Below are 72,089 nucleotides of genomic sequence, written 5' to 3' on the forward strand. Positions count from 1 at the left end.
TTCACGTGCCAGTGGGTTGCTTTTGCCCTTGCCGGTCCCGAAGAGGCCTTGGACACATATTTCGATGGATTTCATTTCTGACCTTCCCGTTTCTCAAAAAATGTCGGTCATTTGGGTGGTCTGTGATCGCTTTTCTAAAATGGTCCATCTGGTGCCCTTGGTTAAATTGCCTTCCTCCTCTGATTTGGTGCCTTTGTTCTTCCAGCATGTGGTTCGTTTACATGGCATTCCTGAGAATATTGTTTCTGACAGAGGTTCCCAGTTTGTCTCGAGGTTCTGGCGAGCCTTTTGTGGTAGGATGGGCATTGACCTATCTTTCTCCTCGGCCTTCCATCCTCAGACTAATGGCCAGACCGAACGAACCAATCAGACCTTGGAAACATATCTGAGATGTTTTGTTTCCGCTGACCAGGATGATTGGGTGTCATTTTTGCCGTTGGCTGAGTTCGCCCTTAATAATCGGGCCAGCTCGGCTACCTTGGTCTCTCCATTTTTCTGCAATTCTGGGTTCCATCCTCGTTTCTCTTCAGGACAGGTTGAGTCTTCGGACTGTCCTGGTGTGGATTCTGTGGTGGACAGGTTGCAGCAGATCTGGACTCAGGTAGTGGACAATTTGACCTTGTCCCAGGAGAAGGCTCAGCTTTTCGCTAATCGCAGACGCCGTGTGGGACCCCGACTTCGTGTTGGGGATTTGGTTTGGTTATCTTCTCGTCATATTCCTATGAAGGTTTCCTCTCCTAAATTTAAACCTCGTTTTATTGGTCCGTATAGGATTTCTGAGATTCTCAATCCGGTGTCTTTTCGTCTGACCCTCCCAGACTCCTTTTCCATACATAATGTATTCCATAGGTCGTTGTTGAAGAGATACGTGGCACCTATGGTTCCATCTGTGGAGCCTCCTGCCCCGGTTTTGGTGGAGGGGGAATTGGAGTATATTGTGGAGAAGATTTTGGATTCTCGTGTCTCTAGACGGAAACTCCAGTATCTAGTCAAATGGAAGGGTTATGCTCAGGAAGATAATTCCTGGGTTTTTGCCTCTGATGTCCATGCCCCAGATCTTGTTCGTGCCTTTCATGTGGCTCATCCTGGTCGGCCTGGGGGTTCTGGTGAGGGTTCGGTGACCCCTCCTCAAGGGGTGGGTACTGTTGTGAATTCTGTGGCTGAGTTCACTTCTGTGGTCACAAGTGGTATTGCAGTCTCTGGGCTTCCTCCCTCAGGTGTTTTGGTGAGCTCGTTGGCTGCCTTGCTATTTAGCTCCACCTGAGTCTGTCTTCCTTGCTCCTTGTCAATGTTCCAGTGTTGGATCTGAGCTACTGCATCTTTCCTTGGGCCTGCTGCTCTGCTAGATAAGTGCTTCTAGTTTGTTTTCTGTTTTTTTCTGTCCAGCTTGCTATTGTCTTTTGCTGGAAGCTCTGAGAAGCAGAGGGGTGCACCGCCGTGCTGTTAGTTCGGCACGGTGGGTCTTTTTGCCCCTTTGCGTGGTTTTCGTTTTAGGGTTTTTTGTAGACTGCATAGTTCTCTTTGCTATCCTCGCTCTGTCTAGAATATCGGGCCTCACTTTGCTGAATCTATTTCATTCCTACGTTTGTCTTTTCATCTTGCTAACAGTCATTATATGTGGGGGGCTGCCTGTTCCTTTGGGGTATTTCTCTGAGGTAAGTCAGGCTTGTATTTCTATCTTCAGGCTAGTCAGCTCCTCAGGCAGTGCCGAGTTGCATAGGTAGTTGTTAGGCGCAATCCACTGCTGCTTATAGTTGTGTGAGGATAGATCAGGTACTGCAGTCTACAGAGATTCCACGTCTCAGAGCTCGTCCTATTGTTTTTGGTTATTGCCAGATCTCTGTATGTGCGCTGATTACTGCACGCTGTGTTGCCTGATTGCCAGCCATAACAGACGGCATGCTTTGAGATACCACATCAGAGATGAAGGATAGGTAGGAGCAGGAGGGAGTACAGGAACTGATGTATGATGTGGAGGATACCCTGGCAAGCAGCCTGGAAATGTGCACATTAAGGCTTTGGGCCTGTAGGTGGGTAGCTGGAATTTTTTTTTTGTTCCAAGGCCTGGGGTAGGGACAGCTAGTTGCTGTGCTGGAAAATAGACTTGGAAGTGCCTTGTGATGGTGCTTCAGAATATGCAAGAACAGGTGCACGGCGAGACATCTGCGCAAGTGTCATGGACAGGGGATTGGGAAGCACCTATAAAGCACAGGGGAAGTGTCAGTTGTCTCACCCTCTGGCCCCAATCTTGGACCCAGGGGTTCAGCCCACTGAGTGCTTAGATTACATGTGCCTGATTGTGCTGGTGGAGATTTCGCTCTTAGTGGTCAGGTCCTTGCTGATCTTGGCATGGCACAGGTCAGAGGTGTATCTTGGTTTTCTGGCATCGGGGGTAAGAATTCAGATTGGCGCCCCCCACCCATCCCAAGCATATACAGTATGATTTACACACTTAGTCATGTACCGACAAGCTGTTCTCCCTAATGCTCTCAATGTTCAGTGAAAGACTGAGAGAAGCAGGAAGGGAAGCTAATTGCCACAGGACCATAAGTATGAAAATCAAATATGAGTGAAGTGGCCATGTAATGACTACTGGAACCTGCAGAGCTGAATCCTAACAGTGAACTGAATCCTAACATTGCAGGCCTCTGAATTCTCACAACGAATGCACTGCACACTTTTAGTGTTCTCCCTTGCTGGTGGCAGGAGTGGACGGTCATGTCAGCACAAGCATATGATTTGTATACTTCTAGCGACATTCCGTCTAGATGTGCCCAGCCTCACTCAGTTCATTTTCACTGAGTGAGGCCATGAATGTCTAGTAAGCATGTAACTGCATGTATGTAAATCACCGGTACAAGAGAATCCTAACAGCGTGCAGTGAGCACTGTGAGAATTCAGAAGTCTGCAGTCCCATAGAATGACTGCAGACTCAGAACAAACCTGGACAACCCCTTTAATGCTCCTAACATACGGTGGGGAAAAAAGTATTTAGTCAGCCACCAATTGTGCAAGTTCTCCCACTTAAAAAGATGAGAGAGGCCTGTAATTGACATCATAGGTAGACTACATCTATGAGAGTCAGAATGAGAAAGCAAATCCAGAAAATCACCTTATCTGATTTGGCAAGATTGATTTTCCAATTTATGGTGGAAAATAAGTATTTGGTCATCTAAAAGCATGCAAGATTTCAGGCTCTCACAGACCTGTAACTTCTTTAAGAGGCTCCTCTGTTCTCTACTCATTACCTGTAGAAATGGCACCTGTTTGAAGTTGTTATCAGTATAAAAGACACCTGTCCACAACCTCAAACAGTCACACTCCAAACTCCACTATGGTGAAGACCAAAGAGCTGTCAAAGGACACCAGAAACAAAATTCTAGCCCTGCACTAGGCTGGGAAGACTGAATCTGCAATAGGCAAGCAGCTTGTGTGATGAAATCAACTGTGGGAGTGTGATAGAAATATGTATATCATGTAGATCTCACTTGCATGTATACGCCTTTAAATCATATATATATATATTCCTTTAAATCACATATACTTACACAAAAGCAAATATATATCTATCTACTCAGCTACTTTATAATCAATTGCTCAACTTTACCACATGAGCTAGGCCAGATTATGCTCGGTACTTTCCGCTATGTCTGAAACACCTTAAAAACGGGAAGTTGGACCAGATGTTCGGGACTGATACCGCTGAGTCTTCTGAAATGGCAGATCAACAAGTGCCAAATGTATTAAGTCCTGGTCAGATGCCTCAACTTTGCCCTACATACCGAGAACTTCATATTAGTTGCATAATCAGCAGTCATATGTGCATTAATCACAATATTCCATATATATCAGATAACCAATAACTGAATTGTATGTTAATTAACTAACCGCCCCAACCACACCTTTCTATATGTTATTATAAAACCTATGTATCAGGAAATAAATCTCCAGTCTTTGATTGAATGTCAAGCTGTCACCACGTGTCAGACTCATTCTTTAAGGGCTCAGAAACAATTGAGAGCAGCCGCAGCACACACGGGTAGATTTATCCAACCCAAATTTCCATATCAAGTGGCGCCCAACGGCTCGGACGAAGATATCACAGGAGGGGATCCAGCTGACCGCACAGACGAGGGTGCGGGCCACGGCCTTGGCCCACGGGACGGAGACTGCAGCTCCATCAGAGTAAGGTAAGAAAATTCTATCATCTTACCTGAATGTCCCCTGTGCCCAGTCCGGGTCTGTACCTTTAGCCAGTCAGGTGTGGTCACCACCGCATTCCCAGGTAGTGTAAAAAGTCCGAGTCTGAACCTAAACCCTGGGATATAAGTCGAGGTGTCTGCTGTGTGCCGTGTATATGTTCTGTGTTTGTGTAACATCCGGGAGAAGCAAGGAACAGTGACTGTTTGTGGTTGCTGGGTAACAGACCGCAGGAAGTCAAATCGCTCGATAAGTTATTGCAGGATTCCCGTGCATAGGAGGGACAGTTAGTCCCGGGGCAGCTGGCCCCAGGCTCCAGGCACGGGTAGTGATAACTTAGAGGGCTACTGCAGATTCCCGTAGTGCCGACTATCTAGTTAGATAGGTTGGACCGGGGTGGTAGAAATCCCACCTGTTGTGTTTCTCACTCAGGTGGCCTGGGCATAGGTGTGCTCAGTGCGATTGGCAGTAGTCTGTTTCCCAGAGCTTCCTGCACGTGTCACAAAATAATAAAGAGGGTGTCGAATCTCCTGGATGTCAATGTTCTTTGTCTGTTAATGTCATGTATTGTCGCTTAACTGTGTAGAATTGAAAAAGAAAGTTGTTTTTTTTCTCCTTCTCTCTCCCCGTCTGTTCTCTATTTAGAACTTCCCCTCCTCCATGCAGTTAGGAGAAATATATGCATTGTAAATCACACGGCCACCACCGTTTTTTTTGTCTTTTTTCCCCTCTTCTTTTTGTTGCTAAGTTTTCTGTTTTTGCATATATATGACATTTATTTGAAGAGGTGAAACTAAATGATATCTATCATTTTTGCTGTGACATACATGATTTTTGGTATAACAGCAAGGGGAAGTGTGTCTCTGACTGCATTTAAGCGCAGAGTACAAAAAAAAAAAAAAAAAGGGGGGGAGAAGAGAAGCCGTTTTAATTTTATTTTATTTTCTGTTGTTTTGTTGCATTTTTTAAGTTTTTAGACTTTTAAGTTTTTCAAAATTTCTTCTCTTTTCTGCCTCTTCATTTTTTTGTTTAAAAGGGGTTTTTATTTATTTATTTTTCTTCCTTCTCTGTGAAGATCCTGAGTTTTGGATCGTGTACCCAGTTTTTTTAGGGTTCTTTTATGTTTTGATTTCAACATCTTGCATCAATTTTTTGAAAGCTCCCTTTTTTCTTCTACTTTTCGTGTTTTTATATACTTACCTACTTGAGATATTTTTATTGTTGTGTTTTTTATTTCTCTTTTTGCAATGGGGAATAATTTGGCCAAGCAACAGGAGAGCTTTTTGCTTCCTGATGAGAAAACGGCTCCTCAAATAGTAGCGGAGCATGAAGGTGTCAGATATGTGAAGAATTACAGGCAGCTCATGAAAGTATGTGAAATGCATCAGGGAGGCAGGCTTAGAGCTGCAGAGTGGCATGATGTCTTAAAAAGAAAGAAAGGAAAGCTAGTTGATACTAACTTGCTGCCCACTGCAACAGCATGGTATAAGGTGGCTACAGACTTACAACGTTTAGGGAGCACTGAAAGATATGTGAAGGAGTCAGGAAGTGATTTTTATGTGTACAAAGTAGGGAAAGGTGTTAAACCATCAGCACCTCCCCCATATGGGGATGAAAAATATTGGGTGTGTGCAGTCTGCACCCAGCAGAATCCATTGTACAGGGAGACTTGCTCAGCATGTGGTGCGCCCCGCCCAAACTTGGTACAGGGAGATGGCACTGTTACTCTGACAATGCCGGCATGGGCTGCATCAAAGAAGAAGGAATTCTCTTCTTGTCTTTCTCCTCCATCTTTTTCCTCTCCGTCTTCTGCACTGCCCTCTCCTCCTCCTCTTTCTTCTCCACCTCTTTCTCCTCCTCATTCTCTTCCTCACCCTTCTCATTATTCCGCACCTCCTCCTCCTACACCACACTCTTCTTCTTTTTCTTCTTCATCTCCTCCTCCTACACCACACCCTCCTTCTTCTTCTTCACCTCCTCCTCCTACACCACACCCACCTCCTTCACACTTTTCATCTCCTCTCTCTCTCTGAAGCACTCTCCCCCTCCTCTGAATCACCCATCTTTTCCTCACTCAGTTGCTCCCTCCCACCCTTCATTTCCGCTTTCTGCGCACCTCATATCTCACTCTATGTCACACTCTCCTTCTCCTGATCTGCTGCCTGTCAGGCAGGTGCCGAGTCCAGGCAGTGTGGTGTCTCTGTATCCAGTGCTCACAGCACAAGGCACATTCTATGTTCCCAATACAGCCCAGCCTCTGACAGTCATGGTATCGGGGGAGGAAGGTGGAGATCCCCCAGTAGAAGGCACCCCCCAAGCCGCAGCAGGCTTCCCACCGGCAAACCCAGCAGCAGGCAGCTCAGGTCCGGGGACAGGGGGGGAGAGACAGGCATCAGATGGTGATCAGTATCCCCGGTCAGAGCAGCCAACATTCACACCACAATGGAACTATAATCCTCCACAGCCTCAGCAGGGTGGGAACACATCCTCTCACAAAAAGACAATATCCAAGACCGCTTATCAGCCACTGCATGACCCCAGTGCACTCTATCACAACTATTCCTCTGATGAGGATGAAGAGGGGACTTCATACATGCTACCCAGTACTAGAAAGAAAAACCCACGGGCACCTAGGAGACAGGGGCAGATAGAAGCACCACCATTACACTATGTGCACTTCACCCCAAGTCAGGTGACCAGTATCCTCAACAATCTTCCAGATCCAGAGATGCACCCCATGCCATTCTACAGAAGAATGCAGCAGAACCAGCGCACATATGCAGCCACCTGGAATGATCTGTGGGCAGTGATGGAGATAAAGGCAGGTGATGCCTTCTGGCCAATCATGAAAGAACACTTCAAGCTTTCAGCAGACTTAGACGTACATGCCTGGGAGTCAGGGCCGAAGCTGATTGAACAACTCAAAGAGTGGGCCAAAGGCAGGCTGGCCGGACAGGCCCTCAGCTTACATGACATGAGTCAGGAGAAGACAGAGACTGTGGAGAAGTTTCATGGCAGAGTAATGCAGGTTTTCCAGGACCTGGGCTTCACCATTCATGATCAGATACACAGGCAGATGTTGGCACAGGCCTTTGTGCATGGACTCAGAGAACCAATCAAGAAGCCACTGATAGTGGCTAGACCCGAGTACAGGTCAATAGCAATGGACACCCTGCTCACCGTAGCCAAAGGGATCGAGTCCCAACCAGGAGTGCGGAAGACAACACCCCTTATGGCAGCCATAGACTCTGAAGAGCCACCGCAATACCGAGACAGAAGGAACGTCAGATGTTTCAACTGCGGCAAATTGGGTCATTACCAGAGCCGGTGCAGAGCTCCATCACAACCCAAGACCCTGCCCAGAGGAGCAAGCCGAGGAGCAGACAAGGTGGACAGTGAAGCGCCCCATCCATAGGACAGGGGCAAGCCAGGTCCGCAAGACACCACGCTCCTGACATGCAAAACCCCTTCAGCAGGACCAACCCCTCAAATTACCCTGAAAGTGGATGGCGTTGTCAGGTCTTTTCTTGTGGACACTGGTGCAGCCAGAAGTGTGATGAGACATGTGGAACTCCCTGACCCTACCTGCCTATCAGAATCCTCTGTGTCTTGCGTAGGCATCGACGGTCAAGTCAGAAATTCTCAGCTTACAAAGCCTCTGAGCGTGTGCACTCAGCCAGGACACTCTATCCTGTCCCAGTTTGTGGTGTCAAGAACCTGCCCACTCAACCTACTGGGGGCAGACCTTCTACAGAAACTAAAAGCAACCATAGTGTTCCAGGAAGATGGGACCGTGACCCTTTCTTCACCTCTGACCCAGGAAGAGTCAGTCATGCTGGCAGCCTTACAGGAACCTCAAACAACCCATGAAGGCCTACCCAAGGAGGTACTGGACGTAGTACCAGAAAGTCTATGGTCTAAGGGACCCCAAGATGTGGGAAAACTTCAGGTTGCCCCGGTGCGGGTATCGCTCAAGCCAGGTACTCCATATCCTCGTAAGGCCCAGTATCCCTTGTCCATTGCACAGAGTCAAGCTGTCTCAGACCAATTGAAGGTGTTCCTGGAAATAGGGGTCGTTGTCCCCTGCACCTCTCCTTGCAATACCCCGCTTTTCCCTGTCAAGAAAAAGACTGTAAAAGGAGAGCCAGCCAAGTTTAGAATGGTACATGACCTAAGAGCGGTAAATGACGCTACAGTATTTGAAACTCCAATTGTGCCAAATCCACACACCCTGCTCTCAAATGTGCCTTCCACGGCAACAGTGTTCACGGTGATCGACCTGGCAAATGCTTTTTTCAGTGTTCCCCTCCATCCAGATGACCAGTTCCTGTTTGCCTTCACGCATCAGGGGGCACAGTACACATGGGCGGTGATGCCCCAGGGGGCCCAGAACAGCCCCTCGCAATTCACCAAAGCAATGTCCACAGTTCTCGCCAACTGGATCACAGAACATGCAGAAGTGACCCTGCTACAATACGTGGACGATCTACTCCTTTGTGCAGTTGACTTTGACACGTGTAAAGCACATTCCGTGTCTCTCCTACTCTACCTGACGAAACAACACTGCAAGGTCTCAAAGAACAAAGTCCAGTAGTGTCTGAAGCGAGTTACATTCCTTGGGCACTGCATTGCTCACCAGACTAAACACCTGACAGATGACCGGAAGACCACAGTGGAGAAGATGGCTCCCCCAATATCTCCAAAGGCACTACAAGCTTTTCTTGGTCTGGTTTCGTATTGCAGAGCCTGGATCCCTGATGCCTCAGTCCTAATGCAACCTCTGTATGACTGCGTTAATGTAACCCCGTTCCTGCTAACAGATGTGGCCTGCAGTTCGTTCAAGAAGCTAAAAGACTCAGTAGTCTCAGTGCCAGCACTAGGCCTACCTGACTACGAGAAGCCATTCCGTCTCTACCTGATGGAGAAAGAAGGCCATGCTACTGGAGTCCTGACACAGACTCACGGGGGAAGACAGAGACCTCTAGGCTATTTTTCAGCTCGCCTGGATCCAGTTGCAAGGGGAGCCCCCTCCTGCATGAGAGCAGTATTTGCAGCACACGCCCTCCTGGACAAAACAGCTGACATCATTCTTGGACATCCACTGGAAATCCTGGCTCCACATGACATCTCAGCAATTCTCAATCAAACCCAGCCAAAACATCTCTCCACCGCAAGACATCTTCGTCTACAGTGCTCACTACTACTGCCTGACAACGTCACCATCTCCAGATGTACAGTCCTCAATCCAGCCACTCTACTCCCACTCCCAAGGGGTGATACAGATATGGACCCTCCAGATCAAAATCTGCATGATACCTTCCACAAGGATCTGGATTTGCTCCGACCGGATGATCATGATTGTTTCAGCATCATGCAACAGGAAACAGCAGGACTACCCAATGTGGCAGAAGAGCCACTGGCCAACCCAGAGTTGATCCTCTATGTAGATGGCTCCAGATTTGCAGATGATGAAGGAAGATTTCACACGGGATGTGCAGTGACCAGCAATCAAGAAATCCTGTGGTCCAGGAGTCTGCCACCTAGCCTGTCAGCCCAGGAAGCAGAACTGATAGCGCTGACGAAGGCTTGCCAGATTGCAGAAGGCAAAACTGCGAACATTTACACCGATTCAAGGTATTCGCATGGCATAGCACACGACTTCGGACCCATCTGGGCTGCAAGAGACTTCATCACAGCAAGCGGAACAACCGTAAAGCATCATGGAGCTATTAAAGACCTACTGAGCGCACTCCAACTCCCAAAAATGGTGGCAGTACTGAAGGTCAAAGCACATGGAAAACTGAACACAGTAGAGGCACGGGGCAACAACATGGCAGATATGGCAGCCAAAAAAGCCGCCAAAGGAAGACAGTATGGAGAAATGGGAGAGGTCGTAGAGCCGGACGGTTACTACGTGGCAACTGAGGACAAGACACCAGATGAGATGACGTCTTGGGATCTATTCAAGAAGTTGCAAGAACAAGCCCCAAAGGAGGAGAAGGAGAATTGGATGCGGAAGGGTGCAACACATCAAGAAGGAAGAGTATACTCAATGGACTACAAACCCTGTTTACCCCGAAGCATGTACCCTATGGTGGTCCAGTGGGCACATGGGCCCACGCACAGATCAAAGACACAGATGAATGATCTGATTGGTGCTTACTAGTTCGCTCCAGGGATCTCCACCCTAACAGCCAAGTTCACTAGCAGCTGTCTAACCTGCAGCAAATGCAACCCTGGAAGAATGGAGAAAGTTCCCACACATCATTTCGCCAGACCGCTGTACCCCTTCCAGAGGATCCAGATAGACCACATCCAGATGCCGCCAAGTGGGGGATTCGAATATGCCCTTGTGGTCGTGGACGTATTTTCAGGATGGCCAGAAGCTTTCCCAGTGAGGAATCAGTCAGCAAAGACTACTGCAAAGAAGCTACTCTCAGAGATCGTGTGCAGATACGGGGTCCCAGAAGTGATAGAGAGTGATCAGGGGCCCGCATTCACAGCAAACCTCACAAGGGAGATCTGGTCAGCAGTAGGGTCAGACTTAGGCCTACACACTCCCTACCACCCCCAGAGTAGCGGGAAAGTGGAAAGACTGAATGGGACACTCAAAAACAGGATGTTAAAAGTTGCCCAAGAGACACGTAAACCATGGCATGAGACACTCCCCATCGCACTGTTTAGTGTCAGGCACACTCCCCGGGGCCCAGAAAAGCTGTCACCTCATGAGATTCTGTTTGGGTCCAGCCCTCGGTTAGGGGTATTTTTCCCTCAGCAGTTGACAATGCAATATGATACTTTGTCTGCTTACGTAATTCAGTTGACCAAAAAACTAGCTGATGTCCATTCTCGAGTTTTCTCTTCATTACCAGATCCAGGATCGGTACCCGGTTCGCACTCCCTGAAACCAGGAGACTGGGTGTTGGTGAAGAAGTTTGTGAGGAGAACGCTCGACCCCAGATTTGACGGTCCCTTCCAAGTGCTGCTGACGACACCAACCTCTGTGAAACTAGAGGGAAGGCCCACTTGGATCCACGCATCACACTGCAAGAAGGCTCCCGTACCAGAAGATACGCCTAAGCCAGAATGATCCTGTACATCCTCTGTGTGATACATATTCTGGGGGCAGAAGCTCCACGTGCCCCCCCCCCGGGAGGGGAGATCACCAAAGATGGGGACTACACCATTTTCTGGTTCGATACATCAGCTCACATAATTACATACCTGTTTGATTACTGCGATGTGGTACGCTGCCCATCCACACTGCTGGACAGCTTGGGACGTGGGACTCAATATATTTGTGTTGCAGATAAATATTGGGGGGAAAAATGTGAATATTGGGGAGCAGCGGCCTGGAACACTGGTGAGAGTTGGGGATACAAACCCTCATTAGCCCTAAACAAGAAAGATAAAGATGGCAAATCACTAATTGACCGTATGCGCCTTACAAAGCAGGCTTTCAGGAAGGGGTGCATCACCAGAGGAGAATGCAATAGACTCATACTTAGCATTGAAAACCCCTCCCCAGGTGACGCTGGTACTTATATAATGAGCAGCACACCCCCAAGTGGTGAGCGCAAACCCCCCGTACAGTACACAGGAAAATTCAAACTGGCAAATGCAGCTGACAAGCCCAATGTGACTCAGGAGATCCCTAGGAGACTTTAGCAGTAGAGACTGGGTTTTCTGAAACCAATTACTGGCTGGAATGGGTACGATACACAGCCCAACAACATAATGGGAGTGGCTGTTATGCATGTGCCGGAGCCAGACCCCACCTGGGCACAGTGCCACTCGACATCCCAGAATCCCAGCGGGCCTGTTTCCTCAGCATATACACTAACTCATCTCATTCCGCATCCTGTGAAGATTGGAAGTCTAAATACCCACTCATGACTAAAGACACACCCTCAGGGACTGGAATAACAATATACCCTGGTAATTACACCTGTTATACACGCACAGGGACTGGCAGGGATGTAAAAAACTTCACCGAGGGGTTCTGCTCAGAATACAGTACCATCACTGACAACCTAGTTAATCATGTGGTTTCCCTGGGTGACATATACTGGATCTGTGGTGACATGAAAATCCGTAGTAGACTGGAAGGTGTTTGGGTAGGCCAATGTGCTCTGGCAAAAGTTCTGATGCCCTTCCACCTTTTTCCCTACACCCATGAGTTCACACCAAGTACTGCAAAGAACAGGACAAAAAGGGCAAGTTCTCCAAAAGGCAGCTTCGACCCACATGTTTATATAGACACCATAGGTGTACCCAGGGGGGTACCTGATGAATTCAAAGCCAGAGACCAGATTAAGGCAGGATTTGAATCATTATTGCCAATAATAACCGTGAACAAAAATGTTGATTGGATAAATTATGTGTATTACAACCAGCAGAGATTTGTTAACTACACCCGAGATGCTCTGAAAGGTCTGGCAGACCAGTTGGGCCCCACTTCCATCATGGCATTCCAGAATCGAATGGCTTTAGACATGATACTAGCTGAAAAAGGGGGTGTTTGTAAGATGATCAAAGACACCTGTTGCACCTACATCCCAGACAATACTGGCCCCAATGGTAAAGTCACAGTGGCAATACAGAAACTCACTGAGCTATCTGAGGAATTGAAACAGAATTCAGGAGTGAAAGATCCTTGGGACCAGTACTTTGGGTGGATGAGTGGGTGGCAAAGGATGCTAGCACAGATTGGGGCAGCCATACTTGTTATTTTTGTTCTTGTGATAATTTCTGGTTGCTGCGTAATCCCTTGTATCCGCAGGATGATGGAAAAAAACAGTAAAGGAAACAACAAACCTGATGCCGCATCTCCTCCTGGATGAACCTATCCGAATTCAGATTCACCCACCTGATGGCTCCTCCAATCATGATGACGACGAATATGTGGAACTGATCGCACAGAGTCGCCAATATGAGACCATGCATTTTTCTACCCCCGTTTAGGGACAGATCGCCTGATCGCTCATTGCGAAAGACTGTACGGGGTAGGGCGTAGACACTAGGTTTGCGTCGGATCGCCGGCAGCACAATAGAGTTGCAGCGCTTTGGGACAAGAGGCTAGGCTTAGGGCAAGTGATATCTAAGGGGGGCTTGTGATAGAAATATGTATATCATGTAGATCTCACTTGCATGTATACGCCTTTAAATCATATATATATATTCCTTTAAATCACATATACTTACACAAAAGCAAATATATATCTATCTACTCAGCTACTTTATAATCAATTGCTCAACTTTACCACATGAGCTAGGCCAGATTATGCTCGGTACTTTCCGCTATGTCTCAAACACCTTAAAGACGGGAATTTGGACCATATGTTCGGGACTGATACCGCTGAGTCTTCTGAAATGGCAGATCAACAAGTACCAAATGTATTAAGTCCTGGTCAGATGCCTCAACTTTGCCCTACATACCGAGAACTTCATATTAGTTGCATAATCATCAGTCATATGTGCATTAATCACAATATTCCATATATATCAGATAACCAATAACTGAATTGTATGTTAATTAACTAACCGCCCCAACCACACCTTTCTATATGTTATTATAAAACCTATGTATCAGGAAATAAATCTCCAGTCTTTGATTGAATGTCAAGCTGTCACCACGTGTCAGACTCATTCTTTAAGGGCTCAAAAACAATTGGGAGCGGCCGCAGCACACACGGGTAGATTTATCCAACCCAAATTTCCATATCAGGAGCAATAATAAGAAAATGGAAGACATACAAGACCACTGATAATCTCCCTCGATCTGGGGCTCCATGTAAGATCTCACCCCATGGGGTCAAAATGATCACAAGATCGGTGAGCAAAAATCCCAGGACCACATGGGAGGACCTAGTGAATGACCTGCATAGAGCTGGGACCATCGTAACAAAGGCTACCATCAGTAACACACTATGGCACCAGGGACTCAGATTCTGCAGTGCCAAACATGTCCCCTTGCTTAAGCCAGTCCATGTCCGGGCCCATCTGCAGTTTGCTAGACAGCATTTGGATTATCTAGAAAAGTATTGGGAGGATGTCATATGGTCTGTTGAAACCAAAGTAGAACTGTTTGGTAGAAACAAAACTCGTCATGTTTGGAGGAGACAGAATGCTGAGTTGCATGCAAAAAAACACCATACCTACTGTGAAGTATGGGGGTGGCAACATCATGCTTTGGGTGCCATTTTTCCGCAAAGACACCAGGACAAATGATCCATGTCATAAAAGAATGAATGGGGCCATGTACATGTATTGTGAGATTTTGAGTGCAAACCTCCTTCCACCAGCAAGGGCAGTGAAGATGAAATGTTGATGGGTTTTTCAACATAATAATAATAATAATAATAATCTTTATTTTTATATAGCGCAAACATATTACGCAGCGCTCTACAGTTTGCACACATTATCATCACTGTCCCCGATGGGGCTCACAATCTAGATTCCCTATCAGTATGTCTAATAATGTCTGATAATGATCCCAAGCACACCGCCAAGACAATGAAGGAGTGGCTTTGTAAGAAGCATATGAATTTCGTGGAGTGGACAGTCTCCAGATCTCAACACCATAGAAGACCTTTGGAGGGAGTTAAAAGTCTGTTTGCCAGCGACATGCACAAAACATCACTGCTCTAGAGGAGATCCACATGGAGGAATGGGCCAACATACCACCAACAGTGTATGACGAAAAAGGGGGGTATGTTCCAGCTCCAAAGTTTAAAATTAAGTCCTTTATTGATACATGATAAAAGCGTAAGCTGAATAACTCTCCACAGCACAATAGGAAACGAGCTACGCGTTTCGATCTTTGCAGATCTTTGTCAGAGCTACAAATGAATAAAACCAGGAATACTATATAGCCACCACCAGCCAATAGACAACAGTCTCAAAATCACATGACAGGAAAGAATCCCATTAGCAAAAACAATATAAAACAAAGACGGATAAATAATACACATATACATTAAAATTTGTGTGAACACATTAAACACATAAGAAAAACACACGTTAGTTTCACATGCTCATGACAGGGACACTAGTAATGATACATCAATTCATTGCGTTTGTTGAGACCAGCAGGGAAGCGAGTGCTCAGGTGATAAATCCAAAATGCCTCACGCATCAGTAGACAGCGTCTGGAATCCCCTCCCCGCACTGGTTTGTTAACTCGTTCTATTCCATAAGCACGGAAACTTTTAGTGCTACCAGAATGCTGAGTAATGAAATGCCTGGAGGCTGCCGACACTGAACGAACAGACTCACCAGACTTCCCTATATCGTGTAAATGTTCACTGATCCGAGTCTTCAACTTGCGAGAGGTACAGCCAACATAAGATAAGTTACAAATTGTACAGTCAATTTTATATACTACTGAAACAGTATTGCAATTAATATACCCCTTTATATTAAAGTACTTGGAAGCACTAGAATCATCAAATGTCTTTGTGACTAATGCATGATCGCACGTCTTACACCTATTGCTGCCACATTTATAGAAACCCGTATAATTTAACCAGGTTTTATTCTTATTTATACTGGAACAAAACATACTTGGTGAAACCCTATTCCCAACAGTGAGGGCTTTTCTTGATATTACATTAATTCCTGTATCTAAAATTTTGGCCAAACTGCTGTCTTCATACAAAATTGGTAAAAATTTATTAACTATATTTTTTATTTGGTTAAACTGAGAACTAAACTGAAAACAGATATATGGCTTACTATTTGTTTTGGCAGAAATAGGTGCAGAAGAAATTGATGTTTTAGGTATAATTAAATCATCACGATCTTTTCGTGCAACAATTTTCTCTGCCCTGATCAGCATCCAATATGGATAATTGCGGCTTTTTAGTTTACCAGAAGCTATATTTATTTCATTTTTTTAAATGTTCTTATTACTGCAGTTTCGTTTAATTCTTGTAAATTCCCCAACGGGGATAGATTGGATGGTGTGCACAGGGTGATTACTATCAGCATGGAGTATGGTGTTGCCACTGAGAAATTTGTGATGGGTTCTAGTCTCTATCATCTGATCAGCATCACCAGTCAAACTCAAATCCAAAAAATTTATCTGTTTCTGATCATGTCTATATGTGAAACGTAAATTATACCCATTTGAATTGATGTAACTAATGAAGTCAGGTATGGCAGATACCTCGGCGATCCAAATAATAAGTAAATCGTCGATGTATCTGCCATACCAACCAATCTGTGAACGAAAAGGATTAGAAACTGAAAATATATAATTATGTTCCCAAAAAGCCATGACAAGGTTAGCCAAAGAAGGTGAAAATTTGGCACCCATGGCCACTCCAGATCGCTGCAAATAATAACGAGAATCAAAAGTAAAAAAGTTATGTGTCATGAGAAAAAAGGTAACTTGCAAAATATATTGTTTCAAATCTATGGAATAATTGCTGAAATTATCAAGATGGAATTTGAGACCTTGCATGGCTACACTGTGGGGAATACATGTGTATAACGAAACCACATCACAGCAGAGCCATGTAGATTCAGCTGTCCATTTTTTATCTGCAAATAAACCCAAAACTTCCTTTGAATCTTTAATATAGCCTGGGATTCTACCCACAAGAGGCTGCAAAAGCGAGTCCACCCACTCACAAAGATGTTCATTGGCTGAGCCTATTCCTGAGACAATTGGTCTCAAAGGAGGAATAGCTTCCTTCTTGTGCACTTTTGGTAGTCCGTGCAAAATGGGACAGATGGGATCTTGTACCACCAAATAATCGAACTGTTTCTTTGTTAGAATACCAAGGCTATAACCTTCCTCTATTATTTTGTCTGCTTTATTCTTAAAGTCATTGGATGGATTAACCTTAAGTTCCGTATATGTTGTCACATCCGATAAAAGTTCCATGATCTTAGAATGATAATCTATTGTATTGAGTACCACCACAATTCCACCCTTATCGGACATTTTTATTATTATGTCCTTATTATTTTGCAATTGCTGTAAAGCATCCCATTGCTTGCGCGAAAAATTACTTGTAGACCTGATTCTACCAGAGGTTACATCATCATCTAAGATTTTTAATTCTCGCTCCAACACCTCCTGGAATCTGTCCATGCAATCAGATCTAGACTGGATGGGATAAAAATATGGATTTTTAGTGGTGAAATTGTGGGATTGATCAATTGTTGCTTCATCAGATAAATGTTCGTTACTTAATGTCTGCAAGGTGACAAGTGAAATTTGATCTTGAAAATCCAAACCTCGGAATTCATTAATATGTGCAGTATCCTCATGTTCCTGATGCTGGATGTCCAGAACCTCTGAATTATTCAAAAAGTGTTTTTTAATAGTTAGATTACGTATAAATTTATTTATATCCAGAAGAGTGGTAAATAAATCAAACCTTTGACTTGGAAAAAAATTTAATCCTAAGGATAAAACTGCAAGTTGATCCTGAGTTAGAGGATGAGACGATAAATTCAAAACATTTTCATTCACTTGAAAAGACGCTTCCTGTTGCGGGTGACAACTTCTTGATTTCCTGCGGTGTTTCCTACCACCGCGTCTTTGGCGTTTTTTGAGTGGCGGAAAAATTTCCTTCTTCCCATATTTGCTGTGTCATTTAAAGATACATCTGATACACTAGGATTGTTATCTGAAGAGTCTGGATCAGACGAGGTGAAATTCACATGCGATTTCGCTGCTGTATGCCTGCGGTGAGTCTGATTGCGTTTTAAAATGGACTTCGGGGTTCTATTCAAATTCTCCCATTGTCCCCATTCATACACCTTATTGGTGGCATAATCGTTCAGATCTCTGGTGAACTTCCTCTTCTTTCTTTCCATAATATCTTCCTCTAATACTGAAACATTTTCATGCATTTTGTTAATGAGAGACTCAAACTGTGATAACGATTTAAACTGTATTAACCCCTTTACCCCCAAGGGTGGTTTGCACGTTAATGACCAGGCCAATTTTTACAATTCTGACCACTGTCCCTTTATGAGGTTATAACTCCGAAACGCTTCAACGGATCCTGGTGATTCTGACATTGTTTTCTCGTGACATATTGTACTTCATGATAGTGGTAAAATTTCTTTGATAGTACCTGCGTTTATTTGTGAAAAAAACGGAAATTTGGCGAAAATTTTGAAAATTTCGCAATTTTCAAACTTTGAATTTTTATGCAATTAAATCACAGAGATATGTCACACAAAATACTTAATAAGTAACATTTCCCACATGTCTCCTTTACATCAGCATAATTTTGGAACCAATTTTTTTTTTTGTTAGGGAGTTATAAGGGTTAAAAGTTGACCAGCAATTTCTCATTTTTACAACACCATTTTTTTTTAGGGACCACGTCTCATTTGAAGTCATTTTGAGGGGTCTATATGATAGAAAATTCCCAAGTGTGACACCATTCTAAAAACTGCACCCCTCAAGGTGCTCAAAACCACATTCAAGAAGTTTATTAACCCTTCAGGTGTTTAATAGGAATTTTTGGAATGTTTAAATAAAAATGAACATTTAACTTTTTTACACAAAAAATTTACTTCAGCTCCAATTTGTTTTATTTTACCAAGGGTAACAGGAGAAATTGGACCCAAAATGTTGTTGTCCAATTTGTCCTGAGTACGCTGATACCCCATATGTGGCAGTAAACCACTGTTTGGGCGCATGGGAGAGCTCGGAAGGGAAGGAGCGCTATTTGACTTTTCAATGCAAAATTGACAGGAATTGAGATGGGACGCCATGTTGCGTTTGGAGAGCCACTGATGTGCCTAAACATTGAAACCCCCCACAAGTGACACCATTTTGGAAAGTAGACCCCCTAAGGAACTTATCTGGATGTGTGGTGAGCACTTTGACCCACCAAGTGCTTCACAGAAGTTTATAATGCAGAACCGTAAAAATAAAAAATCATATTTTTTCACAAAAATTATATTTTTGCCCCCAATTTTTTATTTTTCCAAGGGTAAGAGAAGAAATTGGACCTCAAAAGTTGTTGTCCAATTTGTCCTGAGTACGCTGATACCCCATATGTGGCAGTAAACCACTGTTTGGGCGCATGGGAGAGCTCGGAAGGGAAGGAGCGCAGTTTGACTTTTCAATGCAAAATTGACAGAAATTGAGATGGGACGCCATGTTGCGTTTGGAGAGCCACTGATGTGCCTAAACATTGAAACCCCCCACAAGTGACACCATTTTGGAAAGTAGACCCCCTAAGGAACTTATCTAGAGGTGTGGTGAGCACTTTGACCCACCAAGTGCTTCACAGAAGTTTATAATGCAGAACCGTAAAAATAAAAAATCATATTTTTTCACAAAAATTATATTTTTGCCCCCAATTTTTTATTTTTCCAAGGGTAAGAGAAGAAATTGGACCTCAAAAGTTGTTGTCCAATTTGTCCTGAGTACGCTGATACCCCATATGTGGCAGTAAACCGCTGTTTGGGCGCATGGGAGAGCTCGGAAGGGAAGGAGCGCCGTTTGACTTTTCAATGCAAAATTGACAGGAATTGAGATGGGACGCCATGTTGCGTTTGGAGAGCCACTGATGTGCCTAAACATTGAAACCCCCCACAAGTGACACCATTTTGGAAAGTTGACCCCCTAAGGAACTTATCTGGATGTGTGGTGAGCACTTTGACCCACCAAGGGCTTCACAGAAGTTTATAATGCAGAGCCATAAAAATAAAACAAAATTTTTTTCCCACAAAAATTATTTTTTAGCCCACAGTTTTGTATTTTCCCTAGGGTAACAGGAGAAATTGGACCCCAAAAGTTGTTGTCCAATTTGTCCTGAGTACGCTGATACCCCATATGTGGGGGGAACCACCGTTTGGGCGCATGGGAGGGCTCGGAAGGGAAGGAGCGCCATTTGGAATGCAGACTTAGATGGAATGGTCTGCAGGCGTCACATTGCGTTTGCAGAGCCGCTAATGTACCTAAACAGTAGAAACCCCCCACAAGTGACACCATTTTGGAAAGTAGACCCCCTAAGGAACTCATCTTGATGTGTTGTGAAAGCTTTGAACCCCCAAGTATTTCACTACAGTTTATAACGCAGAGCCATGCAAATAAAAAATATTTTTTTTCCACAAAAATTATATTTTAGCCCCCAGTTTTGTATTTTTCCAAGGTTAGCAGGAGAAATTGGACCCTAAATGTTGTTGTCCAATTTGTCCTGAGTACGCTGATACCCGATATGTGGGGGGGAACCACCGTTTGGGCGCATGGGAGGGCTCGGAAGGGAAGGAGCATCATTTGGAATGCAGACTTAGATGGATTGGTCTGCAGGCGTCACATTGCGTTTGCAGAGCCCCTAATGTACCTAAACAGTAGAAACCCCCCACAAGTGACCCCATATTGGAAACTAGACCCCTCAATGAACTTATCTAGATGTGTTGTGAGAACTTTGAAACCCCAAGTGTTTCACTACAGTTTATAACGCAGAGCCGTGAAAATAAAAAATCTTTTTGTTTTCCCACAAAAATTATTTTTTAGCCCCCAGTTTTGTATTTTCCCAAGGGTAACAGGAGAAATTGGTCCACAAAAGTTGTTGTCCAATTTGTCCTGAGTACGCTGATACCCCATATGTTGGGGTAAACCCCTGTTTGGGCACACAGGAGAGCTCGGAAGGGAAGGAGCACTGTTTTACTTTTTCAACGCAGAATTGGCTGGAATTGAGATCGGACGCCATGTCTTGTTTGGAAAGCCCCTGATGTGCCGAAACAGTGGAAACCCCCCAATTATAACTGAAACCTTAATCTAAACACACCCCTTATTCTAATTCCAACGGTAACCCTAACCACACCTCTAACCCTGACACACCCCTAACCCTAATCCCAACCCTATTCCCAACTGTAAATGTAATCTAAACCCTAACCCTAACTGTAGCCCCAACCCTAACTCTAACCCTAGCCCTAACCCTAGCCCTAACCCTAGCCCTAACCCTAACCCTAGCTCTAACCCTAGCCCTAACCCTAGCCCTAACCCTAGCCCTAACCCTAACCCTAGCCCTAACCCTAGCCCTAACCCTAGCCCTAACCCTAACCCTAGCCCTAGCCCTAACCCTAGCCCTAACCCTAGCCCTAACCCTAGCCCTAGCCCTAGCCCTAACCCTAGCCCTAACCCTAGCCCTAGCCCTAACCCTAGCCCTAACCCTAGTCCTAATGGGAAAATGGAAATAAATACATTTTTTTTTATTTTTCCCTAACTAAGGGGGTGATGAAGGGGGGTTTGATTTACTTTCATAGCGAGTTTTTTAGCGGATTTTTATGATTGGCAGCCGTCACACACTGAAAGACCCTTTTTATTGCAAAAAATATTTTTTGCAATACCACATTTTGAGAGCTATAATTTTTCCATATTTTGGTCCACAGAGTCATGTGAGGTCTTGTTTTTTGCGGGACGAGTTGACGTTTTTATTGAAAAATTTTTGGCACGTGACATTTTTTGATCGCTTTTTATTCCGATTTTTGTGAGGAAGAATGACCAAAAGCTAGCTATTCATGAATTTCTATTGGGGGAGGCGTTTATACCGTTCCGCGTTTGGTAAAATTGATAAATCAGTTTTATTCTTCGGGTCAGTACGATTACAGCGATACCTCATTTATATCATTTTTTTATGGTTTGGCGCTTTTATACGATAAAAACTATTTTACAGAAAAAATAATTATTTTTGCATCGCTTTATTCTCAGGACTATAACTTTTTTATTTTTTTGCTGATGATGCTGTATGGCGGCTCATTTTTTGCGGGACCATATGACGCTTTCAGCGGTACCATGGTCATTTATATCTGTCCTTTTGATCGCGTGTTATTCCACTTTTTGTTCGGCGGTATGATAATAAAGCGTTGTTTTTTGCCTCGTTTTTTTTTTTTTTTTCTTACGGTGTTTACTGAAGGGGTTAACTAGTGGGACAGTTTTATAGGTCGGGTCGTTACGGATGCGGCGATACTAAATATGTGTACTTTTATTGGGTTTTTTTTTATTTAGATGAAGAAATGTATTTATGGGAATAATATTTTTTTTTTTTCTCATTATTTTGGAATATTTTTTTTATTTTTTTTTACACATTTGGAAAATTTTTTTTTAACTTTTTTACTTTGTCCCAGGGGGGGACATCACAGATCAGTGATCTGACAGTTTGCACAGCACTCTGTCAGATCACTGATCTGATATGCAGCGCTGCAGGCTTCACAGTGCCTGCTCTGAGCAGGCTCTGTGAAGCCACCTCCCTCCCTGCAGGACCCGGATCCGCGGCCATCTTGGATCCGGGGCTGGAGGGAGCAGGGAGGGAGGTGAGACCCTCGCAGCAACGCGATCACATCGCGTTGCTCCGGGGGTCTCAGGGAAGCCCGCAGGGAGCCCCCTCCCTGCGCGGTGCTTCCCTGCACCGCTGGCACATCGCGATCATCTTTGATCGCGGTGTGCCAGGGGTTAATGTGCCAGGGGCGGTCCGTGACCGCTCCTGGCACATAGTGCCGGATGTCAGCTGCGATAAGCAGCTGACACCCGGCCGCGATCGGCCGCGCTCCCCCCGTGAGCGCGGCCGATCGGCTATGACGTACTATCCCGTCCAGGGTCAGATAAGCCCAGGGCACCTCGACGGGATAGTACGTCTAAGGTCACAGAGGGGTTAAGGACGAATTCACATCATCCATTTGTATTTGTATTTCCTTGAGTCTGATATCCTCATGTTTGACAATAAGTTTCATTAAATTCAGCGAGCAATTGCTCAAGATATTATTCCACTCTTCCATAAAGTCAGATGAATACACAGTGGTGGGTAGTTTTTTTATACGCAAGCCACGCGGAACCATATCCTTAGCTAGGTAATTGTTCAAAGTAGTTTGGTCCCACCACACTTTGGTCTCTTGTGAAAGCAATTTCTCTAAACTGTTCACACCGTCCTGCAAGTCTGGTGTGATTTTAGAGTCAATAGTATCATGAGAAAACACGTGTGCTGCCTTCTGAGATCTGTCTCGGCATAGATCAGTAGCCATAGCTAAATTTTCAAGGAAAATTCCTTTTTCCTAATACATGTGCTTTAAATATGAGCAAAAAATATGCAAAACATTCACGTGGGAGTAATTCCTCGGAGCAACGGCAATCAAAATTGTAGACACATAAAGAAAAGCAAAAAGCCAGCTCACCAGGCAGCTACAGCAGGTGCACGGAACTTCCACGTTGATCCACGTAGTATAAATAGAAAGACGAAAAAGGGGGGTATGTTCCAGCTCCAAAGTTTAAAATTAAGTCCTTTATTGATACATGATAAAAGCGTAAGCTGAATAACTCTCCACAGCACAATAGGAAACGAGCTACGCGTTTCGATCTTTGCAGATCTTTGTCAGAGCTACAAATGAATAAAACCAGGAATACTATATAGCCACCACCAGCAAATAGACAACAGTCTCAAAATCACATAACAGGAAAGAATCCCATTAGCAAAAACAATATAAAACAAAGAAGGAAAAATAATACACATATACATTAAAATTTGTGTGAACACATTAAACACATAAGAAAAACACACGTTAGTTTCACATGCTCATGACAGGGACACTAGTAATGATACATCAATTCATTGCGTTTGTTGAGACCAGCAGGGAAGCGAGTGCTCAGGTGATAAATCCAAAATGCCTCACGCATCAGTAGACAGCGTCTGGAATCCCCTCCCCGCACTGGTTTGTTAACTCGTTCTATTCCATAAGCACGGAAACTTTTAGTGCTACCAGAATGCTGAGTAATGAAATGCCTGGAGGCTGCCGACACTGAACGAACAGACTCACCAGACTTCCCTATATCGTGTAAATATTCACTGATCCGAGTCTTCAACTTGTGAAGACTTACAGAAAATGTTTGACCTCTGTCATTGCCAACAAAGGATATATAACAAAATATTGAGATTAACTTTTGTTAGTGACCAAATACTTATTTTCCACCATAACTTGCAAAATAAATCTGGCAAAATCAGACAAGGTGACTTTCTGGATTTGTTTTCTCATTTTGACTCTCATAGTTGTGGTCTACCTGTGATGTCAATTACAGGCCTCTCATTTTTTTAAGTGGGAGAACTTGCACAATCGGTGGCTGACTAAATACTTTTTTTCCCACTGTAAATAAAAACATGAAAATTAGTCAGTATCACAAATAATATTTACATCCAAGTACCTTATATATGACGTTGTCTCTGGAGTCGTTCTTCTTTTCTTCATCTTATTCAGACCCCATGATGAGTTATCTCATCCACAGCTGTCTCTGCAGACTTCCATCTTCTCCCATCTTTTGCTGCAAATCTCCATATGATGCCTTAAGATAGCAGTATTATTATAATGCTCCTGAACAAAAATATCTGCCCTATGCTGAGCCCCTGTATAAATAATTGCACCTCACTAAATTGTCTGCACAAAATATGACCCCCACACTGTTCCTCTTATGGTACATGCTCTTCACACTGACCTCTCCTTTCCATACTGGGACTTCTCTTCACACTGTCCTCTCACACTGTATCCTCCCTATAGGGTCCAGTCTCTATATTGGTCCCTCTCATCACACCCCTCCTCTTTGGTATACTGTTTCCTCCTGGCTGTACCCTTGCATTGTTCCCCCATGCTATGCCCCCACTGCTCAGTGTCTACTCTGCCCACTCACTTTTCTCTCCGCATACTGTCTCCTCACACTATACCCCTCCCTCCTCATGCTGTCTCCTCTCACATCTCTTCTGTTTACCATACTGTCATCTCATATATTTACCCCCTCACTCTCTATACTGCCTGCTCACACATACCCTTGACTTCAGTTTACTGTGTCTGCACACATCCCATCACCTTATCTCCCCATACTGTGTCCACATGCAATCATCCCATAACTACTCATACTATGTCTTCATACATTCCCACATTCACCCACCATATTGTCTGCACCCATCCCCCCCACCCACCATACTGTGTCTGCACCTATCCCCCATACTATACTATTTCCTCATACATGCCCCTATACTGTTTCCTCATACATGCCCTAAATCCCTCATTTCAAGTACAAATCTCCACCCCATACATTAAATTCCCCCATCCCCAGTGCAAATCTCCCCACACACATTAAACCCACCCAGCCCCAGTCCAAATCACCCCACACACATTATATCCCCCATCCCCAGTCCAAATCTCCTCCCACACATTAAATCCCCCCTCACAACAAATATCCCCATACACATTAAATCCACCATTACCACTCCATATTTCCCCAAGACATTTAATCCCCACTCCAAATCTCTCACCAAACATTAATTCCCCCATCCCCACTCCAAATCTCCCACCACAAATTAAATGCCCCCAGCCCCACTCCAAATCTCCCCACACACATTAAATCACCCCATTCCAACTCCAAATCCCCTTATTCCCATTTCAAATCTCCCATCCCGATTCCCCACACTAAATCCCCCTGTGCACTTAATCTTCGGTGTCTTCAGCTCCACTGGAACAGTTACCACCAGTGTTCGCTTCTGCAACGCATGCCAGTGACTACAGCCGCAAGATCACATGACCTGATCTCGCTGCTGGCATCACTCTCTCCCAGCGGTCAGAGCTTCAACTGTACTCGCATCTGTTAGATGCTATTACTATTGAACACCGGCAACTGGCACACTGCAGCTTCTCTGTGCCAGCTGTCAGCTTGACAGACCGCACAGAGGACAGCCAACTACTAGTTCAGGGGTGGCAGAATGCAGCCGGTCAGAGTTGACACAGAGGACGATCACATTAGGTGGCCCGAATGCGCCCCCCGTCTTGCTGCACCCGGGGCACATGCCCCAGCTGCCCCACCCCCCCCCCCCCCACTAGATACGCCTCTGGCACAGGTTAAAAATGACCATTTTTTTTGTCTCAGAACTCTCTTTAAAAAAGTTCCAGACTCAGTTCAAACTCTGATTTCTCTGTAAAGAAGGAATGGAATGACCATGAGAACATATTTCTCAACCTTTGTTTGAAAGAGCTACATGGGAATTTTTCAAAGACACAAAATAATTCTTATAATTTTTCACCTTTTCCTTTTTGTAAATGTCACAAAATGTGCTGAAAATATATGTAAATGTATGACTGTCAAGGTGACTATATATTTACCATAACAATAGCACAAAGTGCTATTTTTTTTACACTGGTAAAATAAAATTTTCATAAAGTATTCCACGTAGACATCAAATTCTATTTGAGGCCTTATACCATTTATATTCTACTCTAGCAGCACTGACACTCCAATATATTTGAATGAAATACATTCCATGTATTCATATTGATTGAGTAGATTATATGAAGGCTCTTCTTAAATGCAAGCAATTAGGTAACTAATAAAAACCTTGTGTGAGCTTGTAATATATATCAACTAACAGAGGTGACAAGCCAAGTAATTTATCATTTGGTTTCCATTAAATGACATGATATATTATTTGACCAGAACTAATGATTCTACCTTCTTTGTCTCACTTAGTAATTTTTAAAGTCTATGAGTTCACATTGTGTTACATTGCGTTAGTTATTCTGTAATATTAAAACATAATTAACGTATCTTAAAAATCATGATTGATGCATTACAATCAATGATTAAAGCAACATTGTTTTATCAGTTCAGTATTTTTCACCATATTATTTAGTACATATAAAAAGAGAATAACAGTAAACATATTTATAACACAAGGGCAATAAGAGAATTCAAATCATTAACTCTTAGTTTTCTATGCTTTTTTGCTATGCAATTTATTCATTTTATGTTACACATGTTGCATTAATGTTTTTCATGCATATCAATATATTGTGGAGTCAGTTGTGAATAATTACAGTAATAATATACAGGGTGGGCCATTTATATGGATACACCTAAATAAAATGGGAATGGTTGGTGATATCAACTTCCTGTTTGTGGCACATTATTATATGAGAGGGGGAAAACTTTTCAAGATAGGTGGTGACCAAGGCGGCCTTTTTGAAGTTGGCCATATTGGATCCAACTTTATTTTTTTCAATGGGAAGAGAATCGTGTGACACATCAAACTTATTAAGAATTTCACAAGAAAAACAATGGTGTGCTTAGTTTTAACATAACTTCATTCTTTCATGAGTTATTTACAAGTTAATGACCACTTTTAAAACGTGTTCAAAGTGCTGCCCATTGTGTTGGATTGTCAATGCAACCCTCTTCTTCCACTCTTGACCCACTGAAATGCTAGCACAGGCTTCCAGTATCCATTGTTTCAGATGCTGCACATTTCGTATATTCAAATCATAGACAATTGCCTTCATATGACTCCAGAGATAAAAGTCTAAGGAGGTCAGGTCAGGAGACCTTGGTGGCCATTCAACTGACCCACGACAACCAATCCACTTTCCAGGAAACTGTTCATGTAGGAATGCTTGGACCTGACACCCAAGATGGTGCACCACCACATTATGGGTGTCAGGTCCGAGCATTCCTACATGAACAGTTTCCTAAAAAGTGGATTGGTCATTGTGGGCCAGTTGAATGGTCACCAAGGACTCCCGATCTGACCGACTTTTATCTCTGGGGTCATCTGAAGGCAATTGTCTATGATTTGAATATACGAGATGTGCAGCATCTGAAGCAACGGATACGGGAAGCCTGTGCTAGCATTTCTTCTGCAGTGTTGCTATCAGTGTGTCAAGAGTGGAAGAAGAGGGTTGCATTGACAATCCAACACAATTGGCAGCACTTTGAACACATTTTATAAGTGGTCATAAACTTGTAAACAACTCATGAAAGAATAAGCCACACTAAACATATCACAGAGTGCAGTTACGCAAGATTAATGCAGCATACTAAAAAATGCAACATCGTCTAGTCTGTACAGTCTGCGATTGGGGTGCAAAAGTCCATTTGTTCATGTTGATGAAAGTTAAGCAGTCTACACTTTCAGGGGACAGCCGGCTGCGTTTATCCATCAGGATACCACAGGCAGTGCTGAAGACACAAATGTGAAAAGGGTCCAAACCCTCCCTGATGATATTGATATTCAGTTCTAGATACTCCTGCAGCATCCTCTCCATTTGTTCACCATGTGTAAGACTTGGACTCTCTTGTATTGGTTTACGAGCTGGTCTAAAAATAGTGTCAAAGGATGCACAGAAATTGCTTTTTCCACTTACACTACTGCTGCTGGTAATGTTTTGGTGTTGATGAATTGAGGTGCCGAACGCTGAAAGTCTAGAACTGCCATGTGCACCGTGTGCTTCACTGCTGTCTTGGGGAAAACCTCTCTTAAGGTTGCTTAAAAGCGTGTTTCAATACTTCAGCTTTCGCGGGTCACTTTCCAGGGTGGGAAGCGTCTGGCAAAATTTGGTTTTATAACATGGACCTAACAGAGAGGCAACCCAATAGTCAGCACTATGTCAGGACTCTGGATTCCCTGTTTCATCTTTTGTGCTTTTTAGCTCTTTTTAAAGATGGCATGTGCTGCATCTCTCCTGCTCATGTGACCTGCCTTCCCTGCTTTATAACCCTATGGTAGGGCTAACGGAACGCATCAAATAATATAAAGGGAGATATGAGGTGTGTTCGTAGCACGAGATGGAACCTGCTGCTGAGTAATGGCGGATGAACGCTTGCTCACACGTGGGTTAGACCTCATCCAGTGTGAATGGAAGCGAACTCTTTTGCTTCACAGAGTCACTTAAATGAATGTTATGCCCTGTTAATAGTCACAGGGTGCAGCTGGTGGATGCTGGTGGGATCCCTATGATTCACCCCCTCTATGCTTGGGATCGGACTTGCTCTGACCCTCGGTGGCTTTTGAGCCCGTGCCTGAGAATGCCCTGTGTCAAATGCTGAGTCCAAGTGGGATTCCCCACCCTACACTGACCGGTTGTCAGGACTAACAAAAGATTTACCACACAGAGTGCGTACAGTGCCGCTTTGACGGACGCCACTACCCACCCTAACTAGGGCCAGGAAAGTGCACTGGTTGCGCACGGCGCCACACTGGTGATGGCTGCTAATTGATGCAGTAATTCATGTCTAGTGCTGGATGGCACAATCTGGTGCTAGGTAGCTCAATCACCCAATTACTTTCAACAACACGAATGGGAATGACTAAAGAGATTTCACCAGTTTCAGTCATACATCCACACACACACGATTTCAGATTTATACTAGCGCATGGCCGAGTGGCCATGCAAGCCTTTTATAGATGTAGCCTTCCGGGACCTTCCTAGTGGTCCAATCGGAGCCGCTACAGGACCTGGGCATGTGACCTCCAACCTCCAATGAGAGGTCATCCCACGGGCATACTCAGTAGATGAAAAGCAGGACTTATTCCCCGGAACGTCTGCTCGCCACTGATCAATGCTGGTTAGGCTACGTTCACATGAGCGTTACGCTAATGTGCGTCGCTGTTGCGTCGGCGACGCAGCGGTGACGCAGCGGTGACGCGCCCCTATGTTTAACATAGGGGACGCGTGCGTTTTTTTGTTAGCGTTTTTCGACATGTGCATCGTTTTCGATTTTCGTCAAAAAACGACGCACGCGTCGCAAAACGCAGCGTTTTTGCGCGCGTTTTTGGTGCGTCGCGCGTTGCGTCGCCGACGCACCGGCGCGCAACGCTAATGTGAACGTAGCCTTACAAAGGCTGAACCTGGGGCGGCAGCTGTGACCAGACGCACAGTATCAGCTTCAGCCAGACGCTGGGACCGATGTCTCTGCTGAGCAGACTCCACTGCGGCTGGGGAAGAATGTGAGACCGCATAGGACATGGTTCGAGATTCCCCCTGTGCAGCGGTGGGAACTCGACACCTAACACCCTAATTTGCCTTCCAGTCCAAGCTTGTGTGTTCTGCTTGAATCACAGGCTCAGTTCTACAAGAGACTGCTCCTCTCCAGAATATCCAGCTCAGCCCTTCAGGCAAACCTCTCCAGTTCTCAGTTTTGCACCTGCGACAAGCTGGTTGTGTGTTCTCTGCATCTGCCTCAGCCTGCCCACTTTGGACATATAAGCTTGGCCTGCTTCAGTTGATTTTGCACGTGTGCAGTGGCAGTATATTTGACTGTTCTGGACTTCCTAAGAGGCTCACAGCTCTGCACTGTTTTCAGGACTCTTATTCAGAGACTGCCTGCCCTGTTGTGAACTGTAGAGGAACAAAAGAAGCACATTAGTATAACATCTGTACAAGCCCCGGGGTGCGTCTGTCCTGCTCCCTCCCTGTTTGAGCAGCGCGCGCTGCTCCAGCTCTAGACAAGTGGTGGACACCGCGTCTGAGATTCACATGCTCCAACATCACAAGCAAAAGGTAATTAATAGACGGCGGTTTAATCTGGTTTTAATCAGACTTTAATCTATACACATGGAATATGACTTGTTTATAGGAACCGTAACCTCCCTGTACTTATGGCCATATCTTTACCTTGCGTTTCAGATCCACTTCACAATCATTTATTCTACCAAAAGTAAGTGTCCCCTCCAGCATACTTGTGACGCATATATCAATGGCATATACTAACAGTTAATCATTAATCAGATACAGACCTATCAGGAACAATCCCTACGGATATCCTCAAATATACCATTGAATACAGTATGGTGCGTCACATATATCTGCATGTTTTCTTCCTCTAAGAACTACCTCTCTGGAAACTGGGCACTGATGAACTGTGCATATGCTGCGATACGAACAGCTTATTATGCTTATACACTGTTATGGTCAATGTATATACTTTTGTTGTTATTTTTGTTTGTTTACTCATTTTTTTTATCACTGTTTTACCATTGTAGTCACTGATGAAGGTCAAATGTGACCGAAACGTTTGTAAAGCATACTACAATAAATCATCACTATTTCTAAGTTGAGCGCAGGGTTTAATTTTTACTATTGCACGGTTTGGGTACCTACCTTAGCACCACCCATAGTAGTGCTCACGGTGTTTATTTATATATGAGATGAGGAGTCTGACGCCTATTGCATATTTCCCAGAGGAGCATTGCAGCTTTAAGTCTCCTCATCTCGACATGCTTATCATGTCACTCTCCACAAGGAGAAAATATACTTTTTGGATTTGTGTACACATAGACGTTCACCTTGCTGAGCGTAGACAGGAGAAATTAGTGGCATTTAATTGTATGTCTAACTTTTCCCTTCCTCCCAAAGAATCTGCCAAACAATCTGCAGGTAAAACAACTCGGGAGACAGAGGTAGTGCCTATGTAAATTGACTCAGTGCAGAGGCATGAGATTAATGAATGCCGTGAAAGACGCCTCCGGGAAAGTCTATGCAGTCTGACCACTTCCTAACCAATTGTCCCAAGTGGTCCAAAAAGGTGTTAGTAGCAGTAGGGGAATATGATAACTGTGATGATGAATCAGATGTTTCTGAATTTAGCCTACCGTTGAATGCTGTATTCCATTCTCTCTTTATGCCTACTCCTTCCAGGGAGCAGAAGGAAAAGAACTCTTACTGTTCACTCCTTATTAAGATCTTGTGCTCGGGACAGTGGATCTCTAGTGCAGCTATGAATGACTCAGCCACAGGGGGTAATTTTAGGGATATTGCATTTGCCAAGGAACACATTATACAGATTCAGCATAGAGCCCCTCTAATTGCTATGGAGACGGTGGATGGGTCACCTTTAATCTCTGGCCCTGTTAATAAGGAGACCGTACCTCTTGCCATTTTGCTGGAGCCAGACAATCAGGAGCAGCTTTCTTTTTCAGTAATCTCTTCTCCTCATTTTCCTGTGATTCTAGGCATTCCCTGGCTGTGTTCACAGAATCCAGCTATCAACTGGGATACCAAAGAAGTTACATTTCCGACAAGGAAGTATTAACGAAAACTGTTCCAAAGTCACATTCGGAACCTCCTGAACCGTTATTTACTTTACCTTCTGTTTCTAAGGAATTCTCTGACACCTGTGACAAGAAGAAAGCATATCAGCTTCTGCCACATAGGCATTATGATTGTCCTATTGAGTTGCTTCCAGGGGCAGCGATTCCTTTTAGTAATGAATATCCATTGGTGGCTCCTGAGCTCCAAGCTTTGAAGGAGTAAAAAGATGAAAATTTGGCCAAGGGCTTAATACGCACTTCTTCCTCACCGGCAGGGACGCCTATCTTTTTTGTAAAAAAGGATGGGACCTTAAGACCCTGTATTGACTATCAGGAACTTAATAAGGTGACCATCCGGAATCGATATCACTTGCCTTTGATTCCAGAATTATTGGAAAGAATCTGCCATGCCAAAGTATTCTCTAAACTGGATCTTAGAGGGGGGGTATAATCCCGGTGATGAATGGAAGATGGCATTCAGATGTCGTTATGGACATTTTGAATACTTGGTGATGCCTTTTGGGCTGTGCAGTGCCCCCGCAACTTTTCAACAGCTTGGCAATGATATTTTTAGAGATTTACTGGACCAGATTGTTCTGATCTATCTGGACGACATTTTAATTTTTTTGACTCTCTACAGGAGCATCAACAACATCAAGAGTTTGCAAGACAACCATCTTTATATCAAGCCAGAGAAGTGTGAGTTTCATCATTCTGAGATACAATTCTTAGGTTATGTCATCTCTACCCGGGGCTAACCATGGAATCCGGTAAGAGTCAAGCAATCCTTGATTGGCTGGTGCTTAAAACTGTTAAAGAAGTTCAGCGCTTTATTGGCTTTGCAAATTTTTATGGACGTTACATTCAAAATTTTTCAGAGATTGTCCGTCTCATCACTTCTCTGACTAAGAAGGAAAAATCATTTAAGTGGTTGTCACAGTTTCAGAAAGCTTTTGATTGGCTTAAGTAATGCTTCACTTCGGCTCCACTTTTAATTCACCCGGACCCAAAACTTTCTTTCATTGTGGAGGTGGATGCTTCTGATTGGGAGTTGAGAGCCATTCTCTCTCAAAGAACTGGAGAGAAGGCTATGTGGCTCTGTTACTTCCTTGTGCTTTCTTTTCCCATAGACTTACCCCTGCAGAGAGGAACTACGATGTGGGAGACAAGGAACTTCTGGTGATTACTGCGGCCTTTAAGGAATGGAGGCACCATCTGCAAGGTGCTGCACAACAGGTCGTAGTGCTGACTGATCATTGCAGATCTGCTAAATGTCTGTCTCCACATCAGGAGTGGACACAGACAGCTTGGGGCCCCTGTGCAGCAAATGTGTCTGGGTTGGCCCCCTCCTTTTAAGGCGACAAAAAAGCTACATGCATACACACACCACATATATATATATATATATATATATATATATACAGCCAAACTCACATACATGTATATATTACATAGTCTGCTATGTATATTGCCAGCCCTAATTATACAGTGCCCTCTCTTGTTATGTACAGCACCGTCCCTTACATATTGGATTTTATAGAGCCCTGTCTTTATTGTATACCATCTTGTCTTGTAAGCTATAAAATGCAATGATGGCTGATGGAGCATGGGAAAGCTTCTTTTCTAAAGGAGGAGCTGATGGACTGGTCATCTGGTCACCGGCTCCTCAATCAGCTGTCATTTTATATCTAACAAGAGAGGGGACTATGTAATAAAAGAGGACGCTATGAATAACAAAAATAACAAGAATGCACTATGTAAGAGACAGCACACATAACAGCAGAGAAAGCTATATAATAAGGGAGGGAATCATATATGACTGGAGAGCATGGTACATAATAAAGGACGGTGTTATACATGATGTTATACTGTACATGACAAAATTATTGCCCATTCCACCACTTTCATCATTGCTTCCTCCCCCCACCCCCAACATTGTCATTTCTACTGCCACCATCATTGCCTTCTCCCCCACAAGACCATCCTTACCCATTCTACAACCTCCATCATTTTCTCCTCCCCCACCATCCCCTTCATTGCCCTTTCCACCACCACCATCATTGTCTTTTCCCCCACCACCCCATCATTACCCATTCCTCCACCTCAATCATTGCCTCTTCCCCACTACCCCATCATTGTCCTTTCCACTGCCATCATCATTGTCTTCTCCCCCACCACCCCATAATTACTCATTCCATTAACTCCATAATTTCTTTCCCCCACAATCCCCATCATTGTCATTTCCACCACCACCATCATTGTCTTTTCCCCACCACCCCATCATTGCCCATTACACCACCTCCATCATTTTCTTCTCCCCACCACCCCAATTATAATTGCCCATTCACCACCTCCATCATTTCCTCCTCCCGCACCACCCCCATTATTGCCCTTTCCACCACCCCATCATTGCTTTCTCCCCACCACCCCGATCATTGCCCTCTCCATCAACCAAATCATTCCTTCTGCCCCATCACCCCCATTATTGCCCTCTCCTCCACCTACACACACAGCATCATTCACCTCTCTGCATACACACACCTCACCTCTGCACACGGTATCCTGAAACTGCTCCATCGCCCGCAGCTTCCTGTCTCACACAGCCGCGGCGCTGAATGATGATGTCATTCAGCTGCTGCTGTGTGAGACAGGAAGCATGGGCAGGAAGCAGGATGGATCGATTATTCCCTGCAGCTCTGCTGCCATTTTCTCTCCGCTGCAGGGATCGCTCCCTGCCCAATGGCAATCTCTCCAGGGGCCCCTCCAGAGCTGGATAAACTGGCCAGATTGCCCTTATTATTAGCTGCCTTGCAGGGTCCCCCCAGAGCCTCCGGGCCCTGCTGCAGCCACACCGGTTGAACAGGCGATATGTCAACCCATGCTCCACGTCAAGCTCAGTGAAGCTTATTTTGAAACCAATTTAATTTTGTTGTTTCATACCATCCAGGTTCTCATAAAGGGAAGGCTTATGCTTTGTCCCAAATCCATTCTGTGGATTCCACACCTGGATCCGCGCCCAAGACCATTTTATCAGTAGCCAACTTCATCGGAGTAATCCATGATTTGGACCTGTGGACAGAGATCAAGGAGGCCTATGACAATGATGTATTTCTTCCTAACTTGCCGGTGGATCTCAATTTTGTCCTTAAGGGAGGCTTGTGGTTCCGTGACCGACGTATCTACATTCCTGAAGACATATGTCTGCAGGTCCTCAAGTTGGTACATAACTCCAAGTTGGCTGGTCATAGCGGGATACAGAAGACACAAGAATTCCTGAGCCGATTTTTCTGGTGGCCAACTTGCCTGAAGGATACTACGGACTATGTTCTCTCTCATGCTTCTCCTATGGGTCTACTTCAACCACTACCAGTTCCATCTCGTCCATGGGGTAAATCTCTATGGACTTCATTGTGGATCTTCCTACATCTGGTGGCATGAATATGATCCTGGTGGTGGTTGATCGTCTGACTAAGGCTGCTCATTTTGTTCCATGTGCCAGTCTTCCATCAGCTAAGGAGAATGTGAAGTTAGTGATACAGAATATTTTTGAGCTGCACGGGGTCCCTGATGAAGTTATCTCTGACCATGGAGTACAATTCACCTCAAGATTCTGGAAGGTTTTTTTTCTGCACTTCATATTAATATTCATCTTTCTTCCGAAAATCACCCTCAGATGAATGGTCAGACCGAGCGAACCAATAAGATTTTGGAGCAATATCTACGATGCTACATCTGCAATCTTCAGGATGATTGGTTGAGGCTACTTCCTCTAGTGAAATTCTCCTACAATAATTCTCAGAATACCTCCACTAGGGTAATGCCTTTTTTCGCTTATCTAGGTTATCATCTGAGCATCTTTCCTAGATCTCCGATGGATGCTCCGGTTCTGGCAGTGGAGGAGAGGTTGACTGCTTTGAGGGAGAATTTAGAAGTCCTTAAAGAATCATTAACTTCAGCTTAGGAACATTACAAGAGATCGGCTGATAGATTCCGGAAGCCGGTACCCATGTACAAGGTAGGAGACCCAGTGTGATTATTCACCAAGAATCTAAGACTGAACGTTCCATCACGAAAACTGGGACAGAAATTCATTGGTCCTTTCAAGATCAGTGGTATCATGAGTTCTGTTGTCTGCTGCCTTAAGCTGCTGAGGACTATGAAGGTACACCCCAGTATTTCATGTCTCTCTTTTGAAGCCTGTCTCTCCTAATAGCTTCCAGGGATGCATTGTGCCCCCTCCACAACCCGTACTGGTAGATGGGCAGGAACAATTCTTGGTGGATGAAATCAAAGATTCTATTTCAGTACCTTATAAGATGGCAGGGGTATCCACCTGAGGAGGATTCTTGGGAACCCGTGGCTAACATCTGTGTCCTCTAGAAGATTACTCAGTTCCATAAAAAAAAACAAAAAGAAAATGGGCAACTGAGCTAGATAAAAAAAAGTCATATTTTTATTCATACAATATTTTATACATAAGCAAAAACAGTAAGACACAATTAAAAAAAGTTGAGCGACACCATAGTGCCACGTCAGTACAGGGGAAAGTTGGAAATATAAGTAAAGATCAAATTTGAAAAAGGGTGCTCAATCAAGGCAAAGTATATATTCCAAGTAAATATTATTTGGGAAATTATTCCATGCAAAATACACAAAGTGATGTCCATGCACATAAACTCAGTTACATAAAAATCAAAACTTCACTTAATCAATTAATCCTACTCATTAATAATAAAGATAATTACTAGAGTAATAGTACAGGAAAGATATATATCTTGGTACCGTGTTAGCCAAAAGATAGAAAATATTTCGAATTGAGAGTCCTCAGTGGTTGATACCTTTTAATGGCTAACTGAAAAGATGGTAACAAATTGCAAGCTTTCGAGACTACACAGGTCTCTTCATCAGGGAAAGACTAAAACAAATTCTGAAGAATCACATATTTATGCACAACACAGCACAGAGAAAAAAAAAAAAGGGGGAAAACCATGCATAAGAGTAACAGTAAAAATAATTCACAATAAAGTGCCTAGTGCTATAATGTAAACTGAGCGTACATGCAAAATAATGACTAAACCATATATGTATACCCAAAAATCACCATGTCAGTATCAAAAAGGAGAATATATACTCAACGATATAATAAATCAGGACAATAATTCATAATAAAGTGCTTAGTGCCATAGTATAGCCTGAAAGTTCATAATTTAGCCATATGAGTATATCCAGGGAACAATCTATTAATACAAGATATCCATGTGCATATTGTCCGTAATGCAAACCATAATAGAGCTGCCAAAATGTAATATACTTAAAGGGAACCTGTCACCCCAAAAATCGATGGTGAGGTAAGCTTACCATCATCAGGGGCTTATCTACAGCATTCTGTAATGCTGTAGATAAGCCGCCGATGTTACCTGAAATAGGAGAAAAAGAGGTTAGATTATACTCACCCAGGGACGGTCCTGCTGCGGACTGGTCAAATGGGGGTCTCAGGTCCACTCCGGCGCCTCCCATCTTCATTCCATGACGTCCTCTTCTGGTCTTCACGCCGCGGCTCCGGCTCCAGCGTACTTTGTTGCCAGCCCCTGTTGAGGGCAGAGCAAAGTACTGCAATGCACTGGCGCCGGAAAGGTCAGAGAGGCCGGGCACCTGCACACTGCAGTACTTTGCTCTGTCCTCAACAGGGCAGACAAAGTACGCTGGAGCCGGAGCCGCGGCATGAAGACCAGAAGAAGACGTCATGGAATGAAGATGGGAGGTGCTGGAGCGGACCTGAGACACCCATTTGACCAGACCGCAGGGGGACCTCCCCTGGGTGAGTATAATCTAACGTCTTTTTCTCCTCTTTCAGGTTAGGTTACCGTCACAAAGTGGCACTTTTGTCGCTACGACGGTATGATTCGTGACGTTCCAGCGATATCCATACGATATCGCTGTGTCTGACACGCAGCAGCGATCAGAGATCCTGCTGAGAATCGTACGTCGTAGCAGATCGTTTGGAACATTCTTTCGTCGCTGGATCTCCCGCTGTCATCGCTAGATTGGTGTGTGTGACACCGATCTAGCGATGCGTTCGCTTGTAACCAGGGTAAACATCGGGTTACTAAGCGCAGGGCTGCGCTTAGTAACCCGATGTTTACCCTGGTTACCAGCGTAAATGTAAAAACAAACAAACAGTACATACTTACATTCAGGTGTCCATCAGGTCCCTTGCCGTCTGCTTCCCGCACTCACTGACTGCCGGCCGTAAAGTGAAAGCAGAGCACAGCGGTGACGTCACCGCTGTGCTGTGCTTTCACTTTACGGCCGGCAGTCAGTGAGTGCGGGAAGCAGACGGCAAGGGACAGACACCGGAATGTAAGTATGTACTGGTTTTTTTTTTTTACGCTGGTAACCAGGGTAAACATCGGGTTACTAAGCGCGGTCCTGCGCTTAGTAACCCGATGTTTACCCTGGTTACCCGGGGACCTCGGCATCGTTGGTCGCTGGAGAGCTGTCTGTGTGACAGCTCTCCAGCGACCACACTACGACTTACCAACGATCACGGCCAGGTCGTATCGCTGGTCGTGATCGTTGGTAAATCGTATAGTGTGACGGTACCCTTACATTGGGGGCTTATCTACAGCATTACAGAATGCTGTAGATAAGCCCCTGATGACGGTGAGCTTACCTCACCATCGATTTTGGGGGTGACAGGTTCCCTTTAACCAACCTGTCATGAACGTGGGAGAGCTGAAAACCCCAATGTGTGTTTCGCACTCCATGTATTATGCACACGATGCAGATTTAGTGCAGATTTAGTGCAGGTCTGCAGCGTTTTGTGCTGCGCAGAAACGCTGCAGATTTGCACTGTGATTTACAGTACAATGTAAATAAATGTGGAAAAAAAAAGCTGTGCACATGGTGAAGAAAAATCAGCGTAGATTTCAAAGAAGTGCATGTCACTTATTTTGTGCAGATCTGCAGCGTTTCGGCACCCCTCCATTAATAGAAATCCCCAGTGGTAAAAACTGCACAAAATCCGCATCAATTCCGCACAAAAAACGCACTAAAACCGCATAAAACCCGCAGCAAATCCGCAGCCACGGATTCTGGCAGGAAATGCGGATTTTGTGCAGAAAATTCTGCACCTCTTTTCTTACGTGTGCACATAGCCAAAAAAATCTTGTATTAATAGAACACAGGGAACATAGCCTCAGTAACCTGCGGTAACCTCAATGACTTCAATGCTATTCACTGAGTCCCTTACTCTAGACTAGGGTTGAGCGAAACGGGTCGTTCATTTTCAAAAGTCGCCGACTTTTGGCAAAGTCGGGTTTCATGAAACCCGACCCGACCCCTGAGTGGGGTCAGCCATGCGGTACACGACTTTCGCGCCAAAGTCGCGTTTCAATGATGCGAAAAGCGCCATTTCTCAGCCAATGAAGGTGAACGCAGAGTGTGGGCAGCGTGATGACATAGGTCCTGGTCCCCACCATCTTAGAGAAGGGCATTGCAGTGATTGGCTTGCTGTCTGCGGCGTCACAGGGGCTATAAAGAGGCGTTCCCGCCGACCGCCATCTTACTGCTGCTGATCTGAGCTTAGGGAGAGGTTGCTGCCGCTTCGTCAGAAGCAGGGATAGCGTTAGGCAGGGTCCATTAACCCCCAAACCGCTTGTGCTGTAGCGATTTCCACTGTCCAACACCACCTTCGGTGTGCAGGGATAGTGGAAGCTACATTTTTTTTTTTCTCAGCGCTGTAGCTCATTGGGCTGCCCTAGAAGGCTCCCTGATAGCTGCATTGCTGTGTGTACGCCGCTGTGCAAACCAACTGCTTTTTTCAAAGCACAAATCCTGTTGTTCCTTCCTTTCTGCACAGCTATCTTTTTTGTTTGTCCACACTTTTTATTTAATTTGTGCAGCAGTCCACTCCTTATTGCTGCCTGCCATACCTGGCTGAGATTACTGCAGGGAGATAGTAATTGTAGGACAGTCCCTTTTATTTTTTTTATTTTTTTTTAATTCTCCCTACAAAAAATAAGTTGTGGGAGATTAAGATTGCCATTTCTGCTAGAGTGCCATCCCTGTGTGTGCCATCGTATTTTTTTTTTTTTTGTTGATTTGGTTTCTAAATTCTACCTGAAAAAATCAATAAATCAATCAGTGGGAGATAAATATTGGCCTCTGGGCTTGTGTGCCACTCCTGACTCCTGTGTGTGCCATCTCTCACTCAGTGGGACGACCAGGCCCAAACAACTGGCAAGCCAAGTACGTTGGAGGACGACCTGTTCTCCCCATTGTGATCAACGGTATCCCCATGAACGCTCTGTTGGACACCGGTTCTCAGGTGACAACTATGCCTTACGTCCTTTATTAACATTATTGGGAAGACACCGACATTACTCGTGGCCCTGACGACGACTTCACCATAGTTGCCAGTAATGGTCAGCCACTACCCCAAGTGGGATACAAAGAGGTCACCATTAAAGTGGGGTGGGTAGAGTTAAAATCCCAAGGGATCGTGATTGTTGATATTGATCGCCGTGAATGTAACCCTATGATGACCATTGGTACTAATGTCATAGAAAATTGTCTTGCAGAGGTTATTGTCTTGTTACAGCAGGTGGCAGAAACAGCTGGTTCCAGTGAGCAACATGTCCTGCAGAGCTCTGGTACAGAGACAGCAGGTGGAACTAGCTGGTGGAGAATTTGGCCATGCCACAGTGAGTGACTCAATCCCCATTGCAATACCCCCCAGGAGTGAATTGTTAATATGGTGTCGGGCAGCAATAGGCCTCAGAGGTAAAGACTACCAGGCCCTGGTAGAACCTGTGTATTCAGAAAGTAGGCCTACAATCCTGTCAGCCAGAGGGGTGGTTGAAGTCCGCAAGGGGAGGGTGCCAGTGCGTGTCCTTAACTGTGGAGAGGAAGAGGTCCACCTAACCAAATATGCCACAGTTGCCAAACTGTTTACTGTTGATAACAATGTGATACAGGCAACAGAACCCTTGGTCCCGTCCAACCAGATGGAGGACAATGGCTCTGCAGGACAAATGGAAGATTGGTGTCAGAAATTACACGTGGGCACTGACTCTATACCATCACACCAAAAACAAGAGGCGTACAGAGTGGTCCATGAGTATGAGCGGGTATTCAGCAAGCACCCCCTAGATTTTGGGCAGGTAAAAGGGATTCAACATCATATCCTCATGGGAAATCATCCACCCATTAAAGAGAGATACCGTCCTGTACCTCCAGCTCATTATCAGTGTGCCAAAGACATGTTATGAGAGGTTAAGGAGGCTGGGGTAGTTAGAGACAGTTGTAGCACCTGGGCAGCTCCATTAGTCCTCGTCAGGAAGAAGGATGGCATGATGAGGATGTGTGTTGATTATAGGCAGATAAACCGCATTACACATCAAGATGCATACCCTTTGCCTAGAATAGAAGAGTCATTAGCTGCTTTAAAATCTGCTAACTACTTCTCTACCTTGGATCTCACTAGTGGGTACTGGCAGGTTCCCGTAGCAGAGGCGGACAAGGAAAAGACGGCCTTCACCACACCGATGGGTCTCTGTGAGTTCAACTACATGCCATTTGGACTGTGCAATGCTCCAGGAACATTCCAGAGGATGATGGAGTGCTGCCTTGGACACAAGAACTTTGAATCCGTCTTGCTGTATCTGGACGATTTCATTGTCTTTTCCAAGTCTTATGAGGACCATCTGGAGCAACTGGCCGAGGTGTTCGAGGCCCTGTCCAACTTTGGCCTAAAGGTAAAACCATCCAAATGCCATCTGTTAAAGCCCCAAGTGCAGTACCTGGGCCATGTGGTGAGTGCCGAAGGAGTGGCCCCAGACCCTGACAAGGTCACTGTGATCAGAGACTGGCAGAAGCCCAGCAAGCTCCATGAAGTCCGGCAGTTCCTTGGGTTGGTAGACTACTACAGGAGATTTATCAAAGACTTCATCAAGAAAGCCGCACCACTACAAGACCTGTTAGTGAGCCAATCCAAGAAAACCAAGGGTAAAAATACCCCATTTGACTGGGACGACGGACTGGAGAGATTCTTCACTCATTTGAAGTTGGCTCTGATGGGAGGCGAGGTACTGGCTTACCCTGAATATGACCAACCATTTGTGCTGTACACGGACGCCAACAACATGGGACTAGGAGCCGTGCTGTCCCAGGTCCAGAAAGGCAAAGAGAGGGTAATTGCCTTCGCCAGCAGGAAACTTCATCCCACTGAAAGGAACCCTGACAACGACAGTTCCTTTAAGCTGGAGTTCCTTGCCATCGTCTGGGCGGTGACGGAGAGATTCAAACACTACCTAGCCTCGGCAAGATTCACCGTCTTCACGGATAACAATCCACTGACACACCTGGACACAGCAAAACTGGGTGCCCTGGAGCAACAGTGGATGGCCTGGTTGTCCAATTATGATTTCACCCTCAAGTACAGTGCAGGGCACAAGAATGCGAATGCCGATTCATTGTCCAGAATGCCCAACTTGCCAGAAACGGGAGAAGACTCGGAAACCCTCGAAGAAATAGAGTTGCCAGCTTTCCATCGCCCCAATGCCACGCAGTATTCCCATCATGTGAGAAACAGGTGTAAGAACAAGCAGGATGCCACGCTGAATTCCCTTCCCCCACCATGGATGGGCAGAGACCCAGGACAGTGACCCCAAGGTCCGTCGGGTGAAAGAACTCCTGACGCAGGCAGGTGCATGCCCTGGTCCGGATGATCCACAAGAGATGCAACAACAGTGGAAGGAGAAGGGCAAACTATTTATCTATGATGGTAAACTGTGCCAGAGAAACATCAAGCCACGCACTCATGAGTTGGTTTGGCAGATAGTGGTCCCAAGGCAAGATGCGCCAATGGTTCTGGAAGCATACCACAATGGAGCAGGACACTTCGGATGGCGGAAGTTCGAGAGTCTACTTCGTGGAAGGTTCTACTGGATTGGTATGAAAAAAATCATCGAAAAGTGGTGCCAAGAGTGTGGCCCGTGTTGTTTACGCAGAAAGGACCGTGACAGTCAAAGGGCCCATAGTTACCAAACAACCACTTGAATTGGTCGCGCTAAATCATGTGAAGCTAGCAACAAGCCGATCCGGCTATGTTTACGCCTTGACCATTGTAGACCACTACTCCAGATTCCTGGTAGTTGTACCTGTCAAGGATTTGATGGCACAAACAGCAGCCAAGGCCTTTCAACGGTACTTTGCAGACCACACAAATACCAGGGGAAGGTCCTTACTGATCAAGGTCCAGCCTTTGAAGCGGAAGTGTTTCAAGAGTTCTGCAACCTGTATGGATGCAAAAAGATCAGAATGACTCCGTATCACCCGCAAAAGCAACGGAATGTGTGAGAAGATGAACCAAGTAGTGATTGACCTACTGAAAACCTTACCTATACAGGAAAGGAACTTATGGTCAGAAAAGTTGCCAGACTTGGTAGATTTGTACAACCACATTCCAGTGAATTCCACCAACCGTACTCCAGCATACATGATGAGAGGAAGATCCAGCAAACTTCCTGTTGATCTAGACATGGGAGTCCTAACCCCAGAAAATCCATCATCTGATGCAGATTGGGATACAGAAAGACAACAAAAGTATCTCCAAGTACAAGAGTGTGTTGAAAGAAGTCTATCTCAAGCCAGACAAAAACAAGAGAGAAGAGAGACTATAACCAACGTGCTCCTGCAGTTCCCCTGTCACCAGGCGAACAAGTGTTAAAGCGTAAAAGAAGAACGAACAAACTTGATGATCAGTGGGAAGCAGAAGCATATACAGTCTTGCCATCCAACTTTGACAATACTAAAGTGTGTCTCATCAGCAAAGATGGAGGAGAATCTTCGATGGCAGTTTCCAGAGACCATCTCAAGAAATGCCCTGACAAATTGAAGAACTGAGAAACAGACCCAGGAACATCTCCACCTATGGAAGAGAAGATGATACACACTGTTCTTGGAGATTTTCCCCAGTCTTGGACTCAAATAAATCAGGCCATTGTGATACCTGTCTTAACTTTTCCCCAGCTGGGAACACCAGAACAAGATGCAACTCAGAACCATCCAGAGCCTGAAGAGACTCCACACCAACAGGTTCAAGCAGCAATTGCCACCCCAGCAGCGGAACCAGAGACTCCACCCTCTGCTATCGGTGAAACTGTTAGACCTATGGTGAATCTGAGACCACGCAGACGCTTACCTAGTATACCTACACAGAATACATGCACTAGTGGGTATGCTACAATAGACACAGTAGATCAGGAACTACGCAGGTCTACACGTAGTACCAAAGGCCAAGTTCCAGCCAGGTACAAAGATTAAAAATGTTAATGACTGCTGTTATATGTTTAAATTGCTCATCTTTTTTACAGGTTTAAAAATGGACATTGCGGTAATGGACAATGCTTACCCAAAGACTTTCTTTGTAAATAGTTTGGCACCTCCAGGGTGCACCCTGGTTCTGCCCACATTACAGACATGGGTAGAGCCTTTCTTTGCTGCATCTTACTAACCTCAATACCAATGTACTTTTACAAACTTGTTTTGCAACGTTCAAGTGTCCTCACCTCCCATAAAGGGAAGCCAAAGTTTTACAATTGTTCAAATGTTTTTCAAAATATGTATGTCTTTTTGCTAATGTATTGTTTTTTTCTTTTCCCAGTTCCAGAGTCCTGGATTTAACAGGGGGGGGAGTGCAGCGCACCAGGGTCCTGGTCGTTGCAGTAATGTCATTCTTCCACCAGGGGGAGTGATGTTACATCTGAAGGCAATAAAGGAAATCTTACCAGGTAAACACTATGCATGCAACATGTTCACACTCCAGACCAGAAGGGGGAGCGCTAAACCTGTTTTAGGTGAACTCCCCCATAAAACATCTTGATCTGGAGGGAAAGGGATTTCAGAGTTCAGTTCCTGTCAAGAAGACAGAGGAAGAGGAGCTCTGTGGCATGAAGTGCTACAGCTCCTGGGAAGAGACATAAAAAGCAGAACATATTGCAGAGAGTGTGCAGGAAAGCAGAGCACAGGAGAGGAATATCAGAGGGAGACCAGCCAGGAGCAGGCTGCTTCCTTCTGAGGCGCAGAATCCGGTAGCCAGAATACCGAGGGAGTAAGGATCTCTACGCTTTACTTCAGAGACTGGCAGGACAGATAATTGCACATTGCTTATCCGCACCTACACCCAGTAGGAACGGTGGCAACTTGTGGAGGCTGGGGCGTGCTAGAGTCCCTGTAAAATGCCTTAGGCCATCAGTCATACGGGTTGTTCCTATCCATCTGGGGGACAGAGAGAAGGACATAACATCTAGAACACCACTAACAGTTGTGAGGACCTTATGAGAAGCACAGCAGTAAGGTACTACAACATCCAGGCGCTAGAGGAAGGCTACTGATTTCCACCTGGATAAGGGGACTCTGGATTTGCCTTCAGATCGGCCGGACTCTGCCTACCCTGCGATCTGGTGCTCTGGACTGTGCATGCTGAAGCCTTCAGTAAAAAGGTAAAGAGACTGCACCCTTGTGTCCTCGTTCTTCACTGCGCCTCACACCATCCACCATCTACACTCTGGGAAGCCCTGGGGACATACTTCACCTGTGGGAAGGTATACCAACTAGCTGCCATCACATCACCCCACCGGACCCCTAAGCAGCGTCGGTCACCCTGACCGAATACCACAGGTGGCGTCACAAACATTTCCCCTTTAAAGACCTTTCCCCCTTTTATCAATGGACGCCCCTAGTTCCACGGACCGGGTCAGCCACCATGACATCCCCCTTGAGAACCGAAGGGCCCGGCTCTGAGTACCCCACTGCCCTACTGGGGGCGCTCCACAGACATCAATAAGTTATTGAAAGGGGATTGTTAGGAAGGGTATAAAGGGATCAATAAATACCAATAAATACATGGTTGCAGTTTGGTGGGACAAGGGAAGCTGATAGGATCCTTTTAAAGGCAACAGGAGGTGGACTTCAGGCTGTTATAGACTTCATGGAGCCAAATTGTAGTCACCAATCACAGCTCTGCCCCAAAATTGGTTAAAAAAAACAAATCAAGCAGTTCCACTTTATGGTGAACTGGTTCACTATTACATCAGTTGCTCCTGCATAATGTTTATGATATTTAGTTAATAGGGTTCCTCACGTTATTTTTTTATTACACTGTTTGACATCTGACTATTGCTCTAGTACGAGACACAAAGAACCAAGAAAAACAAGATCAGACAAAACAGATAAAGGAAAAGATAATGATGAAGACAAAATCATATTCACAGTCAGTTTCTGTTTCCACACTATTCATTTCATCAATTTATCCTCAGAAAAGAATGCAATTTTCGGGAAATTACTATACGTCATATATATTAAATGATAGTTATTGCTACGTATCTCGTACAAATTTGTTGTGTTACACTAAATGGTCAACTTGGATAAATATGCATTTTCTTTCGTCTTCCTTTTCTGTAGTAACTAATTGAGCTCCAATGATTCCCACTGTGCTTTATGTAATGCAATTACATGTTCAACCTTTTCCTTGGACAACCAATCATGAATGTATAATAAGAAGTAATATAATGAGACTAGAATGCTTTGCTATGATTAAATCAAGTACTTAGCAGGCACAGGTGGTTAGGCTCTGGTACGTGCACTTTCTGCCTTGCAATTACTATAAAGAAAACGCTTATGATGTCAACTGACAAATGATGATGATTTCAGATGATTTCAACTTGACAATACCCTTTAATATTTGTGCAGTACCATTTAATGTCTGCATCACAGGCTGATACCATGATGTAAACAGGAACACATGGGCTACTTGCACAGTGAACAAGTCTGTATGATCATGTTCACACACCACCAAGAAACCTGAAGACACAAAAGAGAATAGTAAAACCAAAAACACTCAGTTTGAAAAAATGTTGCAGTAATCCGCAAGTTGCGGATTACTGCAACATTTTTTCAAACTGAGTGTTTTTGGTTTTACTATTCTCTTTTGTGATACCATGATGTAGCCTACAGGAAAGACCTACAAATATGCCTATACATAAAACACCTACAGGAGAATATGGAGCAATATATAAGGGGCCAAAATGCACCAATAAATTCAAGAATGTCTATATAGAAATGTGCACGGCTCAAAATCAACAAAACATATATTCTTTATTTGATAACAAAATAACTAAATGTATAAAAATAATCATACAAAAATCAGACATATAAAATACTAAAGATAGCTAAATTAAAAAAACAAAACTCCATTGTGTGAATACTACAAATTAATACTGCGTTATATTATGTGCAATCATAGCATTGAGGACAGATATACATCACTGGCTATTTTGGCTTGTACCTTTTGAGTAAGTAAAAGCTCTTTCACTCCTTCACAACTTTGCCTTTGATGCGGGCTCCAGCACTGAGCCCGTATCTTTCCCCACACTTGATGGCTCGTCAAGTGACTGTAACAGCCGCTGGTGGATCCAGTTAAATACCACTGTCAATCACTGATAGAGATATTTAACACACTCATCCAGCCCTAGAGTCACAAAAATAGAAACGTTATAGGTCTTGGAAAATGGCAACAGATGCAAAATAAATTTTTCATATAAATTTTCAGAATTTTGTAAATTTGTATAGTTTGGTCGCAGAAGAAACTTGTGAGAGTAGATTATATGGGGTAATTCAAGTTTTATCTACACAGAACATGAAGTGCATGCATCAGCTTCTAAACACAGCATAGCAGGAAGTCTAAAAAGACCTTTTACCAGAGAGAAAGTGAAACCAGAGTACAACAACTACAGTTAGGTCCATATATATTTGGACAGAGACAACATTTTTCAAATTTTTGTTATAGACATTACCACAATGAATTTTAAGCAAAACAATTCAGATGCAGTTGAAGTTCAGACTTTCAGCTTTCATTTGAGGGTATCCACATTAAAATTGGATGAAGGGTTTAGGAGTTTCAGCTCCTTAACATGTGCCACCCTGTTTTTAAAGGGACCAAAAGTAATTGGACAGATTAAATAATTTTAAATAAAATGTTCATTTCTAGTACTTGGTTGAAAACCCTTTGTTGGCAATGACTACCTGAAGTCTTGAACTCATGGACATCACCAGACACAGTGTTTCCTCCTTTTTGATGCTCTGCCAGGCCTCCACTGCGGTGGTTTTCAGTTGCTGTTTGTTTGTGGGCCTTTCTGTCTGAAGTTTTGTCTTTAACAAGTGAAATGCATGCTCAATTGGGTTGAGATCAGGTGACTGACTTGGCCATTCAAGAATATTCCACTTCTTTGCTTTAATAAACTCCTGGGTTGCTTTGGCTTTATGTTTTGGGTCATTGTCCATCTGTAGTATGAAATGACGACCAATCAGTTTGGCTGCATTTGGCTGGATCTGAGCACACAGTATGGCTCTGAATACCTCAGAATTCATTCGGCTGCTTCTGTCCTGTGTCACATCATCAATAAACACTAGTGACCCAGTGCCATTGGCAGCCATGCATGCCCAAGCCATCACACTGCCTCTGCCATGTTTTACAGATGATGTGGTATGCTTTGGATCATGAGCTTTACCACGCCTTCGCCATACTTTTCTCTTTCCATCATTCTGGTAGAGGTTGTTCTTGGTTTCATCTGTCCAAAGAATGTTCTTCCAGAACTGTGCTGGCTTTTTTAGATGTTTTTTAGCAAAGTCCAGTCGAGCCTTATTATTCTTGATGCTTATGAGTGGCTTGCACCGTGCAGTGAACCCTCTGTATTTACTTTTCTGCAGTCTTCTCTTTATGGTAGATTTAGATATTGATACGCCGACCTCCTGGAGTGTTGTTCACTTGGTTGGCTGTTGTGAAGGGGTTTCTCTTCACCATGGAGATTATTCTGCGATCATCCACCTCTGTTGTATTCCGTTGGCGCCCAGGTCTTTTTGCATTGATGAATTCACCAGTGCTTTCTTTCTTTCTCAGGATGTACCAAACTGTAGATTTTGTCACTCCTAATATTGTAGCAATTTCTCGGATGGGTTTTTTCTGTTTTCGCAGCTTAAGGATGGCTTGTTTCACCTGCATGGATAGCTCCTTTAACCGCATGTTTACTTCACAGCAAAACCTTCCAAATGCAAGCACCACACCTCAAATCAACTCCAGGCCTTTTATCTGCTTAATTGAGAATGACATAAAGAAGGGATTGCCCACACCTGTCCATGAAATAGCCCTGGAGTCAATTGTCCAATTACTTTTGGTCCCTTTAAAAACAGGGTGGCACATGTTAAGGAGCTGGAACTCCTAAACCCTTCATCCAATTTTAATGTGGATACCCTCAAATGAAAGCTGAAAGTCTGAACTTCAACTGCATCTGAATTGTTTTGTTTAAAATTCATTGTGGTAATGTCTGTAACCAAAATGAGAAAAATGTTGTCTCTGTCCAAATATATATGGACCTAACTGTATATGCATTACATTCAACTAAGCATACAACAGTAACACCATCGGCATCTACTGTCAGAAAAGTGTAAACTCCTCCTGCACACAAATAAGTCTATATCTGTTGCATATCTGCCAACATTTTTTTCATTACTTAAATAAAAAAGAACCTATGCAAGTTTAGTATCTGCGTCCTTGTACTGCCAGGTTATTTTAACATGTAGTGAACATGATAAATAAAAAACCCAAAAAACTATTGTGGAAATGCACTTTTTTTGCAATTTTGCCACACTTGGAATTTATTTCTCGCTTTCCAGAACATTATGGTAAAATAAATGGTATCATTCAAAAGTAAAACTCGTCCCACAAACAAAATAAGCCATCAAATGACTATGTTGACTGAAAAATAAAATTGCTATGGCTCTTGGGAGAAGGGGTAGTAAAAATGAAAAATGGAAAATTGGCCGTTGAAGAAGGGGTTAAGGTACACAAACTGTAAATAAACAGAGAGAATGATATCACGTAAATACAGTACAGACCAAAAGTTTGGACACACCTTCTCATTCAAACATTTTTTTGTATTTTCATGACTATGAAAATTGTAAATTCACACTGAAGGTATCAAAACTATGAATTAACACATGTGGAATTATATACTTAACAAAAAAGTGTGAAACAACTGAAAATATGTCTTATATTCTAGGTTCTTCAAAGTAGCCACCTTTTGCTTTGATGACTGCTTTGCATACTCTTGGCATTCTCTTCATGAGCATCAAGAGGTAGTCCCTAGAAATGTTCTTCCAACAATCTTGAAGGAGTTCCCAGAGATGCTTAGCACTTGTTGGCCTTTTTGCCTTCACTCTGCGGTCCAGCTCACCCCAAACCATCTCGATTGGGTTCAGTTTTGGTGACTGTGGAGGGCGTAGCACCCTATCACTCTCTTTCTCTGTCAAATAGCCCTTACACAGCCTGGAGGTGTGTTTGGGGTCATTATCCTGTTGAAAAATAAATGATAGTCCAACTAAACGCAAACCGGATGGAATAGCATGCCGCTGCAAGATGCTGTGGTAGCCATGCTGGTTCAGTATGCCTTCAGTTTTGAATAAATCCCCAACAGTGTCACCAGTAAAGCACCCCCTCACCATCACACCTCCTCCTCCATGCTTCACGGTGGGAACCAGGCATGTAGAGTCCATCCGTTCAACTTTTCTGCGTCGCACAAAGACACGGTGGTTGGAACCAAAGATCTCAAATTTGGACTCATCAGACCAAAGCACAGATTTCCACTGGTCTATTGTCCATTCCTTGTGTTCTTTAGCCCAAACAGGTCTCTTCTGCTTGTTGCCTGTCCTTAACAGTGGTTTCCTAGCAGCTATTTTACCATGAAGGCCTGCTGCACAATGTCTCCTCTTAACAGTTGTTGTAGAGATGTGTCTGCTGCTAGAACTCTGTGTGGCATTGACCTGGTCTCTAATCTGAGCTGCTGTTAACCTGTGATTTCTGAGGCTGGTGACTCAGATAAACTTATCCTCAGAAGCAGAGGTGACTCTTGGTCTTCCTTTCCTGGGGCGGTCCTCATGTGAGCCAGTTTCTTTATAGCGTTTGATGGTTTTTGCCACTGCACTTGGGGACACTTTCAAAGTTTTCCCAATTTTTCAGACTGACTGACCTTCATTTCTTAAAGTAATGATGGCCACTCATTTTTCTTTACTTAGCTGCTTTTTTCTTGCCATAATACAAATTCTAACAGTCTGTATTCAGTAGAACTTTCAGCTGTGGATCCACCAGACTTCTGCTCAACACAACTGATGGTCCCAACCCTATTTATAAGGCAAGAAATCCCACTTATTAAACTTGACAGGACACACCTGTGAAGTGAAAACCAATTACGGTGAGTACCTCTTGATGCTCATCAAGAGAAAGCCAAGAGTGTGCAAAGCAGTCATCAAAGCAAAAGGTGGCTACTTTGAAGAACCTAGAATATAAGACATATTTTCAGTTGTTTCACACTTTTATGTTAAGTATATAATTCCACATGTGTTAATTCATTGTTTTGATGCCTTCAGTGTGAATGTACAATTTTCATAGTCATGAAAACACAGAAAAATCTTTAAATGAGAAGGTGTGTCCAAACTTTTAGTCTGTACTGTATATACAGTACGTAATGTTAGCACTGCACAGTGACATGGAATACATGTTACCTATCAAACTAAACCAAGCTTTGCATGTCAATATAGTGCTAATGACCCATACTGTATAAGATCAGTAGCACATACTGGAGGCTTATTTCCAATGCATGTTTCATGACTGAAGAATTCTCCCCAAAAAGTGATCGCTCCAAAAGCAGGGTTAAAAAAACCTTTCTATCCTGAAAAAACTTTAAAAAGTTGACCCACCATTAAATTTCATATTTATTCATATAGTTGAAACCAGAAGTTTAAAAGGAAAAAAAGGGCCAGTACATCTAAACTAATGTGAACAGGCAACAAACAAAAATAAGTTTACATATACCATATAAAAAGACACATATGCATTTTTTTCTCAATATATCAGAATAAACCTTTCCCATTTTAGGTGAGCTGCCTGCCAGGGCCTAGGGGTACTCGGTGCCGGCTCTGGTCATCGCTAAAGGGATGGTCACGGTGGTGGCGACCCGGTCCGTGACCCTGGGTTCCCAAGTAAAAGGGATAGTTTTTAAAGGGAGTTGATGGTACGGCAGCAAGATGGTATTGCTTCCCACAGGTGAAGCTGGGTCCCCAGGGCTCTCTGTGTGCTGGGCAGGGATGGTGTGGTGCCGGTAAATAAATGGAGGACACAGAGTTGTAATGTGTTTTCATGGTTCACTTGTTGAATCAGGCCAAAGTCCAGGGTACCAGCAATAGGTGATGATGTGGTCCAGCCAGCCTGGTGGATCCCACTCCCAGGTGAGGTCCGTAAGCCTTCCTGCTCGAGCTCGTATGCGAGGTCCTTGCTGCCTGTGGCTCCCTGACAAAGTCCTCTCTCTCCTTTTCTGGGACAGTTACCCTTATGGTGGGCAGTGTCAGCCTTTTTATAGGGTCTCTATCGCAACCTGTGCTCATTGTGTACTGCTGCACCTTCAGGTGTGGGTGCAGGCAAGTTACATAAAGTCCATTGCCCTCCGGTTATGCTGTGAGACCTAGAGTTACATAGTAACATAGTTAGTAAGGCCGAAAAAAGACATTTGTCCATCCAGTTCAGCCTATATTCCATCATAATAAATCCCCAGATCTACGTCCTTCTACAGAACCTAATAATTGTATGATACAATATTGTTCTGCTCCAGGAAGACATCCAGGCCTCTCTTGAACCCCTCGACTGAGTTCGCCATCACCACCTCCTCAGGCAAGCAATTCCAGATTCTCACTGCCCTAACAGTAAAGAATCCTCTTCTATGTTGGTGGAAAAACCTTCTCTTCTCCAGACGCAAAGAATGCCCCCTTGTGCCCGTCACCTTCCTTGGTATAAACAGATCCTCAGCGAGATATTTGTATTGTCCCCTTATATACTTATACATGGTTATTAGATCGCCCCTCAGTCGTCTTTTTTCTAGACTAAATAATCCTAATTTCGCTAATCTATCTGGGTATTGTAGTTCTCCCATCCCCTTTATTAATTTTGTTACCCTCCTTTGTACTCTCTCTAGTTCCATTATATCCTTCCTGAGCACCGGTGCCCAAAACTGGACACAGTACTCCATGTGCGGTCTAACTAGGGATTTGTACAGAGGCAGTATAATGCTCTCATCATGTGTATCCAGACCTCTTTTAATGCACCCCATGATCCTGTTTGCCTTGGCAGCTGCTGCCTGGCACTGGCTGCTCCAGGTAAGTTTATCATTAACTAGGATCCCCAAGTCCTTCTCCCTGTCAGATTTACCCAGTGGTTTCCCATTCAGTGTGTAATGGTGACATTGATTCCTTCTTCCCATGTGTATAACCTTACATTTATCATTGTTAAACCTCATCTGCCACCTTTCAGCCCAAGTTCAACACATCCTTGGGCTCCCGGTGCCCGGTTCCTGTGCTTCACCTCAGAGGGTCCCCAGTCACAGTTCCCCCTCTAAGCCCTTTCCTTCTCATTTGCTCCTTACCTCAGATGCTCACTACATTCCAAATCTTCAGGTTATCTTCTGTTCCTGGAGCTGCACGGCCCCACTCTCTGCTCTTACTCCTTTCTCTTCCACTTCTGCTACCAACTGACTAGCTCCTCCTCCAGACCAGAAAATATATATCTGGGGGAAGCTCCCCTGAATCCCGGTTCAGAGCTCCTCCTTCTGGCCTGGAGTCAGAATGTGTTGCATGTAGGTGCTTACCTGATAAAGGAAATCCTCCTTGCCTCCAAGCATGACATCACCTTCCCCAAAAGGAGAGCAACACCACTGTTACAACTGGTTACCTGGAGTGGTACACTCCCCCCTCCGTTAACTCCAGTACTCCTGGACTGGGAAAAGAAAAAAACAATACAGGTTAAAGATGTAAAAATTTTTGGACATGCATGTCAACAGGTTTAACAGGTAAAACTTAGGCTTCCCTTTATGGGAGTATACACAAATCTCAAAGCGAGGTATACGTGTAAATAAATAAGTCAGAAAAAATATGTAGATAAGCAAAATCCCTTAACCATCATCACTATGTATACCAACATGGACAAAATCCCGGACAATTCGGCTATAACAAGCAATCAAACTAAAACAAAAAATGCCCGGAGAGTATCTATAATATAACGCTGGGAGCGTCACTCTGTCCGAAGCCTTTATAGACTGCGCAGGCGCAAGCACCGGCGCAGTCTGGCCCCCACAGAGTGACGCTCCCAGGAGATCGCGGTATGCGTAAGCACTGAATGCACACCGCGATCTCCACCGGAGAGTCAGGGACCGTGGACGCGCCAGCAGGGAGGATAAGTATATTCACCTGTCCTCCGTTCCAGCGCTGCGTGCGGCTCCGTCTCCCGGCTCCTCTGCTGTGACAGAGTCCAGTCACAGGCAGAGGAGCCGGAGTGTGTGTTCAATAAAATGGCGCCGGAAAGCGCGGACTGCGCAGGCACCGATTCCTGCTGCCGGAATCGGCGCCTGCGCAGTCCGCGCTTTCCAGCGCCATTTTCTTGAAGACACACCTGAAGTGGAGCCGGACGATAGGTGAGAAGGTATTTATTTTTTTTAATATGGCAGCAGCATACGGGGGATACACACTGGAGCGTCTTATGGGGGGCATATAATACAATAGTGGCGCAGGATGGGAGCAGCACATGACAGAACGGGCGCAGGATGGCAGCAGCACATGACAGAACGGGCGCAGGATGGCAGCAGCGCATGACAGAACGGGCGCAGGATGGCAGCAGCACATCCAGAACGGGCGCAGGATGGCAGCAGCACATGACAGAACGGGTGCAGGATGGCAGCAGCACATGACAGAACGGGCGCAGGATGGCAGCAGCACATGACAGAACGGGCGCAGGATGGCAGCAGCGCATGACATAACGGGCGCAGGATAGCAGCAGCACATGACAGAACGGGCGCAGAATGGCAGCAGCGCATGACAGAACGGGCGCAGGATGGCAGCAGCACATGGCAGAACGGGCGTAGGATGGCAGCAGCGCATGACATAACGGGCGCAGGATGGCAGCAGGATGGGAGCAGCACATGACAGAACGGGCGCAGGATGGCAGCAGCGCATGACAGAACGGGCGCAGGATGGCAGCAGCACATGACAGAACGGGCGCAGGATGGCAGCAGCACATGACAGAACGGGCACAGGATGGCAGCAGCACATGACAGAACGGGCGCAGGATGGCAGCAGCACATGACAGAACGGGCGCAGGATGGCAGCAGCACATGACAGAACGGGCGCAGGATGGCAGCAGCGCATGACATAACGGGCGCAGGATGGCAGCAGGATGGGAGCAGCACATGACAGAACGGGCGCAGGATGGCAGCAGCGCATGACAGAACGGGCGCAGTATGGCAGCAGCACATGACAGAACGGGCGCAGGATGGCAGCAGCACATGACAGAACGGGCACAGGATGGCAGCAGCACATGACAGAACGGGCACAGGATGGCAGCAGCACATGACAGAACGGGCGCAGGATGGCAGCAGCACATGACAGAACGGGCGCAGGATGGCAGCAGCGCATGACATAACGGGCGCAGGATGGCAGCAGGATGGGAGCAGCACATGACAGAACGGGCGCAGGATGGCAGCAGCGCATGACAGAACGGGCGCAGGATGGGAGCAGCACATGACAGAACGGGGGCGCAGGATGGGAGCAGCACATGACAGAACGGGCGCAGGATGGCAGCAGCACATGACAGAACGGGGGCGCAGCATGGGAGCAGCACATGACAGAACGGGTGCAGGATGGGAGCAGCACATGACAGAACGGGCGCAGGATGGCAGCAGCGCATGACAGAACGGGTGCAGGATGGTAGCAGCGCATGACAGAACGGGCGCAGGATGGCAGCAGCACATGACAGAATGGGCGCAGGATGGCAGCAGCACATGATGGAGACCATATACCAATATAAATGCTCGCCACCCGGGCGTAGAACGGGTTCAATAGCTAGTATTAAATAATGATGTTTATTGAAGATATAGTACAACATAGGGTGGGGGGGGAACCAATACCAAGAATGAGGGCACTATGCCAGGAGACAGGAAAATGTTATTTAAAGTATACTGTGGTGGTCCATAAAGGTAAATTGGTTAAAGATATAAATAAATAAGTACATACCACAGTGAAAATCAAGATAAATGGGAAGAAAATGTAACAGGTATATCTATGAGTACACAAAAAAGTAAGATACTAGTACAGTTATGCTAAAGGCTAAGCAGCAAAGTTGGTAGGCAGTCAGGGTCTCCTGAAGAAGGCAGATGCCGAAACGCCCGTCGGGGTTGGGCGCATCCAGGAGACGGCTCCCACCTAACTAACAGGTATCTATCATGCGGCTTCATTTATGATTTATCATTAATCAGCAGCACATAATTTTGATGTACTCTCTTTCTTGACTGCTTACTAACTTTGCTGCCTAGCATTTAGCATGACTGCACCAGTATCTTAGTTTTTTGTGTACTCATTAGTGTTGAGCGATACCTTCCGATGTCCAGAAGTAGCGATATCAGATTGGATCGGCCGATATCCAAAAAATATCCGTTTTTTTCAAAACTCACCGGATTGTGCTTGACGGCAAAAACCTGATGTCTGAAAGCAGCCAGGTATATGGATAGATACATCTATGTATCTATAGATATATCTATCTATAAATATATCTATGGATAGATTAATCCATAGATATATAATAGAAAGGCTGATGTTTCTAAGGCTACTTTCACACTTCCGTTTTTTGCAATCCGTTTGCAATCCGCCGTTTTGGGAAAAAAACTGATCCTGCAAATGTGCTCGCCGGATGCGTTTTTTTACCCATAGACCTGCATCAGATCGCAGGGTAGGCAGAGTCTGGCCGGTCTGAAGGCAAATCCAGAGTCCCCTTATCCAGGTGGAAATCAGTAGCCTTCCTCTAGCACCTGGATGTTGTAGTACCTTACTGCTGTGCTTCTCATAAGGTTCTCACAACTGTTGCTGGTGTTCTAGATGTTATGTCCTTCTCTCTGTCCCCCAGATGGATAGGAACAACCCGTACATATTCATCTGAGCAGATATTCCTTGGGAAGATGTTCACCTAGGACTGTTTCCTAGGATTTATTTTTATTTATTTATTTTTTTCCATTAACTTTGACGATGTATCCTTTTATACCATATTAATATATGCTTCCATATTCGCTTGCAGTGTGTGGCCCCCATTTATTGTTTGTTTTTCTCCTCTTTTTTTTTTCGTTATTACACATCATTTTCATATATTTCATGATTTAGTAGCACTTTTTATTTGCTTGTTTTTGCTCCTGGGAGCTACGCATGCGTAGTGCACACATTTTTTGGCTGTCTAAGGTGTTGCACTGGTTTATTTTCCCAGCGCGTGCGCACTAGACAACTATGTGCAGAGACGTTCTCTTGACCTCCATGCTCCTTGCCTGTTCCACTTCTGGTCTTGAATGCTGCAACACACATGCTGCCTATGATTTTCCACACTCAAGGTATTTAAAGCCTGACTGACAACACTGTTCACACTTCCCCTGACGAAGCTGTTCTTGTAACGGCGACACGCGTTGGGCTACCCACCTCTATGCCCCGCTTCCTCCATACTGGCCTCCTGGATGGACTTTTGATTATTCCCTGGTACATATGTGAGCTGATTCCTTCATGCACTTCGGGAACCATTCCACAGCTTACAGATAGGCATTCACCCTTTTTTTTCTACTTGTGGGATGATCTTTATATACCCTTCCTGATATATAGTATCACATACAGGCATTTGCCCATTGAGATAGCTGTGTGCTGCTATTTTTATGCAGCTCCTTGCTCTTGCCACCAGTGCCTTATTTCTAATTTGCTCCTGGGCTTTATTGTGTGTTCATATTTTCATATTTGGGGATTCTTTTGTCATTAAGTGTACCAGTTTTGCAGTCCTCCACTTTGAGTACTATTCTAGGATTAATTGAGGCTAGACACAATTGTTTACATGTGACCATATTGTACATTGATTTATCAGCATATGATTCATATCTATATATTTATATACATGATTGCCTGCACTAGGTGTGGAAGCAGGGTTTATGCGGGTTGTTTGAAATCTTTTTTAAATGTTTTATTCATGTTGTCAGTAAAGCTTTTTCCCTTTTATAATGTATTGGTGGTGTGCGCTTCATATAGTGGTCTTGCTTTCTCCTTTCTTTTGATTACCATTATGACCATTGATCTGCACCCCTGCATTAGTTTATTGAATTATTAGCTGTGCACCAAAAACTCATTACTCTTGTAAAACCAATAAGGGGCAACTAAAGAGGCGCCAACTATTTACAAGGGAAAGTTCTCAGGTAAGTACCGTTCATTACCCTACTGTCTCTTTAAACTGTAAGAAACATCAATAAAACATAATCAAAACATAAATCAACAATATTTTCAAGCAGGTAAATGTCTCATTACTTTCTTTTCCAGGGTAGATCCTGGTGTCCACAGCTTCCTGTCTGGGGAAGTTCTTTGGTATATGTCACAACTGGTGACTCTGCTGAAAACAGTCCATCAACAGGAGTTTGTGTAGCCAGGATATGCACTCCACTCTCAGTGGCTACACGGGTATTAGCACATTTCTCTGTGCACCTGGTTACATGTAAGGCATAGTATTACTTTCACCATGGTGCCTGGTAAAGGTTATTTTTTCTCCTGGGTAAAGGTCACGTTCATGGTGTCCCTTTAAGAGTTGTGACTCAACATCTCTGTGATTCACAAACAATTCTGTATGTTCTCCATGTTCTTTTATGAACCCCCATCCTCTGTCCAGGTTAAAGGTGACCACTGTTCCTGTTCTTAAGGGTCCTCTTTTTGCTGGTTTACTTTTGTGGGACCTGGCTTTAGCTATTATATTTCTTTCCTCCATTATCTCCCGCTTAGCTCTACGCTCCTTTTCTTCTGCGGCAAGTTTTAATATTTATTTTCTGCAGTATTCCTCTTTTTCTATAATTTTTACACTATTGGCTGCTGCTTGGGCCCTACAGGGAATCCCATTAGGTCCGTTTTAGGGTGCCTCCAGTGTATGGTTTCTTTTTGTCTGCACACTTTCAGGGGCAAGGGTTCAGGTACTAGCGGGTCAGTTAGCACATGTCCCATGTCTGTTATGCGGTCCCAAATTATAGCTGTAACTACCTGGCCAGGCGTTAGGATTGGTGGGGGTGCTAGGAATCCCACCAGGGTTTCCTCAGCTACCAGGGCAGTTTGCATACCTGTCTCTCCAGTGCCGGTGTCCTTCTCTGCCTCCGCTGGGATCAAGTGCGCTGGTTGCAGTGCCTGGTGCTGCAGCGTTGTCATCTCCTCCAGCAGCGTCGCTCTTTCTGGTTCCACGGGGCTAAGGGTGCAGGCTCCAGGTCTTTCATCTGCACCGCCATCTTCATCAGCCATGCCTTTCTTTCCGGCTCTACTGGGGCTGTGAGCGCTGGTGGTGAGGTCTGAGGCTGTGCGGTCGACATCCTCCTGATCAGTGACTCCTTCCATGCGGCCACCGCTGTCATCTGGATCAGCAGGAGTTGTCGGGCCAGCTCCTCCATCTCCACGCCAAGGAGCTCCTGATCCAAGGTGGTTATCAGGTCCGGGGTTTATTGTAGACAACAGGAGACATCCTCTCTGGTTTCGGCAGGTACCAGCGGCTCTCCACTGATGTTCATCATCGCTCTCACCGGGTTGCATGCAGCCATGCTGCAGCCACACTTTCCCACGTCTTCCTCCTTTCTGCTTCGTGGGTCGTCTCTCCTCCATTTTCCTGCCGGCCGTCTCTGGGGGTGGATCCGTCCTCCTGATGGACATGTTTTGTCTGCCTTAAAGTTTCTGTGGTGGACGGGCCCAGCTTTCGCGCTGGTTCTTGAAATCCACCCATGGCAACACATCTTCTCCTGTTATTTATCCACCAAGTGGTGCAATAATGGCGGCCATTGCACAGTCCAATACAATCCATGGTGCACAGGCCCCATTTCAATGGGTCAGTCCATCCTGTTCGTGATGCAAAGTTGAGCCGCCCACCTGGGCCTAGGGGTACTCGGTGCCAGATTCAGGGGTGGTCACGGTGGCGGTGACCCAGTCCGTGGCCCTGGGTGCCCAAGTAAAAGGGACAGTTTTTAAAGGGAGTTGCAAAAAAATAAAAGTTTGTGACGCCACCTGTGGTACTCGGTCAGGGGTGACCAATGCTGCTTAAAGGGATCCTCTGGGGGTGATGATATGGCAGCAAGATGGTATCACTTCCCACAGGTGAAGCTGGGTCCCCAGGGCTCCGGGTGTGCTGGGCAGGGATGGTGTGGTGCCGGTAAATAAATAGATGACACAGGGTTGTAATGTTTTTACCTGGTTTACTTGTTGAATCAGGCCTGGCCGGCCGGCCTGGAGGCGATGGTGGATCCCTCTCCCAGGTTAGTTTCGTAAGCCATCCTGCTCGCGCTCGTATGCAAGGTCCTTGCTGCCTGTGGCTGCCTGACAAAGTCCTCTCCTCTCCTGGGACATTTAACTATATGGTGGGCAGTGCGAGCCTTTTTATAGGGTCTCTATCACGACCCAGGCTCTTCGTGTACTGTGCTGCATCTTCAGGTGTGGGCGCGGGCAAATTACATAAAGTCCTTTGCCTTACGGTTCTGCTGTGGGGTCTAGAGTTCAACACAACCTCGGGCTCCCGGTGTCCGGTTCCTGCGCTTCGATTCAGAGGGTGCCTGTCACAGTTCCCCACTAAGCGCTTTCTTTCTCATTTGCTCCTTTCCTCAGATGCTCACTACATTCCAACCCTTCAGGTTATTATAATAATAATAATAATAATTTTATTTATATAGCGCCAACATATTCCGCAGCGCTTTACAAATTATAGAGGGGACTTGTACAGACAATAGACATTACAGCATAACAGAAATCACAGTTCAAAACAGATACCAGGAGGAGTGAGGGCCCTGCTCGCAAGCTTACAAACAAAGGTTATCTTCCGTTCCTGGAGCTGCAGCTCACACGTGGCTGCACGGCCCCACTCTCTGCTCTTACTCCTCTCTCTTCCACTTCTGCTACCAACTGACTAGCTCCTCCTCCAGACCAGAATATATATATCTGGGGGAAGCTCCCTTTGAATCTGGGTTCAGAGCTCCCCCTTCTGGTCTGGATTCAGGCTTTGTTGCATGTAGGTGCTTACTTGGTAAAGGAAATACTCCTTGCTTCCAAGCATGACATCACCCTCCCCGAAAGGAGAGCAACATCACTGTAACAACCAGTTACCTGGGGTGTTACATAGGTAAATTAGGAATACCATAATTATTAATATTTTCCAATTGCGAGAATAATGAAAGAGAGAGATATATTGTAAGGCATTTTTATTTTGACAGATTCAACTTGGTGACAGATTTCCTTTAATGAGATTTCTCATTTAGGTATGCTGTATATTAAATGGTATAATAATAATTTACATAGTGCCAACATATTCCACAGTACTTCACAATTAAGCAGTGACCTATAAAGACAAATGCAATACAAGGTCGGACAGTGTAAACAGTTACATTAGGACTGAGGGCCCTGCTCGTAAACTTACAATCAAAAAGGAAATAGCGGGGGACAAAATAGGTGAAAATTCCTTGTTATTCCAGACCCAGCAATTTTAATAGGGATTTTAATATAAAGCTGCATAATACGCCCATCAGCCAGTGTGTTTAAGAACAATTATCACGTGCATGGAGGGTGTGGAGACAGGTGAATAGGAGGAAGCTGAATTATATTTAGAATGAGGGAACAGGTTAGAGCCAGGTTAGTGAGTGGAAGTGATAGGCTTATTTAAAGAGATGTTTTTTTAAAGCACACTTAAAAACATGGGCGCTCTTTATTGGTCATATCGTTTGCGGTAGTGTATTCAAGAGAATTGGCACAGCAAGGGAGAAGTCTTGGAGACGTATTATGGAAGATGTTAGTCTTAGGTCAGTTTCAGAATTGAGGGAACATGTAGGGAGATAGACAGAGATGAGGGAAAAGATACAGGGTGTGCAGAACTGTGTAGAGCTTTGTGGATGAGAGGTATTAGTTTATATTGTATTCTGTATTGGATTGGTAACCAGTGTAATGACTGGCATGAAGTGGAGGCTTCGGAGAAGCGACTGGACAGAAATATGACCCCGATTGGAGAGGTGAGAGTTTAGTAAGAGCAAGACTGTTCAGAAGAGAGTTGCAGTAGTTCAGATGAGAATGAATAAAAGCAATAGTAAGAGTTTTAGCAGTTTGAAAGGTGAGCAAAGGTTGGATTTTGGAGATGTTTTTAAGGTGCAGGTAACACGAGCGAGTGAGTGATCGGATATAGAGAATAAAGGAAAGCTGCGTGTCAAGTATAACCCCAAGACAGCGGGCGTGCTGCTTGGAAATTATGGCTGAACCCTCCAAGATCAATTCAATGTCATGGAGAGTAAGGTTAGTAGAAGGAGCAAACACAAAAAGTTCAGTTTTATAGAGATTCAGTTTCAGATAGAGGGAGGACATTATGTTAGAGACAGGGGACAAACAATCCTTTGTATTTTGTATTAAGGTACCGTCACACTAGACGATATCGCTAGCGATCCGTGACGTTGCAGCGTCCTCGCTAGCGATATCGTCCAGTGTGACAGGCAGCAACGATCAGGATCCTGCTGTGCTGTCGCTGGTCGGGGAAGAAAGTCCAGAACTTTATTTGGTCGCTGGACTCCCCGCAGACATCGCTGAATCGGCGTGTGTGACACCGATTCAGCGATGTCTTCACTGGTAACCAGAGTAAACATCGGGTAACTAAGCGCAGGGCCGCGCTTAGTAACCCGATGTTTACCCTGGTTACCAGCGTAAAAAAACAAACAGTACATACTTACATTCAGCTGTCTGTCCCTTGCCGTCTGGTTCCTGCACTGACTGCTGGCCGTAAAGTGAAAGCAGAGCACAGCCACAGCGGTGAGTCACCGCTGTGTGACTCACCGCTGTGCTGTGCTTTCACTTTCACTTTACGGCCAGCAGTCAGTGCAGGAACCAGACGGCAAGGGACAGACAGCTGAATGTAAGTATGTACTGTTTGTTTTTTTACGCTGGTAACCAGGGTAAACATCGGGTTACTAAGCGCGGCCCTGCGCTTAGTTACCCGATGTTTACCCTGGTTACCGGGGACCTCGGGATCGTTGGTCGCTGGAGAGCTGTCTGTGTGACAGCTCTCCAGCGACCAAACAGCGACGCTGCAGCGATCCGGATCGTTGTCGGTATCGCTGCAGCGTCGCTAAGTGTGACGGTACCTTTAGGCTGTGGATGATGTCAGGGGACGAAATATAACTAAGTACAGGCAGAACATTTTACAGTATACACACAGATCCATTTTTTTGTCATCTCGGTTTTTATTTGTATATAACACAGAGAAACTGATGCAAATACTTAGCTCTGGTTATAATGTTTACCAGCCCCAGTCTTTACTAAGTCTCAATTATGGCAGTTACTCGCTATTCATTGTTGTGAGAAGTAATATCAGTGTTTTACTGGACACTTTTTCAGAAGATCCATGTTAAACGACCCTTGTGAGATTTGTTTTAGCTTGGGAAGAATTTTATTTTGATCTATTGGGACATATTGGCTACCGCAATGCAGCAGTTTTACTCACCGTTGACGTTATCCAAGAATGTACAAGACATCTATAAAGGAGAATATTTGTCTGGAAGAGGGAGCAATTATAACTACATTAGTGGTTCATTAAGGACAATTAAGACAACAATGCTGAGTCACTAAAACCTGCATGTAAAAATGAAGCAATATGGGTTAACCACTTCCCTCCTAACATCCATTATCACATTATCTAAGCACTTTATTGTGTTATCACATTATGTCAAACATAGCATTATACTTTAACTACATCAGAGTCCTTAGTTCTGAGCTCATTAGTACCTGACATTAGCACTAATAGTTTCAATAAGTCTCACTATATGGCACCCTGCAAACATTGCTAACAGGTTTATAAAATCAAACATAGAGCCAAGAAGTCTCTATAGATAAATGTTACAAAAAGGACTTTTCCAATATGTTGTCAGCCGCCTCGCTAGAGCTGTATTGATTAATTGTAAGTGCTACTACTATAAAAAGGAAACAGCCAGGAGCAATAACTATTTGTGAAGCGGTCAGCCCAAAGCTCAAAGAAAGGGTCAGAATGCTAAAAAAGCCATATTGTGTAATAATCGTTTGTCCTCAGCGAAAACTAAACTTTATTTTGAACTATATGCTTTTTGAGCATTTATAGTGTAATGCAGTATATAATGACTTTTTGCTTTTATAGCTCTAACAGATAATTACTGATTTTTTGTGTGAGCATACAAACTGTATAATGATCAGTCATAACTAGTGATGAGCGAATAGTGAAATATATGGATTCGGGAAAACCGGCATGAATGATTTCTAACATCCGTGTATTCATACAGAATAACAAATCCAATGCAAGTCAATGGGAAAGCTGAATATTTTTCTGCTTGACCCAACAAACAGGTCTTGGGGCTTGAGAACAAAGCTGAAATGGATGGGAATGTGCTAAAATTAAATGGGAACAGCATGGAGAAGATGCCTGCATGTCTTTCTGACTCATATATGGTATCTGGGAAAAATGTTGTCAGACTATTGCGCCGGTTTTATGGATTTGTAAGAAGACCTACCAAACCAAACCTAAATTTTTTTTTTAAAGGGAAAAATGTTAAGAAACAATTATCCTTCATACCCTATTTTTGGACTATAAGGCGTACTTTTTTCCTCCAAAAATGTGGAGGAAACTGGGGGGTGCATATTATAGTCCAGATGTCCCTAATCTGGCTGTGGTGGGCAGAAGGGGGAGCAGCAGTGGCGAGAGCAGCGGGTCACAGGAGGCAGGAGCCGACTGCTAAAGTGAAATGAATATTCAGTTACTCAGTCCATTCCACGCCCATAGGCATGGAAAGAAGTGAATATTCATTTCTCTTTCATCGCGAGCACAGTGTTAGCCGCTGCAGCCGGCTTCTTGCAGCTGCAAGGCGTTAGAGTGTTCCGGCTACTTAAGGCAATGAATATTCCTTCCATTTTGTAGCGGCACACGTCAAAGCCCAGCAGCTGCAGGAACCCAGCGGCTGTGGCTGACACTGTGCTTGCTAAAGAGCAATGAATACTCACTGTGCTCCACGCACACAGTCCCGGCGGGGAGAACAGTGAGTATTCCGGCAGCTGTCCTCTGAGGCTTGTAAGCATCCCTGTCATGTGCTGCTTACAAACATAAAGCACGAGTTCATAGACACCAAACATGTCTAGGTTCTTTTTTATCTAAGTAGTGAAAAAAAAATCCAAACTTTGTAAAAAAAAAAATTGCGCCATTTTCGGATACCATTAGCGACTCCATTTTTTGTGATCTCGGGTTGTGGAGGGTTTATTTTTTGTGAGACCAGTTGAAATTTTTAATGATACCACATTGGTACAGATACGACCTTTTGATCTCCCGTTATTGCATTTTAATTGAATGTTGCGGCGACCAATGTAATTCTGGCATTTTGACTTTTTTTTTCGCTATGCAGTTTAGCGATCAGGTGAATCCTTTTTTTTTTATAGATAGATTGTGCGATTCTGAACTCAGCAATACTGAATATATGTATGTTTGATTTTGTTTAAATTGTTTTATTTTGAATAGGGCGAGGGTGGGTGATTTGAACTTTTATATTTATATTATTTTTTTAGTTTTAAAAACATATTTTTTTTACTTTTGGCATGATTCAATAGTCTCCATGGGAGATTAGATGCTGCCATAACTCGATCGACTCTGTTACATATAGGCGATGATCAGATCACATGTATGTAACTGAATTGCACACTTCCTATGAGCGCCGACCACCTGGTGGTGCTCATAGCAAGCTGGCAGTGACAACCATAGAGGTCTCCGGTAGATATCTGTTTGTCATGCCAACCCATAGGTGACTCATAATCACGTGACGGGGTCACCGGTGGGTGGATTTCTGGCATGATTGCCGGAAACACATGTTAAATGCCACTGTCAGCGTTTGACAGCAGCATTTAATGGGTTAATAGCAGCGGGTGGATCACAATTGTTTAAAACAGATGACCTGTGCCAGAAAAGATGTGGCACATTGTCGGAAAGGGGTTAAGTATAGAATTGACCAAATTCTTTGCTTCAATTTTGTTTTCTAATTCCCTCCTCTAAAACCTACGTGCGTCTTATGGTCCAGTGCATCTTATAGTCCGAAAAATATGGTAATTACAGTATATAACACAAAATAAAAATTTAAATTTTAAAAAAAAATTATCGTATATGCCTGAGCATGAGCCGACCCGAGTATAAGCTGAGGCACCTACTATTGCCACGGAAAACTGGGTAAGCTTATTGACTCGAGTATAAGCCGGGTATGCATTGTTCCCTCATCTCTGTCCTGCTATGCATGGCTCCCCATTCCTTCTACTGGTATGAATGTCTCCCTATCCCTGTCTGCATGCCTCCGCTGTCCCTGTCATTGTATGCATGCCTCCCCTTTCCCTGTCCTGGCATGAATGCCTCCCCTGTTCCATCCCTGTATGCATGCCTCCTTATCCCCTTTCCCTGTGTGCATGTTTCCTGTTGAAAAAAAAAAACCATCATATTCACTCACCTGTGCGCCCTGGGTGCTGTCACTGCATCTCATTCTGGCCACCGGCGCCTGTCTGCAGCTATTCCTGTGCTCAGCGGTCTTGTAGTACTGCTCATTAAGGCAATGAATATGCACTCCACGCCTATTTGAGTGGAGACACATCCATATTCATCACCTTAATTAGGAGTACCACGTGACTGCTGAGCACAGAAAGAGCTGCAGGCGCGCAGGTAGGTGAGTATGATGTGTGCGCCGGCTCCTGGCACTCGCTGCTCCCCGCCCCTGCCGGCTTTCTGTGCTGTAACTCGTGTATAAGCCGAGGGGGGCATTTTCAGCACAAAACAATGTGCTGAAAAACTCGGCTTACACACAAGTATATACGGTATACCATCCCTTTATCATATGTTCACATGCAGCATTTTGGCTTTAGTTTTTCCTTTTACATTTGTGAGGGTTCTCACTCCTACATTTGGGAGATCCCTCCCTCATTCAAAATTGTTATCTAGATAGTGGAATACATATTCCCCACCACTATACAATGCCAGCTAAAACATGCCCATTTGAATTTTGAGCTTTGCACCACATCCACCGCCATGTCATTATGCGGCCCTCACTAGATATTTTCAGAGGGCTAGCAGGTGCCCTGAAATCTGAGTTTGGGAAGGGCCTTCAGGTGGTCCTGTATCATATATTTTGGAGAGCTCTCACTCCTACATTTGGGATTTCCCTCCCTCATTCAAAAATTGTTAGCTAGATAGTGGAATGCATATTCCCCACCTCTATACAATTTTAGCTATAACATGCCCATTTGAATTTTGGGCTTCATCCACCACCATTACCATGTCCTCTGCCATGCAATTATGTGGCCCTCACTTGACATTTTTTAATACAGCCAGCAGGTGCCCTGAAATCTGAGTTTGGGAAGGGCCCTCAGGTGGCCCCACATCATACATTTGGGAGAGCTCTCACTCCTACATTTGGGAGGTCCCTCGATCATTCAAAATTGCTAGCTATATAGTGGAATACATAGTCCCCATCACTTTACAATGCCAGCTAAAACATGCCCATTTTAATTTTGGCCTTCGCCTGCCACCACCACATCCACCATCATGTCATTATGCAGTCTTCGCTTCACATTTTCAGAGGACCAGCAGGTGCTGTGAAACCTTACATTGGGAAGAGCCCTCAGGCAGCCCTGTATCATACATCTCGGAGGGCTCTCACTCCTACATTTGGGAGGTCCTTCCCTCATTCAAAATTTTTTTTTTACCCAAATTTAGAAAATTTAAGGGAAGCGACAGTTTAATAAAGAAACACAAGTCTCATTTAGGAGCCCGGAAAAGCCAGCAATGGTCTTTGTCCAGCAATGGACAATGCAAAGTGCTAACGAATATGTATGTCCTATCTAACTAACAATTTGGAGGTGGTTGCTAACTGTTGTGCCTGTGCCACTACAGGTTGTGGGCAAGAGGCATCAGCGCCTACTTCTTGGACAGCAGATAGGGAAGGACATAACACAGGAGAAGGACCAGTGGTTTCACCCTCAAACACAGATTTTGTACCCAGGCATTCCGCTCACATACTGGGGTGCTGCGTATATATGGCGCATGCTAACAGAGTTATTATGTTGAATTTCCAATTATAAACCCCTTTCTGACATCCAACATAATATATCATCCATGTAACCTGGGCCTGTTTGACCATGGATGAAATATTACGTCATTTGTTTAATGCATCACTGCGACTGAAGTGACGGTGATCACATTAAAATTCCAGCGCCATCTTACCTGTGGGTAGATGGTGCCATCTTCCTGGGTGGTGTTGCTGTGATTGGCTGTTCAATTTTAAACAGCCAATCGCAGCCTCTCTCATTGTTTCAGGCAACCAGTTTGCTTGAAACAGTGATGTCCCAGCCTAGGATCGAGTACCAATGTACTCGATCCTAGGCTGGTGCCTAGCAATGCCAGGCATCACCGAAAACTGCTCTGATTGGTGCGATCAGTGATTACATCGATCATGCCAATCGCAGGGCACAGCCGCGGTGTGACCGCACCGTTCCCTGCCTAGGATCCGTGGTGTGAGATCCTAGGCTGGTGCCTAGCAAAGGCCAGGCATTTCCTGTAGCTGCTGATTGGCGCTATCGACGATTACATCGATCGCGCCAATCACAGGGCACAGCAACGGTGTGACTGCGCTATGACCTGCTGGTAACCTGCCTAGGACAAGAGCTGTGAGCTCCTATCCTCGGTCAGTGCCTAGCAACATCGGCATCACCAGGGCCAGCTCTGATTGCTGTGTTCGATGTTATCATCGATCGCACCAATGACAGGTCACAGCAGTGGTATGACCACTGTGAGCTGTCTGTCACCTGTCTGTGACCACACTGCAGGTCCTCACACTAGTTGAGGATTCCTGCAGTGCGGTCGCCATTCTACAGGATCTCCTGCTGTGCTGGGCCTTGTGGTGTCACAGAAGCCTGCAGAAGAAAGAAGACAAGACAGAAAAAAGAAGAGAGACTACAACTGTACGTGTTTTGATCCCTGATCTCTGCCCGATCTCTCTTCATCCACCCCCTTCCCCCCTCTTTTTACCCCCTCCACCCCCTTTTGCGCAGCCTCTGTGCGCACATTTAGCAGCCACCGAGCGTTGATTGGTTCACTGATCAACACTCGTGCTCGCTTTTCTTTTTCACCCCCCTTTGCGCCACCTCCGTGTGCACATCCAGCGCACATTTAACAGCCGTTGAGCTTTGATTAGTGATGCAGTTCACTCATCAGAGCTTGTGCCTGCTGTTTTAGACACTTTTATTTTCGCCACCTCCGTGCGCACATCCAGCAGCCGCCGAACTTCGATAAGTGACGCAGTTCACTTATCAGAGCTCATCTGCTGTTAAAGACACTTTTCTTTGTCGCCACCTCCTTGCGCACATTCAGCAGTCATCGAACTTTGATAAGTGATGCAGTTCACTCATCAGAGCTTGTCTGCTGTTTTAGACACATTTCTTTTTCCCAACCACCGTACGCACATCCAGCAGCCACCAAACTTTGATCAGATCAGTGATGGTTTACTCATCTGAGCTCGCGCCTGCTGTTTTAGACACATTTGTTCTTCCCAACCTTTGTGTTCACATCCAGCAGCCGCCAAACCTTGATTAGTGATGTAGTTCACTCATTTGAGCTCGTGCCTGCTGTGTTACACTTTTCTTTTCACAGACATTTTTTTCTCCCTGGTTGTCCTTTTTTTCTTTCAGCTCTTTCTTTTCAGATAAATGTTTACACCAAGCACTATCCCCCCCCCCACACACACACACAAGCAGTTAAAAATAAAGTACTGACACAATCACCATATTCATAAAAAAAGTCGTCCTGTTCATTCCACTCATCCCAACAACGCTATTCAGTGGAGGAGGCATATTCTTTCCTTGCCTCAGAAACTGATAGTGATGGAGAGGATCCCACATTTATTTCTCAGATTCGTCATCCTCTTCCTCTTCCTCCTCATCTTCCTCCTCAGGTCTTGCTGAACCACCACACAGGCGTTCCAGGACAGAGGAGGAAGCAGTGCCCACCATTCCAGAGGATGAACCCGTGCACCCCATTAAGGACCCCATATGGACTTTGCCCCCAGAAAATTATGATCCACTGATTCCTGATTTTGTGGCAGAATCAGGAATCAAGTTTGACACCAATGGCCTCACAGAGCTAGACTTTATCAAAGTCTTTTTCTTTGAGGATTTTGTTAACCTTATGGTGGGTGAAACTATTTTATATGCTCATCAATTTTTGGCACAAAGCCTGGTTCATCATTTTCTAATTGGTCTCCTGTAGACGCAGTTGAAATTATGCAGCTTTGGGGCCTGGTCCTTCGCATGGGGATCCTGAAGAAGCCAGAACTTCAGCAATATTGGAGTGTTGATGTTTTATGTAACACTCCAGTGTTCCGAATGGTAATGGCCTGGAAGCGTTTTGAGGCCATCCACAAATTCCTGCATTATACCGATAATGTACAGTGTCCCCCATGAGATGACCCCAACTTTGAGTGTCTGTTCAAAGTTCCGCCAGTCATCGAACACTTCAACAAAAAGTCTGCTGGAGTGTACGTGCCTCAAAGGGACATCTGCGTGGATGAGTCCTTAGTTGATTTTAAGGGAAGGCTCAGATTCCATCAGTACCGGAATTAAACTCTATAAGCTGTGTGCGAGTACCTCAAGGTACACCCACAGGTTTAGAGTTTATGAAGGGAAGACACCAGGATTCAACCCCCTGAATGTCCCCTTATCCTGGGAGTGAATGGGAAAATTGTGTGGGATTTGGTGCACCCACTGCTGTATAAGGGTTATCACCTATATACCGATAACTTTTATACCAGCATCCCACTCTTCACATCTCCCTCTGCACGAGGTAGCGCAGCCTGCGGTACTGTCCGCAAAAATCAGAGAGGCCTCCTGAAAACTCTACTTGGGCAGATGCTCAGAAGGGGCAACAGCAAAGCCCAATATAGCGACCACCTGCTGGTGATCAAGTACGAGGACAAGAGGGATGTATTTTTCTTGACCACCATACACTGTGAGGGCAGCGCCTTCAGCACTGTGGGAGGTACCTCTACACAGGTCTGCAAACCGGACTGTGTACTGGGGTACAACAAAAACATGGGGGGCATTGATCTCTCTGATCCACTCCTCCAAACGTAGAGTGCTTTGACAAAGGTCAAGGTGTGGTACAAAAAGCTGGCTGTGCACAGCATACAAATGGCAATGCTCAACGCTTTCCTACTGTCACGATGTGCAGTTCACACCAATACGTTGTACCTTCAGTTCCAGGAGGTAGTGGTTAAGGCCCTGATATTTGGCACTCAGGAATGAGTGGTCTGGAATGGAAGGTGCTCGTATAGTACCAGGTCAGCATTTCCCGGGGAAGGTGGATGGATGGCATTCAAGTGCTGTCTGATTTTTTCATGGACACATAGACATTCATTGCAGAGTTTGCTCTGATACTTGGATGAAAATTGGACATGTCTCCACGATTTTTCACCTACTACGTGGTTTGTAAAAATACATGAACATGTGAAGAGCCCCATAGACTGTCATAGGTACACAGATGAGCAAAAGGGTAATGATGTTTTGAAATCTTGACTTCCTGGCTCCATATCTCACCATTTACTACTGCTTCAAATGTGACACTACCATCATTTTAAAAACAATCATCTTGTCTATCTCATACATAATATAACTTTCAACATATTAGTATATGATTAAAGGGAACCTGTCACCTGAATTTGGTGGGACCGATTTCGGTCATATGGGCGGAGTTTTCAGGTGTTTGATTCACCCTTTCCTTACCCGCTGGCTGCATGCTGTCACGGGGGTATTGGGTAGACTAAAGCTGATTACCCAGGCCCCTGCGATATCCCTCAGACTAGGGAAAACCCTGTCTGTCCCTCT

At 44.7% G+C, this 72,089-nt stretch overlaps 2 long non-coding RNA genes across 2 annotated transcripts; both read left to right on the forward strand.

The window, feature by feature from the left end:
- Positions 1–3,970: 3,970 nt before the first annotated feature.
- Positions 3,971–13,832, forward strand: LOC138637644 (uncharacterized). The gene is made up of 2 exons (XR_011312418.1): positions 3,971–4,190; positions 11,073–13,832. It is a non-coding gene; the product is annotated as an uncharacterized lncRNA (long non-coding RNA).
- Positions 13,833–30,202: 16,370 nt separating this feature from the next.
- Positions 30,203–32,255, forward strand: LOC138680723 (uncharacterized). The gene is made up of 3 exons (XR_011321749.1): positions 30,203–30,489; positions 30,616–30,646; positions 31,941–32,255. It is a non-coding gene; the product is annotated as an uncharacterized lncRNA (long non-coding RNA).
- Positions 32,256–72,089: the final 39,834 nt, after the last annotated feature.

Source organism: Ranitomeya imitator, chromosome 5, assembly GCF_032444005.1.
Source record: "Ranitomeya imitator isolate aRanImi1 chromosome 5, aRanImi1.pri, whole genome shotgun sequence".
Lineage (NCBI taxonomy): Eukaryota > Metazoa > Chordata > Amphibia > Anura > Dendrobatidae > Ranitomeya > Ranitomeya imitator.